At 52.4% G+C, this 70,163-nt stretch overlaps 4 protein-coding genes across 4 annotated transcripts; 3 read left to right on the top strand and 1 right to left on the bottom strand.

The window, feature by feature from the left end:
* Positions 1-12,750: 12,750 nt before the first annotated feature.
* Positions 12,751-15,272, bottom strand: LOC137001395 (uncharacterized). The gene has a single exon (XM_067360142.1). It carries the CDS (start codon positions 14,204-14,206, stop codon positions 12,752-12,754), a length of 1,455 nt encoding a protein of 484 aa, XP_067216243.1. The 5' UTR covers positions 14,207-15,272; the 3' UTR covers position 12,751.
* A 12,087-nt stretch (positions 15,273-27,359) lies between these two features.
* On the top strand, positions 27,360-31,978 carry LOC137001643 (uncharacterized). The gene is made up of 4 exons (XM_067360754.1): positions 27,360-28,448; positions 29,075-29,776; positions 29,933-30,113; positions 30,231-31,978. Exons 1-4 carry the CDS (start codon positions 27,360-27,362, stop codon positions 31,976-31,978), a joined length of 3,720 nt encoding a protein of 1,239 aa, XP_067216855.1.
* A 1,858-nt stretch (positions 31,979-33,836) lies between these two features.
* On the top strand, positions 33,837-40,667 carry LOC137001642 (uncharacterized). Its single transcript, XM_067360753.1, has 3 exons — positions 33,837-36,249; positions 36,468-39,557; positions 40,363-40,667. The coding sequence occupies exons 1-3, from the start codon at positions 33,837-33,839 to the stop codon at positions 40,665-40,667; spliced, it is 5,808 nt and encodes a 1,935-aa protein (XP_067216854.1).
* Positions 40,668-48,758: 8,091 nt separating this feature from the next.
* Positions 48,759-51,516, top strand: LOC137001641 (calponin homology domain-containing protein DDB_G0272472-like). The gene is made up of 3 exons (XM_067360752.1): positions 48,759-48,898; positions 49,151-51,309; positions 51,494-51,516. Exons 1-3 carry the CDS (start codon positions 48,759-48,761, stop codon positions 51,514-51,516), a joined length of 2,322 nt encoding a protein of 773 aa, XP_067216853.1.
* Positions 51,517-70,163: the final 18,647 nt, after the last annotated feature.

Raw genomic sequence — 70,163 nt, 5'->3', positions numbered from 1 at the left:
TCCCTAAAGCCTGGAAAAAGGCCAGATTGGTTTTGTTAAAGAAAAAGGATGGTCCAAGGTTAGATCCTGGTATTTATAGACCGATTTGTCTCCTTGATAAATCATCTAAACTCTTTGAGAGAATTATAGTTAATAGAATACACGAACATTTATTATCAACTGGTTTTATGTCTGACAATCAATTTGGCTTTCGCAAGGGGAAGTCTACTATCGACGCGATCCTTAGACTACGCGAAATAGTTTCCGAGGAAATTAATGTGGGAAGGCTGGTTATTGGAGTCAGCTTCGACATAAAGAACGCCTTCAATTCTATGCCTTGGCGGGTTATCCGGGACGCCATGACCTCCATGGAATTTCCTGGGTATTTGAGAGGGATTGTATCTAGTTACTTGTCGGATAGAAGTCTAACATACATAGACGCGAATGGTGGTATTTGCGTTTCGAAGATGACTTGTAGTGTTCCACAGGGTTCGGTCCTTGGACCGACTCTGTGGAATATTGGTTACAACGCAGTGCTGAATTTATCTCTACCAGAGAATTGTTGGGTGATTTGTTATGCGGATAATACTATTTTGTTAGTTTCCGGAGAGGATTACGACGTGGTCCGAGAGAAGACTATGTTTTCTGCCAATATGGTTGTTAGGGCGATAGAGAGTATGAATTTAGAAATCTCTCCTTATAAAACTGAGGCTATGGTCTTTCCTGCTACGGTGCTCAGGGATGGCTCTTCCAAGAGTATTTTTATAAAAGATAGGGACATAAGGATTTCGGGTAACATGAAATACTTGGGGATATTTCTGGACGGTGACTGGAATTTTTCCTTTCACTTTAGTCAGGTGTCTGTTAAGGTGGGAAAGGTTATTGGTACTCTTGGAAGGATCATGCCTAACTGTGGTGGACCGAGCGAGAGGAAAAGAAAGCTATACCTTAATATGGTACTTTCGGTTATTTTATACGGGTCACCTGTTTGGTATGAGTCTTTTAACCGGAATAAAAAGGCTAGGATTTTAATGGAAAAGGTCATGAGAAAGATAACACAGAGGGTGTGTTGCACCTATCGCACGGTCTCCTACACGGCCTCGATGGTCTTGTCTGGTACTTTACCAATCGAATATTCCGCGAGGAGATTAGCGATTATGTTTGAGCGAATTAGAATAGCCAAATCACAAGGGGAAGAATTTTCCCCTAGATCTAGGGAGATTTTTAGTACAAGGGCTAAACTCGATGCACTTCAGGCCTGGAATGGGGAACTGGAGGCAATGGGTGAGAACCAGCCGGGTTTTAGGGTTCGAGAAGCGGTTTGTCCAATTTTAACGGAGTGGGCAAGTAGGAAATCTGGTTGGATTACGTTCCATATGGCACAAATCCTCACTGATCATGGTTGTTTTAACAGCTTTTTGTATAAAATAAATAGAGCACCTTCACCTTTGTGCTCCCACTGTCTTCAGGGGGTTGATACCGCCCAGCATACGCTGGAATTCTGTCAGGCCTGGAATGTAGAAAGGGAGGTGTTAATAACCTCAATTGGCGATAGGTTGGACTTACCCTCTGTGGTTGCTTCCATCTTGGAAGATGATGGGAACTGGAGAGCGTTCTCCAGATTTTGCGGAGTAGTCATGCGCAGGAAGGAAGTAGCTGAGCGAGAAAGACAGGCCCTGGATCGGAGTCAGGCGGTTGGCTTTCTTGATCCCGAGGCTTCTGATTAAAATAATGGAAATCTTTTGTTAATAGTTAGGACTTTAGAATATATATAATTTATGTAAGATGTAAATATAAGTTTGAGTTAGTATTGTTATTATTATTATAGTTTTATGTTATGTATATTAGTTGGTTAGTTTGCTTGGAAGACCCGAATTTAAACTAAGCAAGGGCCGGTTGGCAAGGTCAGGGAGAAAGTGGAGTCATGCTCTTGAAGTAATCCCACTTTCTTTCTATTCATGGCTAGAGAGGGGCGAGAGGTGAGTTTTTTAGCTGGTAGGCGGTCGAGATGGTCATCCGGAATCCGGGAAGCCCTGGTCTTGCGTCCGTTTCCGTTCTGGAAATTCGACTTTATCCTACCCGCATGGATGCTGGATTCCGGTTAGGTTGTGGAGCTGCGGTCCTGTGGTTTTGCGGGGTTATTCCTGATGCGAGTCTCGGTCGAATCCAGCACTACCCTGGGGTACGGGCTCCAGGGTGTTTTTGTGAAGATTTTTCTCATCTCCGTAAACAAAAAAAAAAAAAAGGTTCCTCCTCGTTGTGCGCCACCTTGTCGTGGTGAGGGGGCTCACCGTGGGATGGCTCGTTGGAGTCTTCTCACGGTGCTAAGAGCGCACAGTTCCTTCTTCGGAGGGAACAGGGGGTCCGGCGACCCTCCTGGGATTCGTCCCGGTTCGCCGGTAGGGGTTGGCGGCCCTGAGTGCAATCGCCCGGATGCCTGGATCCGATAGGTGCGTTTCTCGCACCACCGGGATAGAGGAGTAAACCTCGATAAAAAATCCGGGGCCTGACCAGCCTCGTTAGCACGCCGGTGATCCGGCATAACGGTCGGCCTCCCATTGCACGAGGGGAGGCGTGGCGACTCAAACCGTAACCCCATCCGTGGGGCCGGTGCTTGTGTGACAAGCGCGGGCTGCGAGGGTGATAAAACCTCTATAAAAAGATCCGGGAAGACTGGTCTCGATAGCTCTGGCAGGCAACCAGTCTAAGAGAAGGAAAACTCTGAAAAGACACCCGCAGAAGACAACTGTGTTAAAAAATTACATTTATGAAAAAAAAAATTTATAGAGTACGAAATAGTGGACTTACCACCACAGGGGAGTTCGGATACCTCAGTGGTCGGCGCATTCGGGAATACCGTCCCTGTTCCTGATGCGTCGTCATCATGCAAAGGGCTAGCTGAATCGTTAGTGACGAGCGATTCAGTCAAACCTACGATCGTGTCATGTAAACCTGTAAAAGTAATAATAGGAAGACTCGAACAGGAACAGAAGGAAACAGACAGGCAGACACAAGGATCGTGCAGTAACATGAACATCCTGCCAGGAAGACTGCCGGAGGTTACTCTGATGCCTCCTAAGACTAAAAAGAAGAGGTTCGGACCTGCAAGAACAACCGTCGAACCTGATAACGATTGTATGATTCTTGCAAATTCCGATAACGCGAGCGTAGCATCCTCGCAGAGGACGACAAAGACTGATGCGACAGACTCCAAGCGCATCAAGCCTGCGAAGAAGAGGAAGACCAAAGCAAATATAGACTCCTCGACCTCTGAGGAGGAGAACTCTGGTGCACCCGACCTCACGTACAAGCAGCGGCTGGAACTTGGTTCGATGATAGCGGACATGGCGGATATGGCTACGCCGGATATTAGTGCGCAGATTAAAGGCTGGCTATGGGAGGTGGAGGAATCCCGGGCCAAGTCGCGCAACATCAAAGGCGTATTGAGTAAAACAATGAAAACCAGAATTCATGCGGCTATAGATGCGATTGGACTGCTAGAGACAAGAGCCTTACATCAGGGTGACTCCAAGTATCTAGAAGAAAAATTAGATAAGATGATAAGAGAAATGGCCCTCTTAAAACAGGAAAATAGCCTGTTAAAACAAAAGGTTGAGAACATGGGAAGAAAAACATCCCTAGTAGATAGAGAAGACTCTCTCTCACCTCCGCCAGGAGAGGAGAAGATCTCCTTTTTTGATGATGATGAGGCAACCTAACCGATGACGATGGTGGAAACAACTTATGTACCACCGGCTATCAGACCTCCAATACAAGGAGTAACGAAAATGATAGATCCGGGTAAAATGCTGAGGAACAGGGTGATCCCCAAACACCCTAAACAAATGACGGGCGCAGAAGTAATGGAAGGGATAGAAACGGACACCCTGCCCACACAGATACCACCACCACTGGGGGTTATATGCGAACCTAGAAAGGATGACTCACTCAAACAGATCTTCACAGCGATACAAGGACTAACATCAATAGTTTAAAACCTCGTACAGCTACAGGTTGTAGGATTGCAGAAAACTAGAGATAACCCTGTGAAGCCACACACAGAGGGAAAGTCCAAGAAAAAAACAAATGATATGAATCAAGGAAGAAACAAACCCATTGCAAAAACTATCGGGTTACATGTCCCAACTCCAGCTGCTGCTGCACGAGGTGTTGAGAGTACTACTGCATCTGCACCCACTAAAAAACAAGAAATGGTAAAGGACGTGACACCATGGACCAAAGTATTAAGTAGGAGAGAGAAACGTGAAAAGAAAAAAGAGGAAAAAACAGACAATAGAATCCAAAGAGGAGATAGTACCAAAAAGAGAAAATTGGAGACTACACAGAGAGGAGAAAGTAACAAAGGTAAAGCAAAGAATCCGTTAAAGGCTAAGAAAAAGAGACTCGCGCGAACAGCAGCCGTGACGATAACGTGCATTGACAACAGCTATTCATACGCTGATGTGTTGAGGAGGGCTCGCGCATCCATAAACTTGGAAGAGATAGGCATAGAACAGCCCTCCTTGAAAAACACAGTGACTGGAGGCATCTTGCTTGCGATTCCCGGTGAAGGGGCCGCCGAAAGAGCGGACGAACTAGCGAGCAAGCTGCGAAACATGTTTGACAACGCAAATGTTAAAATCGGTAGACCCATGCAGAAACTAAATATTAAAATAACTGGGCTCGACGAATCAATAACTCAGATGGAGGTAATACAGGCGGTGGCACAGCAAGGCAACTGTCATGAAGCAGACATAAGATGTAGCTCGATTAAGAAGTTTAAAGCAGGAATGGGCGCGACATGGCTTCAAGTACCGGCCCATGCGGCAATCAAGATAGCCGAAGGTGGAAAACTTAAAATTGGATGGAGCAGAGCTACAATAGAGTTGACGCCAAACAGACCGGTACAGTGTTACCGATGTCTCGCTCGTGGACACACCAGGAGTAGATGTCCACCGGAGAATCCAGATAGATCTACCAGCTGTTACAGATGCGGAAGTACAGAACATCAAGTTAGCGCATGCACGCAAAAGCCCTGCTGCCCGATCTGCAAAGCTAAAGGATTGAAGGACAACCACAAGGCAGGCAGTCCCGAATGCCCGCCATGTCCACCTATAAAGCGTACGTCGTCTCCTAACGCTGATATGCAGGCTGACAGAGAGACTGAAATGGAATTGGATCCCACTGACACCCATAATGGCCATTAAGATCTTACAGGCTAACATCAACCATTCTGGCGGGGCTCAGGACCTACTTGCACAATATATGATCGAGAGGGAGGTGAGCCTCGCTATGGTGGCGGAACCGTACTTTGTCCCAGACAGCCCAAGGTGGTGGGGGTCGCTAGGTAACACACCCACAGTCGCGCTAGTGTGGGGCGGAGGAGGGGTGGGAGAGAACCTCCCATTCACCCCGGTACAAAGAACCGCCAATTGGGTGGCGGCTGAGTGGGGCGACTGCCTTGTGGTTGCCTGCTATTTTTCACCGAAAATGAAGAGAGCGGGTTTCGGGACGTTCCTTCAATCGGTCGGTAGTTTGATGGACGGATATATCAGTAAACCGATACTATTTGCGGGCGATTTCAATGCCCGATCGACCCAATGGGATACCCTAGACGAAGTAAAGGGTAAATTACTGGACACCTGGGCTGCTGGTAGAGGATTGATTCTCGTAAACCGAGACTCCACACCAACGTGCATAAAAGCGCACGGGAGCTCTACGGTAGATCTTACTTGGGCGAATGCCTCCATGTACTCCAAAATCCAAAGATGGAGGGTGGATATTGATACTCCAAACCTATCGGATCATCGGTACATTTGTATGAGGTTGAGAACGAACGTAGCCCAGATAAGGGCTAAAGTCGAAAAGTCGAAAACCAGTTTTCCACGCTGGCGTGAAGACAAACTGGATGTAGACCGACTGATGACTGCGATCATGAGCAAAACCTGGAACATCGATAGCCAGGCGAATACAAGCATCGAAGATCGAATCGCATGGATAGAAAATACGTTAAAGGAAGTATCGGACATCGCCATGCCGAGAAGTACTAGTACAAAAAAAAGAAGAAATGCGTACTGGTGGAACACGGAAACAGCTAAATTACGCACAACGTACAACGCGATCAGAAGAAACCTCACAAGATTACAGAAAAGAGGAATAACAGAGGAGATAACCCTGGTAAAGAAGCAGTTCAAAGAAGCCCAGAGGAACCTGAGAACTGGTATTAAAAGTGCCAAAGACGCGGCTTGGAGGACCCTACAGGACACCATCGATAACGATCCGTGGGGTCGGCCGTTCCGCATAGTCCTCAGAAAGATGAGGCCACAAACTATGCCGACGGTCTCATCTATGACTCCTGAGGCTCTCTGCGAGGTCCTGACGGCCCTCTTCCCACAAGGAGAACGATGCGAGGAGTATCACAGGGTACGACCGATAGAATGGTGCTCTAATTGGGATGTAACGGATGACGAAGTACGAGCTGCTATTAGGAAAATACCTGGGAAAAAAGCTCCAGGACCGAAAGGCATTCTCGGCAAAATAATAACAGCTACGAGTGGAATGATGATGAACCACTGGACACAATGCTTCACAGCCTGTCTGAGGAAAGGTGAATTTCCGGACTTCTGGAAAATTGCGAACCTTGTGCTGATAAGGAAGAAAGAGGGAATAAGAAACGATCCCGGCTGTTTCCGACCCATCTGCCTGCTCGATGAGCCTGGTAAGCTATTCGAGAGGATAGTCGTTGACAGAATACACTTACATATAGAAGAAACCAACTGATTATCCGCAGATCAGTTTGGATTTAGAAGGCATAAATCCACTATAGACGCAATCCTAACTCTTAGAAAGTTTGTACAAGAGGAGACTAACTCGGGACGCATTGTCATGGCTATTGGCCTTGATATCTCGAATGCGTTTAACAGCATACCATGGTACGTGATTCTGAGAGCAATGGAGGAGAAACACTTCCCCATGTACCTCAGAAACATCATAGGAACATATCTGAACAACAGGTGGATTACATATGTTGACCGGAGCGGGGGAATAAGCAGGAAGGGTATCACCCGAGGTGTTCCGCAAGGTTCCGTGCTGGGCCCCACGCTCTGGAACATAGGGTATGATAAGGTATTAAAAATCAATACGCTTCCGCGTGGTTGTAAAACCATTTGTTATGCCGATGACACGATACTGTTGGTCACGGGCAGCAATGTCATCGACGTGAAGTGCCGAGCAGAAACAGCGGCTGCAACGCTGATAAGGGAGATAGAAAAGCTGGAACTACGGATCTCGCCCACGAAAACAGAGGTGATGATCTTCCCCTCCGGGGTACTTAGGAATCAAAAAGTGTACACATTAATAAAGGGAGAATTGATTCAGGTGAAGAGCAGCCTGAAATACCTGGGGCTGATCATAGATGAAGGGTGGACCTTCAGTCCACACTTCAGATACGTCATACCCAGGGCCGAAAAAATCTTCGGTTTGCTGTCGAGACTTCTTCCTAATCTTAAGGGACCGGAGGAGAGAGTTCGAGTGTTGTATTCCAACGTTATACACTCCATTCTGCTGTACGGAGCGCCCGTGTGGGCGGAGGATATAGCTAAAAACGTACATATTAAGAGGAATTTGCATAGACTACAGAAGAAGATCTGCCTGAGGATTTGCTGCGGTTACAAAACCATCTCGTATACCGTAGCGGTCCTGCTGGCCAGATGTATCCCGATCGACCTAATGGCAGGTACATTCCAAAAAGTCTACAGACAGGTTAGAACCCTTGGTTTTGAGGGAACTCACTTGGAGCATAGCTCTAAGGTGAGGCTGTGTAACCTTGCCAAAAGGGAAGCAAAAAACTTATGGGAAGAAAGGGTTAATAACAACATTAACAACAACAGGGGGATACACGACACGGAGGCGAGAACGATTAAAGCTATTCTTCCGCACATTCGGGCGTGGTACGACAGGAAGAGAGGGTACACGTCGTTTCACTGCACCCAGGTGATATCAGGTCACGGATGCTTCAAAGCGTACCTGAACAAAATAAGGAAAGCGGATTCACAGCACTGTGAACACTGCACCAGTGAGGCGGACACCGCTCAGCACACTCTGGAGTTCTGTCCTGCCTGGGAACCAGACAGGGCGGTGCTCCGGGGCGTGCTAGAGAGGAATGCATTGAATTTGGACGGAGTGATCGAGGCAATACTCGAAAACTCCGACAAATGGAAGGCCTTCAGCACGTTCTGTACGAACGTCATGAGGGCAAAGGAGAAAGCTGAAAGGGAGAGAGAGAGGGCGGGAAGGGGAGAGGATTAGGAGGAAGGTACATGACGCCTGAATTCCCTGTCCTTAAACCCGATCGCTACTGTTGCTTCCCTAGCTGAACCACAGGATCGGAAAACCTTTGTCCCACTTGGGCCACGTAACCGGTAAAGGTGCGTGTGTATATACACTGAGAGGACAGAGGCTATGATACACAAGGTAAAATATTCGGGGGGAATGATCAAATCCCTCATGAAAACGATAGAGGAAAACTCCAAACTCAACCCACGTCTGTGGGAAGGATGACGCAAGACTGCGTTTGACTTCTGACCTACATATGTGGGAAAGTTTGGTTTGCGGCTTTTTATACAAAAGCTGAGGATAGCCCGTCCGCAGGAAGATCTAACGAGCTGCCAGAGGGTGGGGACGACGTATGCCGCTGGCTTTCCACCTCCCCCTCGTATGGCAAGGACGGTTCTGTCAATCAAGGGGAGTTTTTAGTGGGTAGGCTCTCGCGGTGCCTCTATCCTTTAGTTAGGACAAGCACCGCGAGGGAATCCCACACTCCCCCGCAGTACGGGCTGCGGGGGGTCTTTTAGAAGATTTTCTCCCCTTGCGGAAAAAAAAAAAAAAAAAAAGGTTAGGTTAGGTTAGGTTCCTTGGCGACGGTGTGCCACCTTGACGTGGTGCCAGGGCTCCCCGCTATCCATTTGTGGAGATGCGGGATCTAAGAGCACACCCGAAGAAGTTTAACTTCGTTAAAAAAACTTGGGGCGCCATACCCAAAAAAGGCTCTGAGGCTTGCACTTCACCTTATGACCTAAAATTTGGCCAGAGAAGTACAACTCTGGAAAAAAACTGAGGGGAAAAACCTCAAAATGGGTCTCTGTAGACTGTCTCTTTTCTTTTCCTTTTCCACCTCTCTTCTTACCCTCTCCCCTTTCTCCTCCGCCAGCCTGCATGCCCCAAAAAGCCGAGGAAGGAAAAACCTCGTTAAACAACCGGGGGTTTGAGATACCTCCTGATGAAGAGTCTCAAATGGAAATAACCAGCTGGCCGGGATCCAGGCTAAACAAAGATCGCCCCGAGGAAGGAAAACCTCGTTAAAAAACCGGGGGTTTGAGAATACCTCCTGATGAAAAGTCTCAAATGGAAATAACCAGCTGGCCGGGATCCAGGCTAAACAAAGATCGCCCCGAGGAAGGAAAACCTCGTTAAAAAACCGGGGGTTTGAGAATACCTCCTGATGAAAAGTCTCAAATGGAAATAACCAGCTGTCCGGGATCCAGGCTAAACAAAGATCGCCCCGAGAAAGGAAAACCTTGTTAAAAAACCGGGGGTTAGAGAATACCTCCTGATGAAAAGTCTCAAATGGTAATAACCAGCTGGCCGGGATCCAGGCTAAACAAAGATTGTCCCGAGGAAGGAAAACCTCGTTAAACAACCGAGGGTATGAGAACACCTCCTGATGAAAAGTCTCAATGAAAATACCCAGCTGGCCGGAACCCAGGCTAAACAAAGATCGCCCTGAGGATGGATAACCTCGTTAAACAACCGGGGGTATGAGAACACCTCCTGATGAAAAGTCTCAATGGAAATACCCAGCTGGCCGGGACCCAGGTTTAACAAAAATCGCCCCGAGGTAGGATCGCCTTGTTAATCAACCGGGGGTTTGAGGATACCTCCTGATGAAAAACCTCAAAAATGGGAAAAACCAGCTGGCCGGGATCCAGGCTTAACAAAGATCGTCTGGGAGGTGAGGGCGGCTCCCCTAACAAGTTGCTTCTGGGAATGGACGACCCGGTACATGTAGCGAAGGTAGCTACCAAGCCAATGGCGCCCGACGACTCGGAGTAACGACCCGGAGAAGGGTTAAATAAACGTCCAGGAGAAGGATACTCCTTGAATAAACCTGGGATTCCTAAAGGGTGGTGCCCATGATTGAAATTACCCCCTTGTGATGGGGCGACCTTCGGGTCGCCGTTTCAGTGTTGTAGGTTGTCGATAAACCTTCGTGATGGGCCTTCGGGCACACCACTCTTGCGTCGGAAGAAGAGAGGTCCAAGCGGGAGTTCCACAGGGATCCGTCCTGGGTCCTCTCTTGTGGAATGTCACCTTTGACGATGTCCTAAGGAGGGAAACGGAAGACGGGTGCTGGGTTACCTGCTACGCCGACGACACGTTGGTCATTGCTACCGCGGAGTCTGTCCAAGAGGTCCGCAGGCGCGCATGCGTCCAGGTCTCCAGGGTCCTGCGCGCCATCCGCAGTCTGGGCCTTACTGTGGCTGTCCCGAAAACAGAGGCGGTACTTTTCCACCGTCCGGGGCGAGCCCCGGCTGTACCACCCAGAGTTTGGGTGGGGGACAGGGCGATTGAGACCCGGGCGTCGATGACTTATTTAGGAGTGAAGCTCGACAGCGAGTGATCTTTTTGGCCCCACTTTGAGTGGGGGAGAAGGCGAACCGGGTGGCGAGGTCCCTGGCACGACTCATGCCGAATCTCCGAGGCCCGGGAGAGGATAGGCGGAGGCTGTATGCGCACGTCCTACACTCCGTTGTATTGTACGGAGCGCCGGTATGGGCGGAAAAGCTCATGACATTTCCGCGCGCGCAAATACCCCTGCGCAGGGCACAAAGCGCTATAGCGCAAAGAACAATTGCTGCATACCGAACAGTATTGTGCGCGGCGGCCACACTGCTGGCAAGGACTCCGCCCATTCATCTGCTGGCGGTCAAACAAGGCCAGACCTTCGTCCGGTTGAGAGAGCTAGCGAGGAGGGGCGAATTAACTCCTGAGATAGAGCGCGAGGTTCGACTGGAGGAGGAAACTCGGCTCCGCGAAAAGTGGCGCAGGGGTGCTTCTGCGCCATACACAGAGCCAGGATGGAGGACCCGGGAGGCTGTCGTGCCTGTGTTCGATGGTTGGCTGGACCGATCCCACGGTCTGCTGCCCTTCAGGATGACCCAGCTGATCACCGGACATGGGTGCTTTAGCGAATACCTGTATAGGATGGGCAAATTGAACACCGACAGGTGCTTCCATTGCGGGGAGGGTCCGGATACCGCACAGCACACCATGCAGGTTTGCCAGGCCTGGTCTGGACAGAGGAATGAGTTGACGGGCGCGATCGGAGATGATCTGTCGCTCGGCACGGTTATGCGGATAATAACCGAATCCAGAGAGGCATGGGCTGCGTTCCACTCCTTCGCGGAATCAGTAATGCGCGTCAAAGAAGATGAGGAAAGACAGAGGCAGAGCGAGGAAGCCGCGGCAAGGCGGCTACGCTGCAACTCCGACAATGAGAGTGAAGACGGTGACCGGGACTATGCACCCCCTGATGGGGAATCGGCCTCCTCATCGTCGTAGGCAAGGAGATGCGCAGCACCGTTACGATCATCAATATTTCTCCCCCTCAATGCCGTCGTGAGGGGTAAGAAGGTGCGAACAACAGGAGTCAGGGCTATTAGATCTGTTAAGGGGCCTTAAGTGGCCAGTGTGCCCGCTATAAGTGGCACGACCTGGCAATACCCTGGAAGATATGCTCATGGCGGTTTCTGGGGTATTGTCGACAAGGGCATAGGAGAAAGACTTGTCAACGGGGTGGGGGTTTTAGTGGGTAGTCTGTTCGACTTGCATTTCTCTTAGTTGAGGTCAGGTCGACAGAAGTCCCACACTTCCGTCAGGACGGCCTGACGGGGTGCGTAAAGGCATTTCCCCCATCCCGCGCAAACAAAAAAAAAAAAGGTTAGGTTAGGTTAGGTTGGGGGGTTGCTCTTTTTGGCGACGGTGTGCCACCTTGACGTGGTGCCAGGGCTCCCCGCAAATCCACTCGTGGAAATGCGGGACCTAAGAGCTGTTGTGCCCTTGGTGATAGGGCACGGGTTCGGGATCTGCCAAGGAGTTAGGCCGGGAATCCGGGAATAATCCTTTTTTGTTCTTAATAAAAAAACAATCTCCCATATATTTATTGGTTTCTTGATTTATTACAAGTTCCCTTACTTCTATGTAATCTAGGTTCCGTCAGGAATCCTTGCCTTAGTGTAGTATCACGGAGCCCCAAGTTATTCTTATTCGCTTTTAGCGAATTGTTATAATTCGCGTTCTTCTAGATTTGTGGTCCCAACGGACATACGTCCGTTTCTTGTGAATGATAGTTTTAGACCCGCCGTCGTGATCTCGCGACGGCGATTTTATATATGTGAAACTGCACTTGATTGCAGTTTTAACGATCTAACTTGCTGACGAAATTCGATCGTTCGTCAGCATTGTCGCGTAAAAAGTGAATTAGGTTTTAATTTTCGCTGCGCGATTTATCCGGTGTCTCGCATGAGCCGGAAACTGAATATTAGATATCTTAATCTGATATGCAATAGATATTTTCTTATATTTTATTAATATATATATATTTTATTATTAATAATTGGTTGTGGTTCTTTGGACCCACAACATCCTCCCCCCGTTGAGAAAAGAAAACGAGAAGATACGAGTTTTCGTAACCTTGAGGCTCCATTTATTTATTCTAAAATGGACTTCGTTCTTTCCATAGTTTTATTCCTAATATAATGGCAAGTATTATGGCAATTACAACAGCTATGCTACTTGTTGTCATAGGATAGACAAATGCTTGTTCTGCGAATGGATTTTTTAGATTGTCGTTAACATCTTTATTTATTTCCTCAAGTTTATTACTGAGGTCCATTAATTCTTTCGGATCTTGTATAATTTTTTTAAATTTTAGTCCTTGCAATGGACTTTTCTTATTTTGTGTATTCTGATCTTTGCTAAATGTTAAATTAAAATTTGGTAAATAAGTTTGTATATTCGCGATTTGCTCAACGTTTTTTGTTTTTATTGTCATATCTGTTGCAATTACCTTACAGTTTTCTTTTAACGTTATTTTTCCTGTTCGCTTAATTACTACAACAGTTTCTTTATTATTTTTACAATGTATATATATTTGTTGTTCCTTAAGTGTAGAGTACAACCATGTATTTGGTGTTTTTAATGCTATCCATAAAGTTTGATTACTCTTAATATAACGCTTATCGCAATTATCCGCATTTTTTGTTATATGTGAGTACGTTTGTATTTCGCAAAGAGAGTTTGTGTTTACAATATAAATAGGACTATAAGGTTCGCATAAATATGTATTGTGTACATTGATACATTTATTTAAGTTTTCTTTTGTTATAGTCATGTATGTCGGTCTGTCTGTACTTATCGCGATTATATGTTGATTTACTTCAGTGAAAACGAAAATATTGTCATGGTCATGTATAGGTAAAGGAATTATTTTTATTATTTTGTATTTAGGAAATGTTATCAAAGGGAATTGTAGTATAGTATAAATATTTGTATTGTCATAGTATGCGCTTGTGGTAATTAATTTTTTGATGGTATTCCATTCTTCTATTTTGAGTCCAAAGGGAAATTGTGTTCCTTGAGGCAAATGAGGCGTCGCTTCTTTTAATTCAGAATATATTTTTTCTATTGGTGTTATTTTTGGATTTAATATTCCGTTTTGTATTTGTGTCAGAAAATCCATAATATCTTGAATGTCTCTCTGCAGATCAGTTAGAATTGCATTTATTATTAGAAAGTGTTCTAATATATCTTCTCGTTTAATTTCATCTGAGATTCGATTGTAAATATTTTTTGTAGCGTTTTTTAATAATTCGTTATTATGTTCTAGTGTATCTTCTAGCTTATTTATGTGTGTAAGCGTTGTGTTTAATATTTTTATTTGCGTTTTTGCGGCGTGTTGTGTTATTTGTTCGTTATTTTTTATCAAGTGTAATTGTTCCTTAATATTTTTCTCGTCATCTGCGTCCATGGTTCCAAATAGAGTTTTAGCGATACTACCTATCCCGTTTATTAATCCGCGTCGTTTGTCGGAAGGTTTTTTATAAATGGTATTTATTTGTTTTATCGATTCCGTCAATTGATTAATGTTCTTTTCGATTATTAACTTCATGTTTCGGCATGGTTGTTTAGTGGATTTATTATTAATTCCATTACAAATTTCATCCGTATCTTGTATTTTTTCCTTAATACGTTTAAATCTTATATTTATTGCCGTAATATCTAATTTTATTACTAGTTTCCATTTTGTTTCGATGAGATTTAGTTCTCCTATTTGTTCATAATATAGCCCTGGTTCTTGTGAGAAGTACTCTATCTTGACTGGGGATATTGTTTCAGTTCTCACCTTGATTAGTTTATCCTCTAGTATAGCGTACCTGGAAGTTTTATGCTACGTGTTATATTATATCAATAGTGTAGGGTGTTACGATAATTTTTTATATGTGCGTGTTCTGCATTTTGTCCTTTGAAAGGGTCTTATGGTTTGTGCGAGTGCTACTGTGCATCAGTTTTCGTTCGGCGTCTGATTTGTTACCGTGTCTACCATTATCATGGAGTTCGAGAATTTAGTGGTTGTTTTACGGTCTGAGACCGATGATAGGGTAGTGATGCGACGAGAATTTTCTCTTGCGGAGATATTGGAAGAGTTGGTGCCTGCCTTCGTGCAAAGTTCTCCCGAGAGACTTGTCATACAGCGACAAAGGAGAGCCCTTTGTCGTCAGCTCCTTGTTGGGCTGCGCCGTGCTGTGTCGCGGCAATTTCGGCCATTTAATGGTCGCCGTCGCCGGATTGGACATTTACAGTGGCGACGTGTTATGTTACTGATTTCGGAAATGACCTGTGTTCTCAACCGGGTGCAATGGCTCGCAGAGGAGGAGAGCGAGAACGAGGAATATCCCGATTCTCCATAATGCGGTAAGTGTGATTTAGTTTTCGATAAAATGCTTAATGCGGTTTGCATGCACCAGCATTGTTTTTCGCCCCTTTTTTATGATGTAGTTAACGCTTGATTTTTTCTCAATTACTATGTAAGGTCCTGTCCATAACGCGTCAAGTTTTTTCGAGCGTCCTCGTCTTAGTGTTTCGTCGTATAATAATACCTTGTCGCCTGCTCTAAACGTGCTTATATTAGCCTTTTTGTCGTAGCATTCTTTTGACTTTGCTTTCTCCTCTTGCATGTTCGCTTTTGCTACCTGGTGTGCTGTACGCAATCTTTCTTTGAATTCGGATATGTAGTCATCATACGTATACGTTAATTTCGGAGGACATGTCAGGGCCGTAGGGAGCGTAACCTGGTGTCCGTACAGCAGTTCAAATGGCGTATAACCTGTCGCTGTATGTGGTGTAGTATTGTATGTAAACATCGCGTAGGGCAGCCATTCGTCCCAATCGGTCTGATCTCCGTTTATGTAGTGTCGCAAGTACTCTGCTAGTGTCCTGTGCGATCTTTCGAGCGCGCCGTATATCACGATGTCGTCCAAATAGACCAGACACCGTATTCCTTGTATGCCCGCCAGAATAGTATTCATTAATCTTTGAAACGTTGCCGGGGCATTCTTTAGTCCGAATGGCATCCGATTAAATTCATAATGCCCGTAGGGCGTTGAAAAAACCGTTTTTTGCTTATCTCTGTCTGCCATGGGTATTTGATGATAGCCCGATGCCAGATCTAACGTTGTAAAATATTTCGAATTCCCTAGTTGGTCCAAAATATCTGTTATATTTGGCAGTGGAAAAGAGTCTCCGACTGTTAGGTCGTTTAATTTTCGGAAATCGACCACAACTCTCATTTTAGGTTTTCCCGAAGCGTCTGTTTTCTTCGGTACCACCAAAAGTGGTGCGTTCCATTGACTCGAGCTTGGACGTACGATATCGTTTCTTAACATTTCCTGTACCTGTCTATTTACTTCGGCCTTATGCTTCTCCGGTAATCTATACGGTCGCGTATTCGCGGGTGCCGTACCGGCTTGAGTTACGATCTCGTGTTGCAGTGCCTCGGTGCAGGTCAGGGGTTCTCCGTCCAAATGGAATACATCATCGAAATCTTCGCAGATTTTCAGTAGAGTTTTTCGCTCTTCGTTATTTAAGTGATCGAGACGAAGCGCCTCTTTAATTCGTTGCATGCGTGACAAGGGAATTTCCTTTGGTATATACGTCTGAGCTATTAATATCTCGGCATTTTCTTCTGTCTTTACTTCTTCAATTTCTACTACTGGAGCTTGCATTTCTATTTTAGTTTCGGTAGTATTTATTATGCTAATCGGGCAACTATTATTTTTTGGCTCGACTAGGCAATTTCCGATAAATATTCCTGGTCTAGTTTCCACTGCTTGGATTATTCCTGCTGTGTTTTCTTTAGTTATGGCTGTTATAATAGTTTCGCTTCTAGCTTCTAAAGTAAACTTTTTGCATGGGAAAAGCGTAAATAAATTTTTATCGATGCGTAGTTTTTTGGTAGTATAGTCCCAAGATGCTTGATATTTTTGTAGGAAGTCGGCTCCGAGGATTCCGTCATATTCGATAGGAAAGTCGTCTTTTATCACGTTTAATTCATGTTTAACATTTCTTGTTTTTAACGGAATAGTTGCTTGCATTACGTTTATAGTATCTGCTTTGTGCCCTGTTGCGCCAATGATTGTTATCTTTTTATCGTATATTATGGTTTCATCTTTCAATTTATTCAATTTTATTAGACTCATGGTAGCTCCTGTGTCGATCAACATATTTATTTTATCGTCAATCACTTCATTCATGGGTAATGAAATCAGATCGAGCTCAGTGTGTGCATGATTTATCTCATCAGCTGTTAGTACCTTATGCTCTCGTACTGTCTTAGCTGTTGCTTTAATTGTTTTTCTTTCTGCATCGTCGTCCTCAGTCTTGCGATGCTTATTAGTTTCATTTATGGTATTTTGCGTGTTTGATTCTTCATTTATTTTCTTATTTTTAGTATATTCCGGTTTTCCGTTTAATATCCAACATTCGGTACGGTTATGTCCGGATTTCTTGCAATAATTACAATGTTTATCCAGCGTATTAAATCTTGATCCGCTCGGTTTAGGCAAAGTGAATTGATTACCGTAGCGGCTCGTTCGGCAATCGCGACCGTAATGTCCTTGCTTGCCGCATTTATGGCATTGAATTGCCTTAGGATTATTAAAACTTTTATTCGCGTTGTACGCGGAATCACGTGGTCTCTTTAATTTTTCCTCTGCTTTGGCCCCTTCGATGGCTTCTTGCAGGGTTGCATATCGTTGCGCGCGTATTATCATTCGTATATCCTCGCGCAGTCCATACACAAAGTTTTGTAGCGCTTGCTGTTTAACTGTATCTAATATAGTGCGTTTATCTTGCAGTGTCTTTCCTGGACTGTCTGTTAGAGATTCGTATAGCTGCATCGCTAAATGGTCTGCTCGTGCCCCATATTCTACTGCACTTTCTCCGGGTCGTTGTTTCAAATGATTAAATTCAATTTGAATCGATGCAGGATTTTTCTTAGGGTAGTAAAAGCTTTCCAGTTCGTTTTTTAACTGTTCAAACGATCTGATATCTTTGATCTCAAAATTTATTAATGCTCTGCCTTGCAATTTAGTCGACATTATGACGTCGAGTAGCTCGTCTGCGAACTCGGGCTTTACATACTTCATTGCACATGTACAAGCGCTTAGAAATGATTTTAAGTTCGTTCGTGACGTACCGTCAAAAATAGGTATTAAATTTATCGCGTTTTTTGATGTCATGTAGCGTTGTGCGTCAGTGGATTGTCTGTTTCGTATGTCTTCAGTAGTTCGACCGTATGAAATGTCGGTTTCGCGTTCTTGTCGCGGATTTCGTTCGTGATGATGCGCATGAAGATACTCAAATAATGTCGCGATCTGTTCGCGCATTTCGTGCATTGTTTCTTCTAGTGCTGAAATCTGATTTTTATTTTTTGGGCGTGTTCCCGTTCGAAGTCCGCTGGCTTCGTTTTCTCTTGTATTTTGCTCCATTAACGCGGATATTTCGTTTTCTATTTCGATATCTGCCTCACTCTTCCTTCTTTGAGACATTTTTTCGTTTCTTCTTTCACGGATTTCGTCCGGATCAAATATGCTACTATCATATGATGTTAGCTCAAACTCGCTGTAATCTGACACGCGGCTTGGTGTTTTACTAATGTTAGGTCTAGTCTTTTTAGTTTTTACTTCTATCACGGTATCGTTAAGAGCGGGAATTAAACTCGAATCGATATCTTCGAAAGTGTAATCTCGTTTAGTTTCTATGTTTGCATCCAATTCGTCGTCGGTATCACCGTCCGAGTTTGTGTATTGTAATGTACGGCGTACGTTATTGCTTATGTCGCGAGTCGCGTCTTCGATAACGCGTATCGGGTTTAACGCTGTGCGGATTGCGTGTCGCGCTTGGTTGCTTAATAGCCACGACCTACTTCGTATGGGACCGGGGTCGCTTTCGCTTTTGTACATTCACGCGTTTTTATATTTTATATAATGGTTCGGACTTACAGTAGTAGTAGTATGATCGCTCGCATGTTGCCTCGTCCTTAGCTGCGGTTTGCTGTCCGGCTGTAGATCGTAGGCTGTAGGTGTAGGTCGCTCGGCTGCTTTCTGCGGCTGGCTCCTATTTCGCTGACTCCGCTCGGCACTGCTTGGCTCTGGATAGTCTGCTGCTGCGCTGCTACTCTGCTTACCGTTGCGTTGGTCGGGGTCTTCTCGTTTCAATAATCTCCGTATTGAAACTTGTCCGCCGACTATTTTGCACTTAATTTTCGGCTGCTTACTGCTGCGTTGGTCGGGGTCTTCTCGTTTCAATAATCTCCGTATTGGAACTTGTCCGCCGACTAATTTTCACTCACTTAAATTTTTTTCTTTTTGTTTCAGGCTCTGGACGTTCCGGGTTCCTGGTCCCGAAGGAGAGGCAGATCCCACCGCTGCCACCAGAATTTTGTTGTGCCCTTGGTGATAGGGCACGGGTTCGGGATCTGCCAAGGAGTTAGGCCGGGAATCCGGGAATAATCCTTTTTTGTTCTTCTTAATAAAAAAACAATCTCCCATATATTTATTGGTTTCTTGATTTATTACAAGTTCCCTTACTTCTATGTAATCTAGGTTCCGTCAGGAATCCTTGCCTTAGTGTAGTATCACGGAGCCCCAAGTTATTCTTATTCGCTTTTAGCGAATTGTTATAATTCGCGTTCTTCTAGATTTGTGGTCCCAACGGACATACGTCCGTTTCTTGTGAATGATAGTTTTAGACCCGCCGTCGTGATCTCGCGACGGCGATTTTATATATGTGAAACTGCACTTGATTGCAGTTTTAACGATCTAACTTGCTGACGAAATTCGATCGTTCGTCAGCATTGTCGCGTAAAAAGTGAATTAGGTTTCAATTTTCGCTGCGCGATTTATCCGGTGTCTCGCATGAGCCGGAAACTGAATATTAGATATCTTAATCTGATATGCAATAGATATTTTCTTATATTTTATTAATATATATATATTTTATTATTAATAATTGGTTGTGGTTCTTTGGACCCACAACAGAGCACACCCGGAGAAGCTTAACTTCGTTAAAAAAAACTTGGGGCGCCATACCCAAAAAAGGCTCTGAGACTTGCACTTCACCTTATGACCTAAAATTTGGCCAGAGAAGTACAACTCTGAAAAAAAACTGAGGGGGAAAACCTCAAAATGGGCCTCTGTAGACTGTTTCCTTTCCTTTTCCACCTCCCTTCTTACCCTCTCCCCTTTCTCCTCCACCAGCCTAAATGCCCTAAAAAGATCGTCCTGAGGAAGGAAAACCTCGTTAAAAACCGGGGGTTTGAGAATACCCCCTGATGAAAAGTCTCAAATTGGAATAACCAGCTGGCTGGAATCCAGGCTTAACAAAGATCGCCCAGAGGAAGGAAAACCTCGTTAAATAACCGGGGGTTTGAGAATACCCCCTGATTAAAAATCTCAAATGAAAATAACCAGCTGGCCGGGATCCAGGCTAAACAAAGATCGTCCCGAGGATGGATAGCCTCGTTAAAAACCGGGGGTTTGAGAATACCCCCTGATGAAAAGTCTCAAATTGGAATAACCAGCTGGCTGGAATCCAGGCTAAACAAAGATCGCCCAGAGGAAGGAAAACCTCGTTAAACAACCGGGGGTTTGAGGACACCTCCTGATGATTAGTCCTAAATGGAAATAACCAGCTGGCTGGGATCCAGGCTAAACAAAGATCGTCCCGAGGATGGATAGCCTCGTTAAACAACCGGGGGTATGAGAACACCTCCTGATGAAAAGTCTCAATAAAAATACCCAGCTGGCCGGGACCCAGGCTAAACAAAGATCGTCCCGAGGATGGATAGCCTCGTTAAACAACCGGGGGTATGAGAACACCTCCTGATGAAAAGTCTCAATAAAAATACCCAGCTGGCCGGGACCCAGGCTTAACAAAGATCGCCCCGAGGTAGGATCGCCTCGTTAAACAACCGGGGGTATGAGAATACCTCCTGATGAAAAACCTCAAAAATGGGAAAAACCAGCTGGCCGGGATCCAGGCTTAACAAAGATCGTCTGGGAGGTGAGGGCGGCTCCCCTAACAAGTTACTTCTGGGAATGGACGACCTAGTACATGTAGCAAAGGTAGCTACCAAGCCAATGGCGCCCGACGACTTGGAGTAACGACCCGGAAAAGGGTTAAAAAATCGTCCAGGAAAAGGATACTCCTTGAATAAACCTGGGATTCTTAAAGGGTGGTGCCCATGATTGAAATTACCCCCTTGTAATAGGGCGACCTTCGGTCGCCGTTTCAATGTTGTAGGTTGTCGATAAACCTTTGTGCTGGGCCTTCGGACACATCACTCTCCCTGGCGATGGCGTGCCACCTTGTCGTGGTGCCAGGGCTCCCCTGGGTCGATGATCTCCCTTTCCGGATCAGGACTTCGGCCCCAGGATGGATTGGGGTAGACCACGCTGATGATCTCCCTTTCCGGATCGGGACGCTGGTCCCAGGATGGATTGGGGTGAAGCAACAGGGGCTAAGAGCATGCCTTAGGAGAAGGAAGAACTCCGATCAAAAAACCCGGGCAGGACGGGCTCGTCAACCTTGGTAGGCAACCGTCATAGTGGAAGGAAAACCATGACGAAAAACCCAGAGAAGACAACTCTGACAAAAATTACAATAGATGAAAACTATATGACGACAAGGAGAACACTGTTACCGCCTCAGGGGCCTCGGAACCCCAGAGGCCGGCGAGGGGGGTATCTGGTCCCGGTGCCCCCCGTGTCGTCATCTAGCGACGGGCCACCCAGGGCGTGCCACGCGGGCGCCCTGGGCGAATGTGTTACCGCGGACGGAGACCTGTGGGCTGAGGCCCACAGATTATTAAGGGTTCTCCTCACCCTCCTCGAGGAGATCCGAGGACGTAGCGCGCAAGCGCCCAATAGAAGGGGCAAAGGCCCCGGAGGAAAGGGGGTTTTACCCTCCTATTCCTCTATAACGAGGAAAGGGTCTGCGCCTGACGTATGTCACGTTGGGACGCAGACCCAGAGGAAGAAAGGACTAACGCCCGATAGAACGACGGGAAAAGGAGGGGAGGTCACCCCCCCTCCCAGGTGTTTTAAGTGCCTCCTTCGGGGGCACGAAAAATGGCGGTGCCCCTTAGCGGTGGATTGCAGCAAATGCTGCCTCCACTGCGGGGGTGCCGGCCATCAGGCCCGGGTATGCTCGCAGAGGAGAGCGAGCTGCCCGGCCTGCAAGGAGGCGGGGAAGGATGCGGCCCACCGGATCGGTGGCCGCACCTGCCCGCTTGTCTTCCCTAGGGGGTGACGAAGAAGAAGGAAGAAGAGGGGAAAGGGGGAGACAGTTTCCCCCCTGGAACCTGTTCTAGACAGTTTGGTTGAGGGGAGAATTGACCCCCTCTCACCATCTCCAGTGATGGAGGTGGTGGTTGAGGAGAAGATGGGGGGACTGGTCCCCCCCTACCACCCCCAGTAATGGGGGTGATGATTGACAATGAGGGGGGGAGGCTAGTCCTTCCCTTCCACCATCTCCGATGATGGAGGTGGTGGTTGAGGAGGTGGTGGGGGTTAACTCCCCACCCCTGGAGATGCAGGCGGAGGAGGAAGGGGAACTCCCCCGAATCCTCCACCTGCGGAGAAGGAGGTGAGAGCAAAGTCCCCCCTCCAAAAAAGAGGAAGGAGGAGGGTGCTGGACCCACGCTGCCGGATGACGGCTTGTGGGATCCCCAGCAGGCCGAATCCTTTAGGGAGTTCGAAGTGGAGGTGGTCTGCCTCCACGGAAACTCCCTAGGGACGGTGGATGCCTGCGAAGACATCTTGAAGGAGATGAGCCTTTCCGAGGCTCACAGGCCGGACCTATGGGGCGTCAGTGCGGACGGAGGGGTGATTTTCCAATTCCTCTTCCGAGGTCCGTCAACTGGCGCCACTGAGCTCCGCAAAAGGGCGGTGGGCTTCCTGAGGAAACTCAGGGAACTCATCGCCCTGAAGATGGAAATCACCGAGGTCGTCCCTCAAGCTACAAATTGGGGGCAGGTCGACCTGCAGACCTCGGTGAAAAATAGGGCGGAAGGGAGTCGGATGCTTTGCACCCGATTCCCCCGCCCAGAATGGCCCCCACCCGTTCGGGAAAGGGACCTAAAAGCCCTTATGGCCACGAAGGACAACCCCCCCTCCCATGGGCGGTTGTGCACCCTGACAGAAGTCGGGGACGCAGCGGCTTCCGGGAGGAGAGGGATTGGCAGCAGACTGCTGCGTAGAAGGAGATGTCCGAAGGCCTGACCCCGTTAGGGCCAGGCCGGATGAACTCCTGGGAGGAGAGGGATTATATCCCTTTCCTGCCCAAAGAAATTAGGCCCCCCGCGGGACGGCAGCCTATTAACTAGGTTGTCGTCTCGCGGTGAGGGTCAGGGGGGAGAGGGGGATGGGAAGATTGGGCCCCTTTGGGCACCTGTCCTTTCCCCCCTCAGCCCCCCCAAGAGGTAGACAGATAGAAGGCGGAGGAGGGCAATCTCCCACCCCCCCCTATGGGGGGGGAGAATTGACGAGCCATACACCAAAGGCAGGCCAGGGAGAGGGTCTGGACGAAATGCCGCTGGCGATACCCAGCCCTCTTCCACTTAATGGCAGGAGAGGACTATGTTCACCAAATGGGGGTGGGGTTTTAGTGGGTAGGCGCCACCTCAGCAAAGTTCCGCTGGGTGGTGAATCCCACACTCCCCTTCCGCAGTGCGGTCATTAGGACTGCACATTGCACGCGGAGGGGGGTCTTTAGAAGATTTCCCCACCCTCAGGGGCTCCGGCTACGGTCAGGCCCCATAACAACAAAAAAAAAAGGGGGGGTTGCTCTCGGGCCGTTGAGTGGAGTAGACGTGCCTCTTGGCAGCTCCGCTGTATTGTCATTAAAGTGGGTAGAAAATGCAGTGTGTATTAGATAAAATATGAAGAAACGGACTCAGTGTGCTCCCTGCTACAGTTGGTGACATTTTTTGGTCAAATTAATTAGTACTGTATATAAAAACTCTGTCAATAGCACTTGTGCAAGAAAGTGAGGTTACGTTACCTAGCTGGTGTTCTTGGAGCATAGGTAGGAGAGTCTTATGGTTAATCCTTGAAGCCTATGTTCTCCGGATAAAGAAGGATCGTTTGGATCTCTGTAAATGTTTCTGGCATAGGTAATAAACAGTTAATAACGCAAATTGAGCTGGCTGTAATTAACCCCAGCGCATGCGCGCTGGCTACAAACAGGCAAGTAACGTTCTTCTCGACGAGTAAGGATATATGGTACATAAAACTGTATAATTAGTAATAAATTATACACGGGGATACGGAGAATCATAGATATGCATATCTCAATATTGCATAAACAGGGGCTGTGCGGAAAATGCACTATAGTGCATTAGCACAGTGTGCCATCCCCCCCACTCCCCTAATTCAGATACTGTCTGTTATAAGAAGATTATGGACTGATTAGAATGAAAATAGACTTCTAGTATTACTACTATTGTTGTTAACATTAGTATTACTGCTCATGACTCTGGCCGCGTTGATTGGGTAGTGTGTGCAGCATCGACTGAGTGCAGTGCGTGGTGACAAGGAGATCGGGTGCCTCCATTGTATTAATAATAATAAATAATATATAAGGGATAACCTGTGGGTAATAAATCATCTATGAGAATCTGTTGAAACGTATATACATATATATTTATGTGTTTATGTGCTTATACAGAATTTGCAGGAGTAATCACTGTATAGATAGGAAATTTTTAGGTTAGGTGTGCCTATGCACTGAGTCAATCATTGTGTATTGACTGTAATAATAAATGTAATAATATTATACACGCTTAAAGGATGGCAAGCTACGGTATTGTCTAGTGACTTTTATGGTCACCATGGAGGACCATCTAGATTGTATTTATGGTGGTCATAGATACATGTGAGAGGCGAGTCTAGAGATATATGACAGTGCCATCGACGTGTTATTATTGCTCAGTGCTTTGATAGGAATAAACTAACTAATGTGTTCTGCATACTCCAATCTGAGATAATATAGATTGTCTATAATTAATCATTGAAACTGAATCTGATCGTGTTTGACAAATAAATCTAGTTGATAAAGAAAGGTTACAGGTGACATAAAGTCATTATGACAAATTAATGCTAATAAGGATTAGTGTGATTGATTGTGTAGTGCTAATGAATAATAGTTAATACTGACCTCACTGTACTATGACTTACATTATATATGTTGCAGCATTGAGGATTGCGGGTACTGCTGATCACGGAGAGTTCTCTCTGTGCAACGCTAGTGGTATTCCTGTTGGTGAATGGATGACTCTCGAAGATTACGTGCGCTGCGGATCATAGAGAGCAATCTTCTGCGTAACTCTTGGAGAAGGCATCCCTTACTGTTGGTGAATGGATTGGGCTTATGGATTAAATGTGGCTGTGTTATCATAGGGAGTTCTCCTTATGCAACAAACGGTGGTTTTCAGGTTTATGAATGAATCCTGGATGTATGTAAATGTAAAGTAAGTGTATGTAATTGTTAAAATTGCGAAGGAAATTCAATCTGAGTTAAATAGCTAAATATTAGAATAGTATTAGCAACAATAGATTGATAGGACTCGTACAATAAACTATAATAGATTATAAATTAAATACAGATATAAGGACAGGGGCAAATAAACAGATATATGTACAAACATTAAATAGTTAGTTAAATTGAATGCAGATTATAGATGGTAGTGGTAATCTGAACGCATAGGAATAAATAAATAATCAGAGATCGGTCTCAAAAGGGAAATCGGAAGTTAAAACATAAGTAGAATTAGAACTATATGATATAATATAATTTAACAAGCAACTATGTATGTATCTCAAAGGAATATCTATTATACACTAGGTCAGATCTGACATAACGTGTATAGATTAGAATATATATAAGATTGGATAAGTAGATGGCATGGATGCATATACATACATGCACATATACAGATATATATCTATAAACTCAATGAATTAAGGGTGTCAGATTTAACACTGTTGTATTATATTAGTGACAGATAAATAATTGATATAGATATTAAACGATATATATAAAGGTTGTATGAATATAGATATTAAACAAGATATATATAAAGGTTGGATGAATAAGTGAGTGTTCAAGCAAGGAACAGGATATATAAACGATGAATAAGGAATAATAATAGGATGGAATGAAATGTAGGCACTAAGATGCGGATGATTGTGTTACTTTAGATTCTGATTGGATATCCTATCTCTAATGATTATGTGAAGTGTTTTGTATGGAAAGGTGGACAATACCGGGGAATGAACAATATGTAAATTGATTGGTTATGGAGAAGAGAGTTTATTACATTTAATTACATTTGCATCTGTTGTGACATTATTGTTATATGAAATAAACCTATATGGAGTGTCGTCAAATGGAGATGAGGTATCTTGCCTCCTTGTGATGATCGTCACAACTGAAAGGATATTGTTCGAAATGACCCTTATATATGGTACGGTTGGTATAATGTAGACGGAAATAAATAGTGTTGCACAGTTAAGAACAAAAGGAAAAACCCAAGTTAATTAGATGAACAATATGGATGTACAACCTAATTTAAAGTAACTAGATATTGATGATTCGTTTGTCGTTCATTTATTTGTTAGTATCTATCAATATTAATGCAACAACAATATAAAATATAAAATATACAATATATGATATATACTTAAAGATATTGATTGACTTGTTATGGAGTTATGGACTGATTCCTTTGGGGTTGCCTGTCAACTTAAAATGTAGGAAATAGAATTACCGTACATGTTAGAAGTCTGCTAAAAAGATCATTAATTAATTATTAATTAACTGATAAATCTGTGCAAAGTGAAAGATGATAATCAAAAGTAAAATTTATCGAACAAGAACAATTTAATTATAACAAATAAATAAATAAACAAATAAATATAAACTATAGTGACTTGCCAGCCTGCTAATATCATATAATATAATATTGTAAGGCATTATATATAAACATACATTCACATAGAATGAGAGATCATATTACACGAGTTACGGATGACTCTTTGGGGTCGTCGGGTTAACCGGGAATTTAGAAAACTAGAATTTGTATTACGATAAAGAATATTAGATTCTTATTGATAGACTTATATAAGGTGACGGTGTGATTAAATTGTGAGTGAACTGAACAGATGAACAATTATAATGACTATTGATAGGATTCGTCAGTTTGTTAATACAATAAGAATATGGACAGTTAAAGATATATAGAAATATAGATTGTCTATGATAAAGAATAGAAAGACTATTATTAATAAACTCGTGCACGGTGACGGGGTAATTATTGTTCGTTGATTACTGACTTACCTGAATATAAGAGTTTGCTGTGTGATAGAAGTTAAAAAATTTAAAATTTTTGAAGTGGGTATCAAGTAGGAATAGCACTTTGTAAATATAGATAGGTAAAGTAAATAAATAAAAAAACTAGTAACAACAATAAGGAAAGTGCTACTGAAAACTAAAATTGGAAATTGAAATTGACAGAAACTAGTTCTGTGCAATAACACAGAGGGTTTTGATCCTGACCGTCATAAATGGAACTTAGATTTGGTGGATCCATTTACATCAATGGATTGAGGCACCCACTAAACTAATTATATTATCACTGATACTAACATATTGTGCGTCTCACAAGAGAAGGTCACTCTTGAGAACAAACCACGCAAAGCTATATGGATATGAACACGATAAATAAGGATAACGTCCCGGATTCGGATACCGGGAACCGGCACGCGGGTGATATCGTCCCTGTCATCCGCGGGTCGTCAACATGCAAAGGGCTAACCTCGGAATTGGTGGCGAGTTCCGAGGCCAAAGCAGTTATCGCCTCAGTGGAAAAACTGCAGACAGAGTACACGGTGCGCAAGGCGCCTCCGCGTGCGTATGGAGGGGACTCTCCCGGGTCGTTCTCGGAGGAGGTGGAGATGCTGGGTGCTTCTTCCTTTTGCGGGGTGGTTCTCTCGGACTCGGATGATCCTGGGCCGTCGGGCTCATCTGAAATTTGTAGACTGGGATTTACAAAGAGCAAAAAAAGAAAGAAGAAAAATTCTCCCCCTGATGAGGAGATTGAAGAAAAGAGATTCGGGACTAGATTTTCAATAAATAATAAAAAAAGGGTTGAGGATGAGGTGGCGGGGTTGGAGCTCGAGCACGCCTCGAAAATCAACCTGAAAATAAGAGATATGGTTGATGAGATAGAAAATATAAAAAGGAAATCATCCAATCTCAAGGGCTCATTTAGTGGGCAGATGAAAGTTTTCCTGGAAGTAATCAGAAGGGCCAGCTCGTTACTTTCTATAAAGGCGACCTCCAACGAGGATCCCGACTTCTGGAAGGCTAAATATTACAGCATGGAAAAGGAGTCAAACGAGAACAGGTGCAGAATTGATGCTCTGGAAGCGAGGCTAAGAGAGTATGGAAAGAAGGAATTTCTGAAAAACGCGTACGAAAACAACACGAGTGAAAAAGAATATGTGGATAGGGCAACCTCCGCCCCATCTGCCAGTGAGTCGGAGGACAGAATGGGAAAAGTGAAAAAGGAAAGCTGGTATAGGGGAAAAGTGAATATAGATAGATTCCCAGTGGTCAGTGAAAGTATGGTGAGTGGTTCGATGGAGAGAATAAACCTGGACAGGGCCATACTCCATTCGTTGGACAGGCTGGTGGAGGGAATGACTCAACTTACGAGAAAAACCAGACAGTCGAGGGAAGCAATGGATTTTACGATCCGGGGAACTAATTCCGCAGGTAAGACAAAAAAGGTGAGTGACCTTCAAAGGGAAGACTTGCATAGGCACGTAGATAACTCTGTAAGGTATAAAAGTGATATAAATGACATAAGCATTACAAACAGTGACTGTAAAAATAAAAAGAGAGGTAAGAAATCTAAAAGTTGTAAAAAAATACCTGAATATCAGGATTCTAATAATGAATCATCTGTTTCGCCTGGAAAACCTGCAACAAAGAAAAGAAACATTAATTTTGTGCAAACGGGTGAAGGGGATTTGGACTTTACAAGCTCTCAATTAATCTTTAGCGATAATGAAGAACTTTTGTATTCTCCCACCATTAAAAACAGCAAACTTGATTGGGCCACAGTTTGTAAAAAACAAAAAAGAAAAGAAAGACTAATAAAGGAAATAGGGAGGGGGAATTCACACCGCACGCGATGAGACTTGCTGCTGTTATTTCTAATTCTGATTCTATTTCTAAGCATAATAATAATAATAACAATGCCTCTGTTACTCCAGCGAGGAATAAAGGTAGGAAAACTTTTGACAGTAATAAAGAATTGCTCTCTAGCATTAAGAAAAAAATTCCAAACACGGCTGCGGTATCTATCTTGTTGGAAGAGTGCGAACTCTCTTACTCTGATATCCTGTGTAAGGCAAGAGAGAAGATCTCGCTTGCAGAATTGGAGATTGTAGACACTCGCATCAAACGGGCGGCAAATGGGGGTGTTCTAATAGAGATTCCAGGTGCGGAATCGGAAACCAAGGCAGATAAATTATGCAGTAGATTAAGAGAGTTATTTTTCGATATAAAGGGGGTGAGCTTACGCAGACCCATGAAAAGAGTGCAGCTGAGGCTCTCAGGCTTGGATGACTCAATCTCTATACAGGAGATTAAAAATACTATTGCAAAAGAGGGCTCTTGTGATATACTTAATGTCACGTGTGGCACGATTCGACATGTCCGCGGTGGCCTGGGAGTGGCTTTCGTCCAATGTCCGGTCGCAGCGGCGGTTAGAATCCTCGAAAGGGGTAGGCTGGTCATCGGGTGGTCGACGATTGGAGTGGAGGCCCTTAAAGCACGTCCACTGCAGTGCTTTAGATGTCTGGCAGTGGGCCACACAGTCCAGAGATGCCCGAGCACAGAGGTTCGCCGCTTCAATTGTTATAGATGTGGTCAAGTAGACCACAAGGCTGCGGAATGTAAAAATAAAGTTACCTGTCCTGTCTGCGCTGAAAGAGGGCTGAAAGCGGATCATCTGGTTGGTAGCGTCTCCTGCAAGCCCGTGCCGCCAATCAGGATTGCATCTGCAAGCAACAACAAAAATGTTAATGTTAAGAATAGTAATAAGGAAAATGTAAATAAAAACATTACTGAAAATGCTTATACCTACGTTGAAAATACTAAGATTCGGAGCTCTCAGTGTGCAGCGGATCCGTCCGCTGAAATGGACTGCGATATAATTAATTAAATTATGTATATATTGCAATGCAATGTAAATCTTTCCAAACAGGCGCAGGATAATCTAACTCACCTAATGGAGGAAAAAAACGCTGCTCTGGCGGTGATTAGCGAGCCAAATTCGGTGCCGGAGGATGACAGGTGGGTGACAGAAAGTAATTTTCCCCCCAAGGCTGCCATCCTGTGGCGCAAGGTTAGTGGCAGATTCTCCCCTATGATAAAGTTACACCAGGGTAAAGGTTTCTGTGCGGTGAAATGGAATGGGGCAGTCATAATTAGTTGCTATTTCTCTCCAAATGAATCACTCCCGCTATTTAATGATTTTTTGGATGACTTGTACGCGTTTTTAGCGGAATACGAAAAATTCCCCATTTTACTCCTAGGGGTTTTTAACGCTAGACATCTAGATTGGGATAAGAAAAGAGGAAATAGCAAGGGTAACCTACTGAAACACTGGTTGGATAATTTAGATCTGATTGTTATGAATAAATTTATTGCTACATGCATTAGACCGCGGGGTGAATCTGTCATTGACCTGGTCATCTGTAATAGAAATGCGGAGAAAATAATCAGTAGTTGTATGGTTGACACAGAGGCGGTCACGGTTTCCGACCATAGACTAGTGATTATACAGATGGACTCCAAATTAGCTAGAGAGAAATCTAGGGTGATCGGTCGCAATTTCCCTAAGTGGAATGCTAGAAAGGTAGACATTGATGCTTTCAAATCGGCCTCTATTGTCAGTTCGTGGGGATACGAAGAGAATGATTTTGATTCGGCGGAGGAAATTGCGAGATGGATAAACGCGACGCTTAAAAATATCTGTAATCATTCAATGCCCAGAAATAGTGGCAAAAATAAAAGTTTAGCCTACTGGTGGAATGATGACTTAGCAGTTCTTAGGCGAATTGTGACCGATACTAGAAGGTCGCTTTCAAGAGCCAGAAGGAGGCGGTGCAATGAAGTCATTAATCAAAGATATAGGGAATATCGATCCTCTCTTCTCAACTACAGAAGGGGTATCAAATCGGCAAAACTCAAAGCGTGGAACGATCTAATTAAAGACCTAGATGAAGATCCTTGGGGTCTTCCTTATAAAATTGTATTAAAGAAGATGAGGCCCGTTTCACTACCGGTATGCGAGACACTATCGTATAATGATACAATGCGTATTGTACGCACGCTGTTTCCGAGAAGGGAGGATACGATCGATAATTACCTGGGGTCCATAGACTGGAACGAGGATTTAGTAGTATCTGAAATAGAATTAAAAGAGGCAATGAAGAAGAGTAGCAGGGGGAAAAAAGCTCCCGGTCCAGATGGAATTCCGGGGGTGGCGCTAAGTGGTAGTCTGGGGGATCTCATGGGGGCATGGCTCTCCTGCTTCAATAGATGTTTCAGGGAGAGCATTTTTCCTCGAGAATGGAAGAGGGCCGGGCTGGTTCTGTTGAGGAAAAGGGAAGGTCAATTGACTGACCCTCGAATCTACAGACCAATCTGCTTTCTTGACGAGTCGGCTAAATTGTTTGAAAGGGTGATAGTATCAAGAATACATGATCATCTAGAGTCGACGGCCTCTCTCTCTGATAACCAATACGGTTTTAGGAGGGGGCGGTCGACCCTAGATGCGATATTAAAATTAAGGGAAATTGTTAGGGGGGAATTGGATATGGGGAAGCTGGTTTTGGGGGTGAGTTTCGATATCGAGAACGCTTTCAATTCCATTCCATGGGGGGTTGTCAGGGGAGCCATTGCTACTTTAGGATTCCCTGGATATCTATATAAAATTATATGCGCCTATCTCTCGGACAGGAGTCTCTCCTTTACCGACAGTGATGGTGTCATCCGGGTATCACGGATGTCATGTGGAGTTCCACAGGGATCGGTCCTTGGACCCACCCTGTGGAACATTGTATACAATGGTATCTTTGATCTACCCTTACCGGAGGGCTGTTGGACGCTGGGATACGCGGATGACACCATCCTGCTGGTTTCGGGAGTAGACTTGAACGAAACGAGGGACAGGGCGATGCTTGCGGCGGGATTAGTTGTGAGGGAGATAGAGATTAGGTCTCAAAATATCTCCTCACAAAACTGAGGTTATAGGTTTCCCGGTCTCCGTGGTTGGGCGTGCTTCCTCCAAAAGCCTTTTCATCAAGGATAGGGATGTCAAAATATCTAAAGGCATAAGGTATCTTGGAATAATTGTAGATGGAGATTGGTGCTACACTTAGCATTTCAGATATGTATCAGCAAAGGTAGATAAGATTGTGAGGGCTTTATGGAGGATTATGCCCAATTGCAGGGGCCCGGGGGAGAGGAAGCGGAGGCTGTACCTCAACGTTGTCACCTCAATCATATTGTATGGTGCATCGTTGTGGTACGAAACTTATGGTTCCAACAGAGTTGCCAAGACCCTGATGAAAAAATTGCTACGAAGAATTACACAGAGGGTTTGCTGTACTTATTGCACCGTCTCATACACGGCCTCGATGGTCCTATCGGGTACTCCGCCTATCGAGCACACTGCCAGAAGACTGGCAGAGGTGTTCTTCAGGTTGAGGGAGGCTAGATCCTTGGGGGAGGAATTCTCTCCAAGGTCTAGGGATCGTTTATGTTCCGCGGCAAAGAGTGAGGCCATGATGGCCTGGAAAAGGGACCTGGAGGTGCTGGGCGACGATCAGCCGGGGCTTAGAGTGAGGAGGGCCATAGTCCCCCTCCTTCTTGAATGGGGAAACAGAAGTCATGGGTGGGTGACGTACCACATGGCCCAGATCTTCACGGATCATGGTTGCCTTAACGAGTTTTTGTATAGAATCAACAGAGCGAATTCACCATTATGCCAGCACTGTTTTGAAAGCTACGATAACGCACAGCATACTCTGGGGGCTTGCCGAGCCTGGTCCACTGAGCGCGAGGCGTTGGTAGAGATATTGGGGGTAGAACTTGAACTACCCTTGATCGTAGCGGTAGTGTTGGAGGATCCCGGGAAGTGGAGAGCCTTCTCGAGATTCTGTAGCACAGTCATGTCAAGGAAGGAGGCGGACGAGCGGTCCCGTCAGGCCTTAGATAGACGGAGAGGTAAAAGAAGGGTAGAGGCCGGTCACATGGTCTCTGAGGCCTCCGAATAAGATGGCATATAAATTTCAATTACGGATTTGCTTCTTGTTTGGAATCTGGGTTGCTCTCCTTACTTAATAATAATAATGATAGATAGCGCTAAGTTAGGATTATGTTTTATTCAGTAAGTTAATTAACTATGTTAGTGAGTAAGTAATTAGTTAGTAGATACACGGTTCTATTAACCGTAGATATGTAGTTCCCGTATATAAATATTAAGAATGGGCTCTGTGCGAGCAAGGTCAGGGGTTGGATGGAGTCATGCTCTCGCCAGTAATCCCACCCACCCCCTGAATGGCCTTAAGGGTGGCGTCGAGGTGAGTTGTTTAGCTGGTAGGCGGTTGAGATGGTCATCGGGATTCGGTGAATGCGGGGATGCGCACTCCGTCCTGTCAGGGCATCTGACTATTCCACCGCGTGGAATGTCGGATCCTGGTCAGGATGAGAGATGGTCATAGGACCATGTGGTACGCCATGCAACTGCTGGCAACGATCGATCAGGATCCATGGGGTCGACCGTTTCAAATAGTTACTAAAAAGATGAAGCCACAGACCATGCCAATAGTTTCCGCACTTCCGTCAAACACGGTGAAAGGGATACTCAAAGTACTCTTCCCGACGGACGATGGATATTGAGAGCCCCATCGAGAACGGGTCATCTGGCAAGCGGAATGGGACATACAAGAGTTTGAAGTGAAACTTGCCCTAAAAAAGATCCAAGGGAACAAGGCACCTGGTCCGGGAGGAGTGCTCGGCTCGGTGATGCTCGGCACATCCAAACAACTCATCTCCACTTGGGTGAGGTGTTTCAACTCATGGTGGGTTCGATACCAAGAATGGATCACTTTAATTTTTTGGATTTGGAGGAGGAGTGCGAGCAATCGCAACACACCTGTGTCGTGACGCAGGTGGAAAACGCCAGACACCGGCGTATGGATGTGTCGGAGGCCACCACCTCTTTCTCTCCTGAGGAATTGAGGGGGGGAGGAGCCAAAGACAAGAAGCCTGAAGGGGCTAATGGAGGGGACTCGGAAGAGACAGACAATACCCTTGTCATGTCTAATTCCGAGGGGGACGCGGAGATGACCGACACCTCACACATCTCGGTCGGATCGAGCTCCGATCTTGGGGGGAAGAATTCCCAACCCAGGAGGAGCAAAAGGAAGAGGCAGGTGACCACGAAGACCGCGGGCCTACAGATATCCTCCGAGGACGAAGACGCGGACAGTCCACCTTCCCGACACCTGAGGAAGAAGAAGCAGGGCCGCCCTGCTAACTCACCCAGCCATGTAGGGCAGTACACTGCTGGGAAATTAAGGGAAAGGAAGGAGTTCCTAAAGGTTGAGAGGAATGAGGAGCTTGCCCTCGCCATAGAGGAGGGTACCGAGACCATCGATAAAACGGTGAGAAGGTACAAGACGCACGTGAAGTCGACGGTGACTTGTGCAAAGCAGCTGGCGGACTCATCCGTCCAGGACGTCGTGAACGCCCTGGACAAAGAGGTAAAGGCCATTATGACGGTGGCACAAAAAGGCTGCGGCATGCATGGCCGCTTGCAAAAGCTCCTGTACGACGCGGCCTACAGGATTGAGGCGGGCACCAGGGTCCTGGCGGCCCGCACTGAGACGGGTCACTATGACCTTCAGGCCGGGAGAGCTCCCTCCTCCGTTAGCCCGCAGGTGGAGGATCTAATAGCGGCTAACCGTCGAATGGAGGAGGAAATTCGTAACCTCCGAAAGGAAATGGAGGAATTGAAGAGAACCTCCCCTCCCCCCTCTCCCTTAATACCAGTGGATGGGGAAACGGAGGAGGAGGAAAGGATGGAGGAAGATGAAAGCGGAGGGGGGCTGGGGGGGATTCTCCCCTCCCCGGGGCCCTCTCTCGATGTCCTCCGTTCCATTGAAAAGGAGAAGGCGGCTCACCCCGCCAGAAGGCCCCCGATTAAGGGGGTCAGCAAGATATTGGCTGACACCCCCCTTCCGGCCGTCACAAGTAACGTGCTTCTACACGGTGACGAGTCGGCTACCATTCTAGGGCGGGTACTGATGGGTCAGATGAGGGAGGAGTGGAGAAAGGAGATGAAGGAAATGAGGGAGCTCATTGAGTTGAGACTCCCTCCCCCCTCCTTGCCTGACCCCCTCCCTTCCGAGTCCCCTAGTGGTTCGGGTCCACCCCCCGTTAAGGCGGTGGTTCCCCCCACTGGGGTCTCAAAGAAGAAAGGAGGAAAGAAGGGGAAGAAGAAGGAGCCGGAACAACGGTCCGCCGCCTCGCGACAGCCCAATGCCGGCCCTCCTCCTCCCCCTACGGAGAAGAAGAAGGACCCGAGCAAAAAGCCGGGTCCTCCGACTCCCCCTGGAGGGGACAAGACCGCCCCCGCTGCCCCTTCTGCCGCCGTAACTCGGCGGGAGGAGGAGCAACAATCCTGGGCGACGGTCACGAAAAGGGGGAAAAAGAAAATCCCCCCTAAGGCAGAAGGGATCAAAGCAGTTCCCAAACCTCCCCCCCCTCCCCCCTCCCAAGAGGGTGGAAGGAAGAAGGGGGGAAAGAAGAGGAAGAACCCCCGCACTGCTGCGATCACACTCACCTGCCCGGAGGGTGAGTACTCCGCAACGGTGAGGCAGATGCGGGAGAAGATCTCGCTGAAGAACCTTGGGATCTCTGGGAAAATGACGCTCGGCAATGCCCAGACAGGGGCCATGCTGGTGCAACTGTCGGGTCCCGACAGAAAGGCTGAAGCGGACAGGTTGGCCAAAAGCATGGTCGACCTGTTCGCGGATAATCCCGAAATCCGGATCGCCCGCCCCCAAAAAATGGGTGAGATCCGGATTAGCGGAACAGATCCATCCGTCACGCCCGAGGATATCACTCGAGTAGTGGCGGAATTAGGAGAATGCTCCCCCGCCGATATAAAGGTGGGGGACCTTAAAACATCGGGGAGAGGCATAAGATCCGCCTGGGTCCGTTGTCCCTTGGAGGTGGCTATCAAGGCCACCAAAACGGGCCAGATCGCAATAGGGTGGTTCCCCTTCAAGGTGGAACTGCTCGACGCACGGCCCCTCCAGTGCCATAGATGCCTGGAGATGGGGCACGTGCAGGCTAAATGTCCCTCGGGCAATGCGGACCGCAGAAAATGCTGTTACCGCTGTGGCACCGAGGGGCACGAGGCCAGGACGTGCACGGCACCGGCACATTGTGTCGTGTGCCAGGCAGCAGGAAGACCGGCCTCCCATAGAGCAGGGGGACCGGCATGCAAGGCCCCGAAAAATGGGGAGAAGAAGAAAAAGGGGGGGACGGTCCCGACACCCCCCCCCAACAAAAAAAGGGGAAGAAACAGGCAGCGGCGATTCTGCCTGCCCTGGAGGGGCCCTGCCCCCCCCAGGCCATGGACTGCGAGCCTACCCCCTCGCAGCACCCCACCAATGAGGGTGCAATGGAGCTCAGCCTGCAGGAGTAACGGGTCTTCGTAGACTCAACAATGTCTACGAGACTCCTGCAGGCGAACCTGAATCACGCCGTTCAGGCCCAGGATCTTTTCCTTCAGGACCTGAACGAGCGTGACGCAGGGCTGGGAGTGGTGGCGGAGCCATACAGGGTACCCGGCTCCAATCCCAATTGGGTCGCGTCCGATGATGGCTTCGCTGCCATCGTAAGAAGGGACTCCCCGCGCTCCCCCCCCGTATCCTTGTTGGAGAAGGGGAGGGGATACGTCATCGCGCGGTGGGGTGCCCTAAGGGTGGTGGGGGTCTATACTTCCCGCAGCATGTCTCACCCCGATTTCCTACATCTCCTGCGGGAGATGGGGGGGGGCATTCGCCGATGCCTCCCCCATCCTGTGTTGGTGGCCGGGGACTTCAACGCCTGGAATATGGCATGGGGTTCCCGGTCCACCGATACTAGGGGTGAGTGCGTGATGAGATGGGCGTCGGAGCTGGACCTCGTGCAATTAAACACGGGGTCCGCGAGTACGTGCGTGCATCCCCGTGGGGAGTCCATAGTTGACTTGACGTGGGCCTCCTCACGGGCTGCGCGATTAGTGGAGTCCTGGAGGGTGACGGACACCGAGTCCCTGTCGGACCACCTGATCATAGAGGTGGTCCTGACGGCCACCCCCAGGGACGTGCTGCTCCGGCGCCTGCGGAGGGGAGATAGACCCCCACGCAGATGGGTCCTGGCCAAACTCAGCCAGGACCGGTTGGAGGCGGCGGCCTTGTTGGAGACGTGGGCGGAGTCTCCCGCCCACGTCGATACCGAAGAAGAGGCCGCCGAGATCGTGGGTGTGGTCACGCGTATCTGTGACGCGGCCATGCCCCGATCAAAACCCGCCCCTCGTCGGGCGGCGTACTGGTGGAACGAGGAGATCGCGGAACTCCGTAGAGAGGCCAATTTGGCCCGACGCGATCTCCTCAGGGCCCGACGAAGGGCGGGTGGGGACGATGAAGAGACTGCGATGGCGCGCGGTGTATACCTTGCCGCAAGGGATGCACTGCGGTCGGCCATTCGCAGGGCCAAGGCCAAGGCCTGGGATGAACTGATCGCGGAACTCGACAGGGACCCATGGGGGCGTCCGTACCGGATAGTCCTGAACAGGCTAAGACCGGCGGCGCCCCCCATCTCGGAGACGCTCGATCCGGAGTTTCTCGGCCAGGTGGTGGAGACCCTCTTCCCCGTAAGGGATGCTTGCATCCCCCCGAGGAGGGACCCTCCCCCCTGGTCCGAGGACCTGGAAATCTCAGGAAGAGAGCTCTCCGAGGCAGCTAAAAGACTGGGGGCGGCTGGAAAGGCCCCCGGTCCGGATGGGATCCCTGGTCGAGTTTGGGCCTTGGTCTTTGGTGGAGTAGGGGCCCGCCTGAGGAGGTTGTACAACACCTGCCTCAAGACGGGCTCCTTCCCCTCGGCGTGGAAAACAGCCAATCTGGCTCTCATCCACAAAGAGGGGAAGCCGGCGGAGCAGCCTTCTGCCTACAGGCCGATTTGCCTGCTGGACGAGGTCAGCAAGTTGTTCGAGAGAATAATTGCTGACCGAATCGTCCAGCATCTGTCGCGGATTGGTCCCGACTTAAGTGATGACCAGTTTGGTTTCCGGGAGGGTCGCTCTACTACAGATGCGATTCTGCACCTGAGGGCCCTCTCGGACCAAATTGTAGGGGAGGGAGAGGTGGCACTGGCAGTGTCTCTAGATATTGTCAACGCATTTAACTCCCTCCCCTGGGACTGGGTGGGGGTGGCCATGGACCATCATGGCCTCCCCCACTATTTAAGGGATGTAGTTTGGGACTACTTCCGCGACAGAACGCTCCAGTACAAAGACCAACTGGAGCGTGTAAGCAGAAGGCCAATGCACTGCGGGGTTCCACAGGGGTCAGTTTTAGGCCCCCTGCTGTGGAATCTCGCATATGATAGAGTGCTCCGCACGGCGCTTCCCCTGGGCTGTCGTCTGCTCTGCTATGCAGACGACACACTTATAGTGGCCCGGGGGGAGACATGGGTAGAGGCTCGGGATGCGGCTAATGCCGCAACTCGAGCCGTCGTATGCTCCATCAGAGATATGGGACTGGAGGTCGCCCCGCACAAGACGGAAGCCTTGTTCTTTTACAACAAGGCCATGGGGCGTCCTCCCCCCATCCAAATGTGGGTGGGGGAAGTCCGAGTCCTAGTGGGGACCCAGATGAAATATCTGGGCCTCACTCTGGATGGGCTTTGGGGATTCGAACAGCACTTTAAGCAAATCGTCCCCAAAGCGGACAGGATGGCGGCTGCGCTAGGCCGTCTCCTGCCCAACGTGGGTGGGCCGAACGTCAAAGTTCGGCGCTTATACGCCAATGTCGTGCAGTCGGTGTCCCTGTACGGGGCACCGGTATGGGCCGATAAAGTCCTGGCCAGCCGGCGAATCAAAGCGATGATTCATCGCCAACAACGCCGGTTGGCCGTTAGGATAATTCGGTCCTACTGCACGACGTCGTTCGTGGCGGCCACGGCCCTGGCGGGCCTCCTCCCGGTCGAGTTCCTGGCGAACTCGTACGCCGAGGTTTATCGGCGTACGAGGGACCCAGACCGCACCGGGAGCGCCCGTCTAAGACCAAGGGCCGTGGACAGAATCAGGAAGGAGGCCCGTCGCAGTGCAATATCCGAATGGCAAGAGGCCATGGCGGATTCTGCGACGGGCAGATGGACCACCCACGCCATCCAGCCCTGTCTACCGGAATGGGTAGACAGGAGAGGACGAGGACTTCAGTTCCACCTGACACAGGTACTCACCGGGCACGGCTGCTTCGGTGATTACCTGTGCAGGATCGGTCGGGAGCATACGACGGGTTGCCACCACTGTGCGGCCGGTCGGGACTCGGCGCAACACACTCTTCAAGAGTGCAGCGCATGGGAGGAGGAGCGTCGGGTCCTGACCGCAGTGGTCGGCGGAGACCTCTCCCTTCCGGCATTGATCAAGGCAATGCTGGAAGGGGAGGATAAATGGAAGGCCGCCTCTGACTTCTGCGGCGCCGTAATGTCGCAGAAGGAGGAGGCGGAGCGAATCAGAAGAGGGGAGGTGGAGGTGGCGGACAGTACTCCGCCACCCTCCCCGCCTCCCCCCCCTTCGAGAAGAAGGAGGAGAGGCAGCGGCGACGGGGGTGCTCCCCCGACTGCGGTTTTGCGACGGAGGAGAGCAATTCCCCCTCGTCGCCGTTTACCAGTCTCAATCGGGGACTGACGAGAGTAGGGGGCCTCTCAGATGGTGGCGCTCAAACCACCTTTTAATCTGAGGGACCCCCTGGGGAGCAACGTCCCAATAGGGATCTCCCCAAAAACATACACAGGCTGGGAGAGGGGGGTACTTAATCCCTCCTCCCCCAGTGGGGGCCATCCGTGAGCGGGGGCTCACGGTGGTCCCGGCCCCCCACATAAACCAGGGAGGGCGGGGGAGACTGTGGTAGCCCAGTCTTCCCCCCTTAGAGAAGAAACAGTCAGGGTTGGGGGAAGAAGGGAGAAGTTCTCCCTCTTCCCCTTACCAGGAAGAGGCCGATACTCGGCCAAACCCCAAGAGGGGGTGAGATGAATGCCGCTGGCGATGCCTCACCCCCTCTTACTATGGGTTAGGATGGCTACCGGCGGGGGTTTTAGTGGGTATACCTCAGGGACACCTTCCCTGAGGGACTCCCACATAACCCTCGGGCTCTCCCCCGAGTCCCGAGGGTATCCATAAAGGATTTCCCCCGCCTTACCAAAAAAAAAAAAAAAAAAGGTGTTTCAACTCATGCCTGAAAGAAGGAAAATTCCCAAAAAGTTGGAAAACTGCGAGCCTGGTTCTTCTCCGGAAAAAGGAGGGCAGGATGGATGATCCGACATGCTATCGGCCTATATGTCTTTTAGATGAATCTGGAAAATTAATGGAAAGAGTTATGGTTAATTGCATAAATACTTACCTGCGGGACGCTGACGAGCTCTCCGATGAGCAGTATGGATTCCGAGAGAGTAGATCCACGGTTGATGCCATTCTTCGCTTAAGATCCTGTGTTCAGGAGCAGAGAGAGCAAGGACGCGTGGTACTGGCAGTGGGGTTAGATATTGCTAACGCATTCAACACACTACCATGGGACACCAATCTTCGCGCTATGGAGAGAAAAAGATTTCCCAGTTATCTTGTGGAAATAGTTAAAGATTATTTGAGTGAGTGATGGCTGGTGTACATCAACCGGCACGGTGAAATAGCCAGGAAAAAGATCACGCGAGGAGTTCCTCAAGGATCGGCCCTAGGTCCTACCCTATGGAACATAGGGTACGACAGGGTGCTCGAATACGCCGACGAACTAGAAGAGTGTAAGGTATTGTGTTACGCAGATGATACGATACTACTTACCTCTGGCTCCACTATCCGCGAAGTAGCATGTAGAGCTGAGCTTGCTGTGGCCTCTCTGATCCTGGAGATAGAGAAGCTAGGATTGAAAGTTGCTCCCGCAAAGACGGAAGCGATGGCCTTCCCAACCAGCGCTATAAAGAACCAAACAGTGTTCGTTATAGTCAAGGGCGAACTGGTTAAAGTCAACCATACCATGCGATATCTAGGAGTAACGCTGGATGGAGATTGGTCATTCGCACCGCACTTCGCGAAGGCCATTCCTAAGGCTGAAGGAATGTTCTCGGCTCTCTCTGGCATTATGCCGAACCTAAAGGGACCTAGAGAGAAAATAAGAAGACTATACGCCAATGTGATCCATTCCGTCTTATTGTATGGTGCTCCGGTGTGGGCAACAGATATAACCCGTAACAGAGGAATCCAAAGGGAAATATCTAAATTACAGAGAAAGATCTCTCTGAGACTGTGCTGTGGGTATCGCACGATTTCTTTCGTGGCGGCGATGATACTGGCGCGTCAAATTCCTCTGGATTTGACCGCCCTTGCTCTGCGCCGAGTCTATTTGCAGTCCAAAAACTTGGAACGGGAGGGTGCACCGTTGGAGCACATGGCTAAGGTCAGATTATGTATTCAGGCCAAAAGAGAAGCCTTAGAGGAATGGAGAAGCAGGGTGAGGAGCAGTCCCAGTGGCCTAAGAACAACCCAGGCCATACTCCCCTGCTTCAAAGAATGGTATGAAAGAGCTGGGGGGTACGTTAATTTTCACAGCACCCAGATAATCTCGGGACATGGTTGTTTCCGAGATTATCTGCACAAGAGGAAAAGAGCCGCATCCTCAGTCTGTGAGCACTGTGGAGGAGGACCAGACACAGCCCAGCACACACTGGAGTTCTGCTCAGCGTGGGAGCAGGAGAGGGTGGAGCTCCGAGGAATTCTGAACGGGAGAGCTGGCCTTGGTCTGCCAACAATTATGGCCGCGATCATTGGCAATTTTGAAAAATGGAGGGCCTTCAATACGTTCTGCGGGAGGGTAATGAGAGCCAAAAAAGAGGCTGAAAGAGAGAGGGAAAGAGAGGGTCTGGGGATGAACTCAAACGTCCCCCCCCTTAAACCTTATCATACCCCCATCTTGATAAGCACACAATAAACTCCAGCACTGTCTTGGAACAGTGTTTTGGAGTTTTTATGAGTAATCTCATAGGAGACTGTTTCTCCTTCTCTCTCTTATTTTATATCAGAGAGAGAGAGAGAGAACTATCTGGGGAGAACATCCCCAGTAAGAAAGCCCGAATTTTTTAAGAATGCTCTCTGGGAAGAGAACAGCTGGGGGGGTTGGGGTGACGTTATACCCTCAGGGTCTTCCACCCCAGCCCCCACTAACAGCAGGGCTTGTTCCAACAAGGAGGGTTTTTAGCGGGTAGGTCCTTGCGGTGTCCTGACAATCGTTAGGACGAGAGCTGCGAGGGAATCCCGCACTCCCCCGCAGTACGGGCTGCGGGGAGTCTTTCGAAGATTTTCCCTCCTTTTTTTTTTGTTTTTTTGTTTTTTTGTTGTTTTGGGGCCCGACAATGCTCTTGCAGTGCCTTAACCCCTAGGAGTGGGGAAATCTTCTACAAGACGCCCCTCCGCGTGCAATGTGCAGTCCTAATGACCGCACTGCGGAAGGGGAGTGTGGGATTCACCACCTAGCCTTTGGCTGAGATGGTGCCTACCCACTAAAACCCCACTCCCTTAAACTTTGTCGTCGCCGTGTCATTAACTGGGAGAGAGCCGGGAAAACCGTGGAGGCATAACTTCCAGCCCTCTCCCTGACCAGCCCTGTTAGGGACACATCGTCTCCCTAGAGGGGGAGTGGGAGGTTTACACCTCTTTCTTCTTCTAAATCTCCCTCTTTCTGGGGGCTGAGGAAGTGGGACAGGTACCCAAGGGCCCAATCTTCCCATCTCCCTCTCTCCCCGACCCTCCCTACAGAGTTTAATCCATGTGGACTACTCACTCCGTGGGGGGCCTCTCATTCGTCCGCTCCAAGATTTTCACCTTGGTTGGGCGAGTGGGGGTGCCAGAGGTAGGGGATTCGTCTCCCTCCTCCTCCCCCTCTACCCTTGCTCTCTTCTGTCCCGAGGTTGGGCCACGCAGCTCAACCTCCATCGGGACTACCGGGAGCTCTTCCACCTCCACGCTGTCCCTAACCGGGGCAGACCGTGTCGGCTCTGGATCCACATCCACTGAGGGGGTTGTCCTTTCAGTAGAGGGGGTGGGCCCTATGTTGGGCTCCCCTCCACCTCCAGGTACTACTTCCCTTTCCTCCCTCGTTGTCTTATTTGGAGGTTTCCGGCGGGGGGGAACTGGAGGGCAAGACTCCGTTCCCGCCCTGTGATTGACCTCCTTTCCTCCCTTTGCTACACAAATTGGGCAGCGCGCGGGGACCTTGCACTGCGCCAACTTGTGCTCCTTCTCCCCGCAGTTCATGCAACAGTCTGTCTTATCCACAGTGGATGGACAGCTCTGCCGCATGTGACCTCGGGCGTGACACCGGTAACAGCGGGCTGGTCTGCTTTTTAGGAGTACCACCCCAAAGTCAGACCAACCCACCTTGACCCTTCCCGCCTCTGCCGCTTTCACCGCGGCTCTGTCCGGGCCCTGAACCCAGATCGACCTCCTGCCCCTTGTTAAGGGGTGCCAAGGTCCCAAACTTATCTCCTTGGGGGAGCATTCCCCCACCTTCGCTAGGGCCTCCCGGACATCTTCCGGGTTGACCGACTCCATAATCCCCGATAAACGGAGATCGAGTCGGCGCGATGGCCTCTTGATCGCAACGTCATCGGTATCACCGATGGCGATGCGCATCTCGGAGGCCAAGTATGAAGCCTTGGCCTCGGCCTCCTCCCTCTTGCCTGGAATTTCCAGGAGAACACCCCCCCCCCGAAGCTGTTCTTCATCCTTAGTTGGGTGATTCCCAGCTGTTCGAGGGAGATGCTCTCCTGTGCCTTCCTAATTACGCCGGACAATGTTGCCGGCTCCTTTACCGAAAGGAGGACTGCCGCGGATCGCGGCATCCTCTTTTTAGCCCGTTTGATCGCTAATTTGCGGTCATTCTTCTTCTGTTCCCCCTTTTTCTGGGGGACTAAAAGTGCTGGGGAGGCAGATTGTGGGGCCTTAGTCCTTTTGCGCCGCCCCACCACCGTGGCCCAAGTTGTATCTGTGGGGGGGTTTCGTGGGTCTGAGCCCATCGGTTCCCCTTCCCTTGACGGTCCGGCTTCCGTATCCCCTGTTGTCGGTGAAGGGTCTTCTGAAGGGGGGGGGGAATTTCCCCCCCCTGCCACTTCTAGCGCTCTTTGCCGCTTTGGAACCTGCGGCATCCTTCTTCGAGGGGACCTTTTTGGTCCCCTTTTTTCTCTGCTGCCCCTGTGTCTTCCTGTTGGACGCAGAAGGGACTCTTGGGGCGGGCGGAGAGAGGCGGGCCTCGGTCAGCCCACTCTCCAGCGCCTCCATCCTGCTGGTGAGGGTTTGGAGTGCCTCCATGATGCCCTTGAGAGAGATCTCAATGGGCACCTGTAGAGGAGCGTCACACTCCATTCCCTCATCTTCCCTTTCCTGGGCTGGTGATATCACCTCGGCCCTTTCCGCACTCAGCGGGGGAAGGGAAGAACCTCCCCTTGTGGGAGAGGGCGTCGGCTCACGGAGCGGACGCCTTCCTTCTACCTCTCTCAGTTTCGACAGCTCCTCTCTCTGCAGTTTCATCTGCGTGTCGAGCTGTAGTACCTGGGCCTTGAGGGCCGCATTGTTCCTCTCCTCAACGGCGAATCTGGCTTTCCAGAATCCTGGATCTCCGCCGTGGGCTGCCCTGCTCGCCAGGGGCTTAAGTGTCTCCCTCAAGACGAACACATTCATCTTTATACGTCCGCTGTGTTGACCTTTGATGTTTCTCGTACATTGACGTATCCTCTCGATGGAGAGGAGTTTCCGGTCGAAGCTTTTGTAAAGCTCCTCCGTTGAGCCCCTCTCCATCTTGGTGATACTCCGTACCGCCTGCCGTTTTTGCGGACCAGTCAGTGATAGTGGTATCACCTCCATTTCTTCCTCTTCTTCGGAGGCCGTCTTTCCCCGAACCTCCATCTCTACTTCCTCTTCTTCCGAGTCGATAAATGGGCCTGACCCATCTTTCCTCGGCCTTCCTCTTCCTCTTCGGGCAATCTGCCTGAGTCTTCCCTCCTGATCCGCTCTTTCCCCGGCAGGAATCCAGGTAGGTATCTCCGCCAAGGTCGGGGGGCGGGCAACCACCCTATCCTCTATACCTTCATCCTCACCTGAGGAAAGGAGGTGATCCTCATATTCCACCGTAGGTGGGGGTAAACCCTCCTCCTGTGTGGACGAGCCCGGTTGGGGGTCCTCCGTCCTGGGTGTGGCTGGAGGGGGGGTAGAAGCCCTAATGGGCTCCCCCTCCTCCATCTCATTTTGGGATAGGGAGATGGTGTCTTCCGTCCCGGGCGCAGCTGGAAGGGGGGTAGAAGCCCTATAGGGCTCCCCCCCTGCATCCCACCCGGAGACAGGGGGATGGGGGTATCCGCCCCCTCCTCTTCATCTGTCTCCTCCTCCTCCTCCGAGGTGTCTGTTTGGAGGGTGAAGGGCCTGTACTTTCTCCTCTTCGGCTTCTCTTTTTCCTCCTCGCTCGTCTTTTTCCCGATTTTCCGGGCTACGAGTGGCTTACCCCCTCCCTTTAACCCCGTCGGGATGGGGGTTTCCTCCTCTCCCTCCACCCTCCAGACGTTGGAGGTACCCGGTATCCATGGAATGCCGAGTTGTTCGAGCTTTGTCATGGCACGACAGTCCTCCCGCATAGTTGGGATGAGATCGTCTCCCAACAACTCAGTGACGGAAACGAAGAGTTCCGCCACAAAGGCCTCGGGGACCTTTTCGGCTTTTATGCCGAAACTGCCGTATATTACGGCCGGTATTTCCCATAGTTGGCCCTCGGCCTCCACCTTATCCCATTCACGGATGGTTTCATACGCCCTAATAAAAGCCTTTGCCACCGTTTCCGGGGATACCCCATAAGGGGACGATTCATCCCAGACCTCTTCCAGGAGAGGTCTGCACGCTTCCTCCCATTCTTCATCCTCCGCATGATATGCCAGGAAAGCCCGGAGTATGTAAAGGCTTTCTTTAAGCTCCCTCGTACTCTCCTTGAAGAGATAGGACCTTATCGCTATCCCCAGCGCGATTTGTTTAACCGCGTCGAGGACCCTCCCCATCCTTTCCATCGCGGTAGTGTCTTCCACCGCCGCGCCCGCGGGGCACGCGACGGCTGGCCCTTCGTAGGATAACGACGTACTGGGAGCAGGGACAATACCCCCAGATACGCCGGCCTCCGGGATCCGAAGCCCATCGGCAGTCACCAAACTCACGTCTTCCATGAAGATTCCATAAATTGTAATTTTTTAACGAAGTTGTCTTCTTTGGGTTATTTATCGTGGTTTTCCTTCCACTAGGACGGTTGTCGACCAAGACTGTCGAGCCCGTCCTGCCCGGATCTTTTTATAGAGGTTTTGTCTCCCTCACGGCCCGTGCAAGCTCAATGCAGGTACCGGCCCCCGGCCCCAATAAATTGGGGTTACGGTCTACCACCCCAGCAGTTATGCCAGGGTGTCCTCCCTCTGTCGCTCCCCTTCACGCCCGCGTACTCGGGGACCACGTCCCCGAGCCGTTTGGGCGGAGAGGGAGAGCTACCCTTGTGGGACACCGCTTCCCCCCCATGCCAGGCCGCATCCCAACCTCCCCCAAAATTGGGAGAGGAGGGATCGGCCCCAGACACAGGAAGGACCGGCACCAACGTCCACCCCCTTTAGACAGGGCCACCGGAGTGGCCCCACCAGAGACCCATCCCGCCGGAGCAGCAGCCCCGGCCAAGACAGGCCTCAACCACGGGGGGAGCACCCCCCTGACCAGCCGCCCCACTGGGCTTACGAGCCTGGCCGCCCGTGCATGGAGGGGAGATAGAAATCTCCCCCTAACGGTGCCATGCCACCGGGGGTTTGAAGTCGGAGTCCCCGTCTCCTACCGGCGGATGGGAAAAGTCCCTTGGGGAGCCGCCGGACTCCCTGTTCTCCCCAGCGGAGGAACTGTGCGCTCTTAGCACCGCGGAAACACCTTTTCAGGTATTCCCCCGGTGAGCCCTCTCACCACGACAAGGTGGCGCACAACGAGAGGGCTTCGTGTTCGGTCAACTCCGCCGAGCGGAGAGACTCACACGAGCGTCCAAAGACGCCGTACTTCATCTAGCGACAGAATTGTCGCGCGTGTCCTCATTGCCGCCGGTATCTTTCGATCCGGTCGGCGACACCAATTATAGTGGTGTGCCCGAAGGCCCATCACGAAGGTTTAACGACAACCTACAACCCTGAAACGGCGACCCGAAGGTCGCCCCATCACAAGGGGGTAATTTCAATCATGGGCACCACCTTTTAGGAATCCCAGGTTTATTCAAGGAGTATCCTTCTGGACGTTTATTTAACCCTTCTCCGGGTCGTTACTCCGAGTCGTCGGGCGCCATTGGCTTGGTAGCTACCTTCGCTACATGTACCGGGTCGTCCATTCCCAGAAGCAACTTGTTAGGGGAGCCGCCCTCACCTCCCAGACGATCTTTGTTAAGCCTGGATCCCGGCCAGCTGGTTTTTCCCATTTTTGAGGTTTTTCATCAGGAGATATCCTCAAACCCCCGGTTGATTAACGAGGCGATCCTACCTCGGGGCGATCTTTGTTAAGCCTGGGTTCCGGCCAGCTGGGTATTTCCATTGAGACTTTTCATCAGGAGGTGTTCTCATACCCCCGGTTGTTTAACGAGGTTTTTCTTCCTCAGGACGATCTTTGTTTAGCCTGGATCCCGGCCAGCTGGTTATTACCATTTGAGACTTTTCATCAGGAGGTATTCTCAAACCCCCGATTTTTTAACGAGGTTTTTCTTCCTCGGGACGATCTTTGTTTAGCCTGGATCCCGGCCAGCTGGTTATTTCCATTTGAGACTTTTCATCAGGAGGTATCTCAAACCTCCGGTTGTTTAACGAGGTTTTTCCTTCTTCGGCTTTTTAGGGCATGCAGGCTGGCGGAGGAGAAAGGGGAGAGGGTAAGACGGGAGGTGGAAAAGGAAAGGATAGGAGACAGTCTACAGAGACCCATTTTGAGGTTTTCCCCCTCAGTTTTTTTTCCAGAGTTGTACTTCTCTGGCCAAATTTTAGGTCATAAGGTGAAGTGCAAGCCTCAGAGCCTTTTTTGGGTATGGCGCCCCAAGTTTTTTTAACAAAGTTAAACTTCTTCGGGTGTGCTCTTAGATCCCGCATTTCCACGAATGGATAGCGGGGAGCCCTGGCACTACGTCAAGGTGGCACACCGTAGCCAAGAAAGATTTTCCTTCGCGAAAAAAAAAAAAAAAAAAAAAAGGTTAGGTTAGGTTAGGTTCCCTCTCGTTGTGCGCCACTTTGTCGTGGTGAGAGGGCTCATCGTGGGGTGGTCTATGGATCACTCCACGGTGCTAAGAGCGCACAGTTCCCTTGTTAGAGGGAACGCAGGAGCCCGGCGACTCCTTAGGGACAAAGTCCATGCTTGCATGGCCCGAATCCCAATCGCCGGTAGGGGAAGGCGACCCCGACTACAAACGCCCGGTGGCACGGCACCGTTAGAGGGAGGTCTACTCCCTGTCCGTGACGACGCGGGTGCTCCCGCAGGCGCGTCTCTGCATCTCGGTGAGAAGCGGAGGCGCACGCCAAGAGGAGAAAACCTCTATAAAAAACATTGCGGGTGCTCCCGCCGGCGCCTCCCCGCGGTCTGGGTGCTCCTGGTCCACGGGTGAGTGCATGCCAACCTGAGCCGGCGGCTCGGTTCCCTTCGGGGGCCCGGGCCGCTGGCTCCGGTGGGGGGAATGTGGGTGCCTGGCTGTGACCAGTCCAAGGGTCCCACAAGGGTGATGACCAGGGATGCTATCTCTGGTCAATCATGGAGGGACAGTCTGAGGTACCTGAGAATATCAGTGACATCGGACTGGGTCACACTTGGTCTTTAGTAAGACTAAGGTGACGATGATGGTCCGGGGCGGATCCACCGGGAGTTTCCCGGGCTTCCGGTCCGGTCCAGCGGCTGGGGCCGTCCGACGTACTGTTGGGTTGGGCCCAGCCACGTTTTTATACATCGGGCAGGTCGGACTCGCTAGCCTTGGCCGGCAACCGACCTAGGAGAAGGAAAACTCTGATTACAAACCCGCAGAAGGACACTGTGTTAACAAACTACTTTTTTTATGATTAATATGTCGAGTAGCAGGAATAAACTTACTGCGACAGGGGGTTCGGATACCCAGTCGCCGGCGGGGGGTGAGGGAGGCTTCGGCCTCGGTAGTGTCCTGGCCCTACCCTCGTCGTTATCAAGCAACAGGCTATCCGTTGAGTCGTCGGCGAGCTCAGCGGCTGATAGAGAAGCTATCGCGCGAGATATTAAGCTCAATCCATCAATTGTATTGATTGATGTGAAAAAGGAAATGAGCTCCTCCAAAAAGAAGAGCCGGAGGAAAGTGGCCCCCAAGAGGTGCGCTGTTAAACGTGAAAAGCCACTGGAGTCGGACGAAATTCTAACTCTCAGTTCTAACTCGGACACGCTCACCGAGAAGATGGAAGAATGCCACTCGGACTCGAGTGACTCAAGAATGAGTCTTCGAAGTTCAGCAAGCGACATATTGGGAAAGAGGCCACCGTCTCGCAGGCTATCCAGCGAGGCAGAGGACGAGTTGACGCTGGATGAGAGTTCCCGTACTGGCCCTTCCCAAAACAACAACAGGAGGAAGAAGAAAAGATCAGCAGTAAGCCCTCCTGCCACTGTATGGCCCACGAGTGAAGAGTCTCACGCGTGGGCAATAGCAGGTATGGAGGAGAGAAAGCGCGGGCGTCCACCGACTACGGGCGACTATGCGGGACTCGCGGCGGCTAAGCGAGAAGTCAGAGAGGAAAGGGAAAGAGAAGCGCAGCTCAAGCTTGAAGAGGGAATAATTGAGGAATGGATGCAACGGTGCAAAGACAAAATGCAGGTACTAAGCAAGACCCCCAGTGATACCGACTTTTCCCCTGATGAAGGGAAAGATGTTACTGGGCCGATCGAGGGAGCCAATGCGGCTCTGCTTGTTAGGATGGTGGAGAAGGAAGCTACAGCAATCAGGCGTGTCGCCACGACATCCAAGAACCTTAAGGAATCTTACATCAAGTTACTTAAGGACGCATCATCCACGATCCAAGTGGTTGCGGAGACCCTCAGCCGGCGCTCTCTCAAGGATGAAACTAAGAGCATGGCGGCAGAGAACAAGCGCTTGCAGCAAGAGGTGGAGTCACTGAGGAAGGAACTGCAAGAGGTTAAGGATGAAATGCGCGAGCTTGCCACCATGAGCACCCGCCATTGTCCTTCCCCTCCCGCACCTGAGACGGAACTGGAGCTGCAAATGCCTGAAGTGGAGATGAGTGAACCGGCCACTCTCCGAGACACAGGGGAAGTAAGGCGAAATGCACCCAGGAAATGTAAGCTACAGGAAGACAACAAGCCCTGGGAAACCGCGCAGGAAACCGCGCAGGATACCAGCAAATCCTCTTTTGAGGAACTCGCCAGGACCATCATGACCCAGGTCGGAATGATGATAACTGCGCGGTTTGAGGCATTAGAAAGCCGCTTGCTACCTGAGCGGCCTCTGCGGCCACCCCTGGCCTCTAGGAAGTCCGCTGACCCAAAGCTCGGTTCGGGCCCCTTAACTGCAGGCGAAAAGCGGGACCGTAGGAAAGAAAAGCCCACCATTATAGAGAATGTGCGCCTTAAGCAACATATGGTAGTGGCTCGTCGCGAAGATGAAACTCCTCTGCTCCCACCCGGTAACATGAGCGAGGCAGCAACCTGGACGAAGGTTGTTAAATCGAAGTCCAAGAAAAAGAGGAAGACTGCTACGATTGCGAGCGCGGACACAGGTAAGGGGAGTGAGGTACCGCAACCCCAACCAAGATCGGCTGAGCTGAAAAAGCCCCGCGAACAACCACGGAGGGCTAAGAACGAGGGTAAGAGAACCCCCAATGAGAGGGCCAGCTCGCAACCCCGTCGAAGACGAGCACCGCGAACAGCGGCGGTAGCCATTCGAGGTACGGATCCTAAATGCTCCTATGCCGAGATCCTCTCTGAGGCCAGGAGAAAAGTTTCCCTGACGTCCTTGGGGATAGAATCCTCTAAGGTTCGCAAGGCCGCTAGTGGGGGCATGATCATTGAGATCCCCGGAGCTGGTGGAGCCCAAAAAGCGGATGTCCTGGCTGGCAGGCTCCGCGAGGCCTTCAGCGAGAGGAAAGAGGGAGAGGAGGTGGTTGTCTCCAGGCCAACTATCAAGGGCGAACTTCGAGTCATTGGGCTCGATGATACGACTGATAGTGTCGAAGTTCAGAAGGTCATCGCTGAGAAAGGTGACTGTAAGGTGGAAGAAGTCCGAGTTGGCCGGATTCGGTCTATGACTAACGGCATGGGACTAGTGTGGGCGCAGTGCCTCCTTGCGGCGGCAGTCCGTGTGGGCGGCTTAAAGAAGCTTCGCATGGGATGGACGACTGTCCGGGTGGAATTGTTGCGCGCCCGCCCCGTCCAATGTTACAGGTGCTGGGGATTCGGGCACTTGAGAGCGAACTGCTCCTCCCCGGAGGATAGAAGTCTAAAATGCTACCGATGCGGTGAAACGGGGCATGGGGTAGCAGAGTGCAATAACATCCCACATTGTTTACTTTGCGAATCCCAGGGGAAGGAAAATGGACACCGCCTTGGCTCGGGACAATGCGGCGCCAAGAAGACCCTCACTAAAGGCAAGGGCAAAGGGCCACCCAAGAGCGTTGCAGCGGAGGATCCGGTACGGAGGGCCGAGGCAATGATGGACATTGACGATGGGGACCAAGGTCCTACAGATTAATACCAATCATTGCAGGCAAGCGCACGACCTGCTCGTGCAGCACTTGGCCGAATTGAGAGTTGGTATTGCTGCGGTGTCCGAGCCCTACAGCATCCCTGACTCTCCTTTCTGGCATGCGAGTGGCAACGGGAGAGCGGCCATCTACTGGAATAAAGACCATCTCCAACAGGGCTGTAGCCTATTCCAGAGAGGCGACAATTATGTGGCAATCTCATGTGGGGATGTCAAGGTCATCTCTTGCTACATCCCCCCTGAAAAAGGACAAGACCGAATAAACGTCTTTCGCGGAGAACTGCATAAGCTCGAAGGAGTTATACGAGCTGCGGGCAACAAGGCGGTACTGTGTGGCGACTTCAATTCGAAATCCCCGCATTGGGGCTCCAAGGTGACAAGTCGTAGGGGCGACCTTTTTTGGAGGTGGGCCACCAGCCTGGGGTTGCGAATCGTCAACTCTGGTGACACGCCCACGTGCACGCGACCTCAAGGTACGTCGATAGTGGATCTTACCTGGGTCACCGAGGACCTGAGCGCGCGTATGACGGACTGGAGGGTCGCGTCGAATCTTGAGACCCTATCCGATCACAGCGGAATCCTCTTTTCCATCAGAGAAGCGGAGAGAAAAAGGCGACGACGTCACCGTCGCCGACCACCATCCTTCAAGGACCCACCTCGATGGAACCTAAAGAAAATCGAGGAGGATGTATTTAGGGCCTCCCTGATTTGGAGCGGCGCTGTGCACCAGGCCGACTGCGCATCTGCGAAGGACTGGGCCGACTGGACTCATCGTGCGATGACGGAGGCATGCAACGCCTCAATGCCCAGGTCTCAAAAGGGGAATCCACGTCGGTCGGCGTATTGGTGGAGCCTGGACATCGCTGAGCTACGCGAGGGTTGCATTCGGACCAGACGAGACTGGACCCGGCTGAAGCACACGCGGCGTGGCGCGAGGGCAGCCACTCCTGAACGGCTGGAAGAAAGCGAGACCGCGTATAAGGAAGCCAAACGCACGCTAAAAATTGCGATTTTGAGAGCCAAGGCGAAAGCCTGGAGAGATCTCATTGGCGAGATCGACAGGGACCCCTGGGGGTTACCCTACCGTCTGGTCATGGGCCGACTGCGGCGGTCCGGGGCCGGTTTCACGGAGACCCTAGATACGGAGACTCTCGACCGTCTCCTGGACTCTCTGTTCCCGGCAGGGGAAACGCGCAATTTGTGCAACAATTGGCTAGACTGTGAGTGGGACGACGCATGGGCCGTCACTCCCCGAGAGACATCGGCCGCGGTCTGCGCACCCAAGAAGGCTAACGTAGCCCCTGGCATTGATGGGATAAGGGCCGCTGTTTGGAGGAGGATTCCACTGCCCATGATCGAAGACCTAACCCATGGCTTGAACGCGTGCTTGCGGGAAGGGGTCTTCCCCGCTCCATGGAAGGAGTCTCAGCTAGTGCTGATCCCGAAACCCGGATCGCAGGCCCAGGCCGGAGTGAATACGCTGCCTAAGGCGCGCCCCATTTGCCTTCTCAATGAGACGGGTAAGATCTTCGAGCGCGTCATAGCGGAGCGCATGCGTCAGCATATGCGGGATCATCCAGCTTCCGAATTGTCGCCGAGACAGTTTGGCTTTCGCAAGAGCCTGTCCACTTGCGACGCCATTCTGGAGGCACGGCGAATCATTGGTGAAGCGACACGCGAAGGGGGATTCGCACTTGCGGTTGGGTTGGACATTCGTAACGCGTTTAACTCCATCCTATAAATGACCATGCGTCGGGCTCTGGCCGACAGGGGGTTCCCGGACTACTTGCGGAGAGTGCTTGACGATTACTTAGCTCAGCGTACGATAGTCTACCCAACGATTGACAGGACAAGCGTCGGAAGAAGAGAGGTCCAGGCGGGAGTTCCACAGGAATCCGTCCTGGGTCCTCTCTTGTGGAATGTCACCTTTGACGATGTCCTAAGGAGGGAAACGGAAGACGGGTGCTGGGTTACCTGCTATGCCGACGACACGTTGGTCATTGCTACCGCGGAGTCTGTCCAGGAGGTCCGCAGGCGCGCATGCGTCCAGGTCTCCAGGGTCCTGCGCGCCATCCGCAGTCTGGGCCTTACTGTGGCTATCCCGAAAACAAAGGCGGTACTTTTCCACCGTCCGGGGCGAGCCCCGGCTGTACCACCCAGAGTTTGGGTGGGGGACAGGGCGATTGAGACCCGAGCGTCGATGACTTATTTAGGAGTGAAGCTCGACAGCGAGTGGTCCTTTCGGCCCCACTTTGAGTACGTGGAGGAGAAGGCGAGCCGGGTGGCGAGGTCCCTGGCACGACTCATGCCGAATCTCCGAGGCCCGGGAGAGGATAGGCGGAGGCTGTATGCGCACGTCCTACACTCCGTTGTATTGTACGGAGCGCCGGTATGGGCGGAAAAGCTCATGACATCTCCGCGCGCGCAAATACCCCTGCGCAGGGCACAACGCGCTATAGCGCAAAGAACAATTGCGGCATATCGAACAGTATCGAGCGCGGCGGCCACACTGTTGGCAAGGACTCCGCCCATTCATTTGCTGGCGGCCAAACAAGGCCGGACCTTCGTCCGGTTGAGAGAGCTAGCGAGGAGGGGCGAATTAACTCCTGAGATAGAGCGCGAGGTTCGACAGGAGGAGGAAACTCGGCTCCGCGAGGAGTGGCGCAGGGGTGCTTCTGCGCCATACACAGAGCCAGGATGGAGGACCCGGGAGGCTGTCGTGCCTGTGTTCGACGGTTGGCTGGACCGATCCCACGGTCTGCTGACCTTCAGGATGACCCAGCTGATCACCGGACATGGGTGCTTCAGCGAATACCTGTATAGGATGGGCAAATTGAACACCGACAGGTGTTTCCATTGCGGGGAGGGTCCGGATACTGCACAGCACACCATGCAGGTTTGCCAGGCCTGGTCTGGACAAAGGAACGAGTTGACGGGCACGATCGGAGATGATCTGTCGCTCGGCACGGTTATGCGGACAATAACCGAATCCAGAGAGGCATGGGCCGCGTTCCACTCCTTCGCGGAGTCAGTAATGCGCGCCAAAGAAGATGAGGAAAGACGGAGGCAGAGCGAGGAAGCCGCGGCAAGGCGGCTACGCTGCAACTCCGACAATGAGAGTGAAAACGATGACCGGGACTATGCACCCCCTGATGGGGAATCGGCCTCCTCATCGTCGTAGGCTAGGAGAGACGCAGCACCGTTACGATCATCATCATCAATATATTTCTTCCCCCTTAATGCCGTAGAAGGGGTAAGAAGGTGCGAACAACAGGAGTCAGGGCTCTTAGATCGGCTAAGTGGCCTTAAGAGGTCAGAGTGCCCACTACAAGTGGCACGACCTGGCAATACCCTGGAAGATATGCTCATGGCGGTTCCCGAGGTATTGTCGAAAAGGGCATAGGAGAAAGACTTGTCAACGGGGTGGAGGTTTTAGTGGGTAGTCTGTCCAACCTGCATTCCCCTTAATTGGGGTCAGGTTGACAGGAGTCCCATACTCCCGTCAGGACGGCCTGACGGGGTGCGTAAAAGCATTTCCCCCATCCCGCGCAAAAAAAAAAAAAAAAAAAAAAAAAGGTTAGGTTAGGTTAGGTTGTACTTGCTTCGGCACCCTCTTCTCACCCCTACTGGTGAGTTTAAAGGGGGGCATTATGCCCCCCGATTTAGGAAAAGAGCGAAGGGGTGGGGGGTGGGGGCTAGCCCCTGCCCCTCACCACCGCTCCACTTGAGGAGTGGGCTCCCTCCTCCGGATGGCGGGTTAAGGCGCTTTACGCCTCCCGCCTGGAGGAAGTGTGAGCCACCAAAGGTTTTAGGGGGGGCAATGAGCCCCCCAACACAGGAGCTGAGCGAGAGAGGGGTAGGGGCGTGCCCTTGCCCCACATCATCGCTCGATTTTCGGCGTGGGCTCCCTCCTCCGGACGGTGGGAATATGCGCTTAGGCGCTCCCACCACAAAGCCCGGAGGAAGTGAGAGCCACTAACTATTAGGTCCCCCCAGGCCCGGCCCGATCTAGGTCGGGCATCGTACGGGCCTGGGAGTGAGACCAACGGGTTGGCCGTTGCGACCGACCCGAAGATTCGGGTCCTCCGCGGGCGGTTATGGCGCGGCATAAGGACGCGGGCCGCCCGCAGTGTGGACCGCCGGGCCCCGGCCCGGAGTGAAGCAGCGCAGAGGGGGGGGGAGAACTTAGGTTCTCCCCATGATTTTTTGTGCCGGGAAACCGGCTCGTCAGGGGGGATGGCTGGATGTATGCGTTTGCGGTTCCCAGCCTCCCCCCATATGACTGCTGACGGCACATCAACGGGGGTGGGGTTTAGTTGGTAGGCGTCCGGGGGAGCAGTGGTGTCGCAGACCACTCCTCCGGACGAATCCAACACTACCCTCTGGCAGGGATTTCCCATTGCACGCCAGAGGGTGTCTTTTAGAAGATTCCCCACCCCCGGGGAGGGGCTTGCTTCGGCACCCTCCCCTTCGTCGTGCGCCACCTTGTCGTGGTGAAGGGGCTCACCATGGGGCGGCTCGCTGGAGTCGTCTTGTGGTGCCAAGAGCGCACAGTTCCCTCGCTGGAGGGAACAAGAGGAGCCCAGCGACTCCTTAGGGACTTGTCCCAATCGCTGGTAGGAGACGGGGACTCCGACTTCAAACCCCCGGTGGCATGGCACCGTTAGGGGGAGATTTCTATCTCCCCTCCATGCACGGGCGGCCAGGCTCGTTAGCCCAGTGGGGCGGCTGGTCAGGGGGGTGCTCCCCCCGTGGTTGAGGCCTGTCCTGGCCGGGGCTGCTGCTCCGGCGGGACGGGTTTTTGGTGGGGTCACTTCGGTGGCCCTGTCTAAAGGGGTGGATGTGGGTGCCGGTCCTCTTGTGTCTGGGGCCGATCCTTCTTCTCCCAATTGGGGGGGGGACAGGATGCGGCCTGGCATGGGGGGAAGCGGTGTCCCACAAAGGTAACCCTCCCTCTCCGTCCAAACGACTCGTGGACGTGGTCCACGAGCACGCGGGCGTGAAGGGGGGCGTCAGGGACGAACACACCGGCATTATCGCCGGAGTGCAGACCGTAACCCCAAATTATTGGGGCCGGGGGCCGGTGCTTGCATTGAGCTTGCACGGGCCGCGAGGGTGGTAAAACCTCTATAAAAAGACCCGGGCAGGCCGGGCTCGTTAGCCCTGTGGGGGCAGTCGGCCTAGGAGAAGGATAACTCCGAAATCAAACCACAGGATTGGCGGGGAGGAGGTGCGCTGCTCTCCTCCCCGGTTGTACCCGGGCTCGCCGCATTCGGCCGGGGGTCGTCCTTCCCCGGCTCGCGCGACCATTCTCACACACACTCATACACACACACTCTTGGCCCCCGTACTCTCTGGGCGCCTTCGCTAAATGCGAAGATGCTTGGAAGTCGGGGGTCATGCATGCATTCGGCGGGGGGCCCCCGCACATCGTGGTGATGCGTGGGGCGCCGCTTCCCGTGCTGCATTCACACACATTCACTCACCATTCATACACACACACATTTCATATACACACACATTCCTCACATCATTCACGCCCGCCCGGGTGGGGACCTGTGGTCCGCTTTTGGGGGCCGGCATGTTGGTGGTGAGGGGGCGGCGGCTGTGTCGGGACGCGCTCCCCGGGGGAGTATCCCGCTTTCTACCCGGGGGCGCGCTTTCGGGGCATCCCGTCGTGTTGGATCCGCCGCATGTCGGGCCTCATGCGGGCGGGTGGCGGGGCGGGTCTCCCCGCTGGCCGGTCGGTGGCGTGCGCCGAGCGGGCCAGTTTCTTTTTTGGGGGCCCGTGAGGCGTGCGCGCCGATTGGTGTGTCGGGTCCGGGACAACAGCGCGGAAGTCTCAAGCCAAGGTGGAAGGCATCGTGCCGAGGGCTGAATGGCCGCAGAGACTTAAAAAATGTGCGGTCGCGAACGATCCCTGTGGGGCACCTGGCGCAACCCCACAGTATTTTAGTCGCCTTACCCCGGCAAGGAGGCTCTGCCGGGGCGGACCAGTTTTTCCTACCAAACTCGTGGGATCAAGATGGAGAAACAAAAACAAACAAAACATATAAATAACAGGGATGGACAAATTGATGACGAACCGGCAATTCAACGGCACATGGACGGCGACAAGGACAAGAACATGACGGGAACAAAAGGGGGTACAACGGCCGACGTGGGGGCTAGCACCAGCAAGACCGTTGTGGGAAGACTACGTAATGACGTAGAAGCGTCCAGGAGTGGCGAGGATTCCTCCACTGCTGGTAGCAAAAGAAGGGGGCGGGCGGTTTTCTCCGCCTCGAGTGGGAGCGAGGAGGGGGGAGCCGCCTATGGAACCCCGAAGGGGAAACTGATGGGAGGACCTGGAGGGGGAATGAAGATAACGCCCCCTCCGAGTATAGGAGTGGTGGAAGGTGTTGCCGTCAAAAGGCAAAGGAAGATAAGGAAGAGGGGAGCGGCTACCCCTCCTGAGAAAATCCTCCAGAACGAAGCGCTCTGGAGGGAGGTGAAGAACCTCCGTATGGAAAACGGGAGGTTGAGGGAAGAGATAGAGGAGCTAAAGAGGAGGATCCCACCCCCTCCTCCCCCTGCCTCTATCTCAGAAATCGGTCCAGTAAGCCCAATGCTGGGCTCGATGAGTGGAGCGGCCGATAGGGCGGGGAGAATGGAACCCCCGAAACCGCCGGAGTCCAGAGGGAACCGAGCGGCGGGTAGGTACAGGGAAAGGAGAGCAAATGCCCCTCCCTCCCCCAGCATCAAGGGGGGGGAGGAGATTATGGAAAGGCTGCCGGGAATACTCCGGAAGCTCATCCCGGCAGTCATGGTCGAACTGGGGCTGATCCCACCCCCGGTCACGGCAGCGGGGAAGGACTTTCCCCCTCTAGGGGAGGGGAGAGAGGGGGGTGGAAGGGGAGGAAAGGCCAGGGCCGTCCCCCCTTCCGCCGCCACCCCCTCGAAGGGAACCCCACGTCCGGAACGGACTGGGGGGGGGGCCAACCATGGCCTCCGCAAATCCGATGGCTGCGGGTGAGAGGGGGCCTCCCCCCCCCACTGCAGCAGCCACGGCAGCGGGACGTACCGGCCTCCCACCCCTCCAAATATTTATACACGGAGGTGGTGAGGGGGAAAAAGAAGGAGAAGAGGACTCAAGGGACCAAGATGTCGGCCAATATTGGGCCACAGGCGGGAAAGGGCCCGGCCAGGCCTGCCCCTCCCAATGCCCCCAGAATCCGGAGGCTCCCCAAGACTGCCGCGATCACGATTACGTGTACGCAGGGGGAGTACGTCCGGACAATGAGGGAGGCGAGGGACAAAGTAAACATCGGCGAGTTGGGTATCGCACATCTGGGCCAAGGGAAAGCCAGGACGGGAGCTACCCTCCTGGAGATACCAGGCCCAGAGTGCGACAGAAAGGCCGATGCCCTGGCCGAGGCCCTTAGGAAAGTCTTCCAAGGGAGGGAGGGCATCAGGGTCGTGAGGCCCATTAAGATGGGAGAGCTGAGGATCAGCGGCCTTGACGAGTCGATTGACAAGGCCGAGGTCGCTGACGCAGTGGCCAAAGTGGGAGGATGCCCTCCCGAGCAAGTACAAGTCGGGCCCATCAGAGCCCCCATGGGGGAATTTGGCAAAAGGGCAGTATGGGTGAGGTGCCCCCTATATGCTGCGAATAGGGTTGTTGGGGAGCCACACTTTGTGGTGGGAGGATGGGCACGGGCAGGGGTTACTCTACTAGAGGAGAGGCCCCTGCAGTGTTTTAGATGTCTGGAAAAGGGCCACGTACGTGCTCAATGTACGGGCCCTCAGGACAGAAGTAATACCTGCTACAGGTGTGGCTCGCCGGGGCATGTCGCAAGAGGTTGCGAGGCCCCGGTGGGCTGCCCTGTATGCAGGGATAAAGGGCTCCCCCATAGCCATAGGACGGGGGGCCCCGCCTGTAAGGCCCCTAGTAATAAGGGGCGGTTTGGGAAGGGTGGAACAGTGGGCGCGGCTTTGGCCCCCGCGCTCACCCCTAATCTCCCTAAGTCTCCGAGGAGAAAGAAGGAGGAGACGAAGAAGGAAAAGGGCGGGACGAGCGCGGCTTTGGCCCCCGCGACCGTTCCTGCTACCCCCACTAACATGGAAGTGGAGGAAGAGGGGCAGGTGGGCGTGGCTTTGGCACCCACGCCCACTCCTACTCCGGAGATGGAGGTGGATGAAGAGGGGGGGACGAGCGCGGCCGGGACCGCGGGGCTCAACGCCACTGGGGGGATGGAAAAGGAGACGGAGCTGGCGGGCGCGGATTCAGAACCCGCGTCCACCCCCGCAGGTGAGCCAGGTAAGGTGGCGGAAATAACGGGCGCGGACTGGGGACCCGCGTCCGCCACTGAGTGGGGGATGAAGGAAGAGGGGGAAGGGACATTAGGGGAGGCGACCCATATGCCCGGAGAAATGGGAGCCACCTCCGAACTCCTGGAGAATGTTTCCCCTCCCTGGAAAACGGCTGGGGCGCCGCGGGAGCAGAGACCGGCGGTGGGTCGTGCGCAGCGAAGAAGTGGGCGCTCAACGAGAGCTGCAACAACAACAGCAGCGGTGGAGGAGAAGGTCCCGTGCTTCATTCTGGAGGATTCTGAGTAGGACAATTCCCGCCTACCAGAATCCTCCAAGTCAATGTGAACCACTCCGCCATGGCAATGGATCTTTTCCAGCAAAACATGGCGGAGGGTGGGTTCGAGCTGGGGGTGGTCTCCGAACCGTACCGAATACCGGAGGACCACCCCAATTGGTTCACGGACCCTACGAGGGAAAGGGCAGCAATTTTTTGGAGACCCCCGAAGGACTCCCGCCCGTGCTCGAAGGTAGGAGATGGGCCCGGCTTTGTGGTGGTTGAGTGGGGGGATTGTTTCGTCCTGGGGTGTTACGCCCCACCTAGTTGGAAGCTCCCCGACTTTAAGACCTTCCTGTCGGAGCTGGGGGACTGCGTACGCAGATGCCTCCCCCGGCCCACAATAGTCGCGGGGGACTTTAACGCGTGGTCTACGTTATGGAGTTCCTCGCGTACTGACGGGAAAGGTGGGGAGATGGTGGACTGGGCGGCGGCACTCGGCCTGTGTCTGTTAAACACGGGCTCGAGGAGCACCTGCGTGCGCACCGGGGGGGAGTCCATTGTGGATCTCACTTGGGCTTCTCCGTCGGCCGCGCGTAGGGTCACGGGTTGGTGGGTGGACGAAGATCTGGACTCGGGGTCCGATCACAAGTATATTGTGATCGAGGCCTCGACCACCCCCACCGGACAGCTCAGCCGTCGTCGGCGTAGCACCCAAAAAAGATGGGTCCTCAGAAAGATAAATGAGGACATCCTGATGGCGGTCATTCTGGTGAAAACCTGGCCAACACCATCTGGCCAGGCCGTGGACCTAGAGGAAGAGGCCACGAGGATCGTGAGCATGGTCGAAGACGCGTGCGAAGCGTCTATGCCGCGATCTAAATGGTCCCCTGGTAAGGCGATGTACTGGTGGACCGAGGAGATCGCCGATCTTAGGCGTTCCTCCTCGGCCGCCAGACGCACATTCCTGCGCGTACGCAGAAGAGGGGACCACACCAGAATGACGGAAGCTCTTGAGGGGTTTCGTGCCGCACGAAACGCCCTGCAAGCCGCCATCAGGAAGGAGAAGGCCAGAGCTTGGGAGGAGCTGACCTCCACCCTGGACCGGGATCCGTGGGGGCGACCCTTTAGGCTGGTTCTCAGGAAGCTGAGACCAAGGGCGCCCCCCACCGCGGAGAGACTAAAGCCGGCAATCCTCGGGAACGTTATTGACACGTTGTTCCCCGTGGGGGAAATAAACATCCCCCCACCTACGATCGGGGAGACGTGGCCCGAGGAACCGGCAGTCTCGGTGGACGAGATGACCGCGGTGCGGGCTAGGCTCGGTGGTGCTGCTAAAGCACCAGGACCCGACGGAATACCCGGCAGGGCCTGGGCTCTGGCCGCGAGGGAGCTGAGTGACCGGATGGGGCGGCTGTTTACCGCCTGCCTCAGGTCCGGCACTTTCCCCTCGCGGTGGAGGAGGGCCAATTTGGTCCTTCTCCACAAGGATGGTAAGCCGACGGAGCACCCCTCCGCATACCGGCCGATTTGTTTGCTGGACGAGGCGGGAAAGCTCTTTGAGAGAGTCATCGTTGGGCGCCTCGTCCAGCACCTGTCTCAGGGTGGTCCCAGGTTGAGTGAAAAGCAGTACGGCTTCCGGGAGGGACGCGGCACGGTGGACGCTATACGTCACGTGCGCTCCTTCTCGGATGCCGCGCTGGAGGGGGGGGAGGTGGTAATGGCGGTGTCACTTGACATCGTGAACGCCTTCAACTCCCTCCCCTGGGACTGTCTGGGGGCAGCCTTTACTCACTTCCAGCTGCCCCCAGGTCTTCAGGCAGTCCTCTGGGACTACCTTAGGGACAGGACATTTACATACACGGACGGCAACGGCACGGTGTGCGAAAGGAGGATGTACCGCGGGGTTCCGCAGGGGTCTGTTTTGGGCCCGATGCTGTGGAATCTCGGGTACGATGTGGTGCTCCGGACGGCCCTCCCTCCGGGCTGTGACATCGTCTGCTATGCGGACGACACTTTAGTCATGGCACGGGGGGAGGAGTGGTGGGAGGCCGCGGCTGCAGCGAATGGAGCTGTGGCCAGCGTGGTGTGCGCAATACGGGGCCTGGGGTTAGAGGTGGCTCCCTTAAAGACCGAAGCACTGTTCTTCCATAGGAAGACAGATGGGAGACCACCCCCGACAATCATCAAAGTCGGAGGGTCCCGTATCCCTGTGGGGTCCAAGATGAAGTACCTTGGCCTCACCCTGGATGGACTCTGGGAGTTTACACAGCATTTTAATGCCCTTGCTCCCAGAGTGGACAGGATGGCGAACGCGTTGAGTCGCCTCCTGCCCAACCTCGGCGGTCCAAGTGCCAAAGTTAGGCACTTATATACGAACACCGTCCGGTCGGTGTCCCTTTACGGGGCACCGATTTGGGCAGAAGACCTGATGGCCAACAAACGCGCCCTGTCCCTGGTTAAAAGGGCAGATCGGCGCATGGCCATCAGAGTCGCCCGGTGCTACCGGACGGTGTCGTACGTGGCGGCCACGACCCTGGCGGGGGTGCTCCCGTTCGACCTGGTCGCTGAATCGCGTGCCGAAGCCTATCGGTGCGCGAGGGAGGTCGAGCGGAGCGGCATTTCCCCCGAGAACATCTCCAGGGAAGTGGCAAAAGAGAAGGCCAGGGCCCGGAGGTGGGCGCTCAGGAAGTGGAAACACAGACTGGGCAAACACAACACTCCGGGCTTACCTGGAGTATGGACCGTCGAGGCCATCCAGCCCTGTCTACTAGAGTGGGTAGACAGGAGGGGAGGAGGCATTTCCTTCCGAATGGCACAGGTTTTCACCGGGCATGGCTGCTTCGGTGACTACCTGTGTCGTATCGGTAAGGAGCACACCGCGCGGTGCCACCACTGTGCGGCCGGCCGGGACTCGGCGCAGCACACGCTCGAGGTTTGCTCGGCGTGGGCTGAGGATCGCCGAGTCCTGGACGAAGTGGTTGGCGAAGACCTCTCCCTCCCTTCCCTAATTAAGGGAATGTTGGAGGGGGAGGGGGTCTGGGAGGCGGTCTCCTCCTTCTGTGAGACGGTTATGTCTCGGAAGGAGGAGGCCGAGAGGGAGAGGCGGGGTGAGGGGGGTTCGACCTCCGCCCTGGCGAGGAGAAGGAGGGGCCAACGGAGTGGTCGGGTCAGACCACGTCCCTTGTGCCCGGGCGCTAGTGGAGCGCAAAGGTAGGATTGGGGGGGGGGTGGGAGATAGCGACCTCTCTCACTTCCCTACCCCTCTGGTAGGTCCACGGTTCCCTCGTTTGGAGGGGCCGTGCGGAGTCCAGCGACTTCGTTAGGGTACTATCCCAATCGCTGGTAGGAGATGGGGACTCTGATTCCAAACCCCCGGGTGCCCGGACTCGATAGGTGTGTTTTTGGAAAACACACCCCCGGGATAGAGGAGCATCACCTCGATAAAAAAGCCGGGGCCTGACCAACCTCGTTAGCACGCCGGTGCTCCGGCATAACGGTCGTGCCCCCATTGCACGAAGGGGGGCGTATAGTGTCACACACCGTAACCCCAGTAATGGGACCGGGGGCCGGTGCAAGCATGGCGCTTGCACGGGCCGCGAGGGTGATACAACCTCTATAAAAAGATCCGGGCAGGGCGGGCTCGTTAGTCTTGGTCGACAACCGTCCTAGTGGAAGGAAAACCACGATAAATACACCCGGAGAAAATAACTCTGTGAACAAATTAATATAATGATCGGCATGTCGGATAGGATAACGAAATTACCGCAGCAGGGGGTCGGTAACCCAGCTGCCGGCGCGGAAGGGGGTATAGTCCCTGCCCCCACCGCGTCGTTATCTGACGAAGGGCCTGCCGCGGGGTTGACTCCGAGCCCCGCGGTAGAGGTTGCTATCGGTGGTAACTCCGACATGGAGGAGATGGAAGTGGGGAGGGACTTGGACCCCCAAACCACGGTGGAGGGCCTCCCGATGGAGGAATTATTGGGGAGCAGAGGTGAGGGACCCCCTGTGGGGCCGCAACTCCTCTCCCCCGGGCCGGAACAAGAACGGGCACAACCTCCGCGAAGAGTGGCGGAGGTCAGGCGGCGATTGCTCCGCAAGGGACGGGGCAGACCCCGCAAAGACGGGTCGGGCCCTTTTAGACCCCCCCCGCCGATGCTGACCGACACTGACTCGGACGGGGAATATGACGGGACCACTGTTGGGGTATCGACGGCGGGCAGTGCGGCGGAGGGCACTGCGCTGTCCGCGGCCGGGAATACGGCTGGGGGATCTCTTCTGCCGGAAATAGTGCCGCCGGCGTTCACCGGCCAGCAAAAAAAGAAGGCGGACGAGGCGATCTGCCGGATGGAGAGGGGCACCTCCCAAGAAATGCTCTTGAGCATCGACGGGATGCTCCTCTCCATGGAGGAGGCGCGCGTGCGGGCCGCTGGGCTAAAAGGTGAGCTCAGCGGCAAGCTGAAATTCGGGGTGTACGTCCTCAGGGAGGCCGTTCGGACGTTGGCCGGGCGGGCCTCTGAGGGCGGGGACCCCGGCTATTGGCGCGAGCGAGTCACGGCGCTGGAGAGGGACAAGGAGTTCCACAGGTCAGAAATTGACCGTCTCCGGCGCCGGGTCCGCAAACTGCAGACGAAGGTGGCAAACCTTCGCGCTGGGGAGGGGTTTGTTTCACCGGAGGAGGCGGGATGTCCCCCTAGCCCTGGCCCGGCAGGGGGAAACGCCATGGTAGAGGGTGATGGGGGCCGGGCTTGGTCCCCCCGCCCCCCCCCCCCGTCGGGCGACCCGCAGATTGCGGCATGCCTGGCGGGGATCGCCGACACCCTAAGTGGGTTCGGTGAGCGTTTGAGGGGGCTGGAGGAGAGGGTAACAATGCCCCCCCCCTCCCCCAGCCGCTACATCTCCACGCCCGCGGATGCCCCCCACTGGGGGGGTAGCTCGGGGTAGCGGGGGGAAGAAAAAGAAGAGGAAGGAGAGAACCGGTATGACGGTCCTTCGGGGGAGTGGGGACGTTCCCCAACCCACACCGGGGTCCCCAGCCATTGCCACGGTCCCCCCCATGGAAGAGGGGAGTAGCGCCCCGGCGGCGGTAGCTCCCAACGAGTGGACTACCGTCACCGGGAAGAAGAGGAAGACTGGGAAAAGGGGAGTGGGACCTGGTCCCCCCACTCCCTCGAGCCAGAGGAGGCAGGCTCTGCAGAGGGTGGCCCCCAAGGGGGTGGCACCTAAAACGAGCCTGACTAAAGGGGCGCGGAAACGCCTCCCTCGCTCCGCGGCGGTGATGCTGGCGGGGCGGGAGAACTTGTCCGGAGCGGTTGCCGCCGCGAGGCGGGACATAAACCTGGCTGACCTTGGCATTGATAAGATCAGTGCCAAGGGGGTTTACGGTGGTGGAGGTCTCCTCCTGGAAATACCAGGGGGGGGTCCGGAGGCGGAGGCCAAGGCGGACCGCTTGACCACGGTCCTTCAGTTGGCCCTCAGGGACCAATTTGAGGGCATTAGGGTCACCAGACCCACCAAACGCCTTGACCTCCGGCTTAAGGGGGTGGAGGAGTCGATCTCCAAGGAGGAGATCCGCCAGGCAACTGCTGCCAAGGGTGGATGCTCTGAATCGGAGATTCGAGTGGGTCCGCTACGCCCCGCTGTGCGTAGGTTGCGCACGGTGTGGGTACAGGGCCCGGCTAGGGCGATTGTTAGGGTAGCGGAGGCAGGGAGGATCACCGTGGGAACGTGGTTCTCCGTACGGGCGGAGCTGTTAGCGGACAGACCGGCCCGCTGCTTCCGCTGCCTCGCTCGGGGGCACACGCAGCGGAGGTGCCCGTCCAGAGTGGACCGGGCCTCCAGCTGCTTCCAATGCGGGGAGGAGGGGCACAGGGGGGCAAATTGTGTGAGTCCGGCCCACTGCCCCATCTGTGCCACAGCGGGGAGGAAGGCGGATCACAGGGCGGGGTCGGAGAAATGTCCTCCGATCCCCCCTGCGCCCAGAGCTCCCCCAGAAAGGGGCAACCTGGTTTCCCCCCCTGAGGGTGTAGTTATAGGGCCTACCGGCCTGGACCCCGCCTCCACCGAGGAAAGGGGAACAGAGGAGAGAGGATCTCCTGAGCCTGGTCCCAGCGGGGCCAGTGCCGGAAGGATTTTGAGGCCGAGGGGGTCGGACGGGGCTGCTGGGCACTCCCGCACCCCGGCAGAGAAACGTCCAAGAGGGACTGGAGGGGAGGAAGTTAGTCCCCCCCTTCAGATGCCCTCGAAGGTCCGTGCCCTGGCTGCTCCGAGGCTACCGCCGGGCAAACCGGGGCCAAGAAGCAGAAAGGGCACGGACAGCACCGATTAGGAAGGGCGTATGCCCTTCACAGTTAGGAGGCGAGCGAAAGGGGTGGGGAGGGGGTTTGCCCCGGACACACCCCTTCGCTCCATGGTAGAGGGGCTCCCTCCGTCGGACGGCGGAATTACGCGAATTTCGCTCACCGCCCACAAGTCCGGCGGAGGGGAGCGAAACTTTAGTTAGGTCCCCTCAGGCCCGACCCGATCTTGGTCGGGCTACAAACGGGCCTGAGAAGGAGACCCCCCGGGTCGGGCCCTTTTGACCGACCCAAAGAGTCTAGTCCCCTGCGGGCGGTTATGGTGCGACGCGTGGACGCGAGCCGCCTGCAGGTGGAAAGTCGGGTTCAGGCCCGAAGTTGGGTAGCGTTGAGGGAGGGGGAGAGCTTTGTTCTCTCCACAACGGTTCTCTTGTGCCGGGAAATCGGTATGCCGGGGGGGATGGCTGGATGTATGCGTTTGCGGTTCCCAGCCTCCCCCCATAACGGCCGCTGATGGCAATGCAACGGGGGTGGGGTTTAGTGGGTAGGCGCCTGGGTGAAGTCTCGGCTTCGTAACCCGAGCCCCAGGCGAATCCCACACTACCCTCTGGCAGGGATGTTCCCATTGCACGCCAGAGGGTGTCTTTTGAAGATTCCCCACCTCCGGGGAGGGGCTTGCCCCTCCCAGAAAAAAAAAAAAAAAAAAAAAAAAATGCTTCGGCACCCTCTCGTTGTGCGCCACCTTGTCGTGGTGAGAGGGCTCACCGGGGGAATACCTGAAAAGGTGTTTCCGCGGTGCTAAGAGCGCACAGTTCTTCCGCTGGGGGGAACAGGGAGTCCGGCGGCTCCCCAAGAGACTTTTCCCATCCGCCGGTAGGAGACGGGGACTCCGACTTCAAACCCCCGGTGGCATGGCACCGTTAGGGGGAGATTTCTATCTCCCCTCCATGCACGGGCGGCCAGGCTCGTAAGCCCAGTGGGGCGGCTGGTCAGGGGGGTGCTCCCCCCGTGGTTGAGGCCTGTCTTGGCCGGGGCTGCTGCTCCGGCGGGATGGGTCTCTGGTGGGGCCACTCCGGTGGCCCTGTCTAAAGGGGGTGGACGTTGGTGCCGGTCCTTCCTGTGTCTGGGGCCGATCCCTCCTCTCCCAATTTTGGGGGAGGTTGGGATGCGGCCTGGCATGGGGGGGAAGCGGTGTCCCACAAGGGTAGCTCTCCCTCTCCGCCCAAACGGCTCGGGGACGTGGTCCCCGAGTACGCGGGCGTGAAGGGGAGCGACAGAGGGAGGACACCCTGGCATAACTGCTGGGGTGGTAGACCGTAACCCCAATTTATTGGGGCCGGGGGCCGGTACCTGCATTGAGCTTGCACGGGCCGTGAGGGAGACAAAACCTCTATAAAAAGATCCGGGCAGGACGGGCTCGATAGTCTTGGTAGACAACCGTCCTATTGGAAGGAAAACCAAGAGTAAAAACCCAGAGAAGACAACTCTGTAAAAAATTACACATGATGGATTACTATGTCTAGTAATGAGAAGGAGACTGCCAATGGGCTTCGGATCCCGGAGGCCGGCGTATCCGGAAGTATTGTCCCTGTTTCCGGTATGTCGTCATCGTACGAAGGGCCAGCCGTCGCGTGCCCCGCGGGCGCGACGGTGGAAAATACTACCGCGAAGACAAGGATGATCAGGATCCTTAAGACGTTGGAGGATACCGTCTGCGGTATAAGGGATAAGTTCCATCTCTTTGGTGAACAGGACTGGGAGTATCGCGAAAACTTCGCGATTATTCTCGCCTTTATGGCGTTCCGAGCGGAGAACGCGAAGGTGCTGAACTTGGCCAGGACGCAACTCACTATTAGTGAGGTATGGGATGACATCCTCCCATTTGGCGTGCCTATAGAGTTAGTGGCGGAAATTCTCCCCTGGGCGTGGACCTACGCCGACTCATGGGATGAAGAACAGCCCTATAGCCACCTTAAAAAGATGGCCGCCCAGAGGTACGTGCCGATAGGCATAAAAACCGAGGACGTACCTGGGGCTTTTGCGGCAGAGCTCTATGTCTCTGTCGCCGAATTGCTGGGGGACGACGTCGACCCCTACCTGATGAAGGACGACCGAGCTTTCAAAAAGCTCGAGCAGCTCGGCATTCCATGGATGCCGGGCACCACCAGTGCCTGGAAGGGAGGAGAGGATCCCTCCCTCCTCCCGGCCACTGGGCTCAAGGGAGGAGGCAAGCCGACTAGAAAACCGGCGGCCAAAACCCAAAGCACGTCAATGGGGAGGAGGAGGATCAAACCCTTGACCCTTCCCTCGTCCTCTTCTGACGAGGAGGAGCGGGTGGAGGTGGTGGAGGTGGTGGAGGTAGATTCTCCCCTCCCCCCTCCCCTGTCTCCGGTCGGGATGGTGGTGGAGGAGGATGCGGAGATCCCCCCTTCTCCGGATGTTCCGAAGACGGGTGACCCCCAGCCGGGTCCATCCACACGGGTGGAGGGCTTACCCCCACCCGTAGTGAATTTCGAGGACCAGCTCCTCCCCTCGGATGGGGAGGGAATGGAGGGAGGGACTATCCCCCCTTCAGCCTCTACGGGGATAACCACCTGGATCCCGGGAGGGGAGAGGACGGACCAGGGGAAGCGACGTGCATGGGCCTATAAAGGGCCGGGCAGGCCGCGCCTGGATGGGACGGGCCCGCTCATCGACCCTGACGTGGCTAAGATGGAGGAGCAGAGCTCTGACCTTCACACTGCCAGTGACAGTGAAGAGGAAAGGGTGATTCCCCCGGCCTTTACCGGCCCCCAAAAGAGGAAGGCACTGCGGAGGATCAACTTGATGGAGGGGGGTTCCACCGAAGAGCTATATAAGCGCTTCGACAGGACCCTTCTTTCCGTCGAGAGAATCCGCCAATGTTCGAAGAACATGCGAGGACAACAAAGTGGACGTTTAAAAATGAACGTCTTCGTAATGAGAGAGGTCCTGAAGACCCTGACCAGTAGGGCAGTGCACGGTGGCGACCCTGGATTCTGGAAGTCCAGAGCCGATGCCGTGCAAACGAACAACATGGCCCTTAAGGCCCAAGTTAATGAGCTTCGCAGGAAGCTAAGTCAGCGGAATGCTGAAATTGCGGACATGAGGGCAGGGGAGGAAAGGAGCAGGTTCGGAGATCAGGGCCTGCTGCTGCCTTCTCCAACACAGGGAGGCTCACCCCTCCCCCTGGTAACGGACAGGGCTGATGACCCGCCATCAACCCTTAATAATAATGAGGGTGAGGGTATGGAGTGCGAGACGCCCATTCAGGTGCCCATTGAGATTAGTCTCAAGGGCATTATGGAAGCACTCCAGACCCTCACAAAAAGGATGGAGGCAATGGAGGAGCGATTAACTCGCACTCCTCCACCTGCCCCTGTTATTGTTCCTGCTCCTGGGACAAAAGGGCAGCGGAAGAAAAAGAGGACCAAAAAGGTCCCCTCAAAAAAGACGGCCCCCTGCACCAGA

The sequence above is a fragment of the Linepithema humile genome, chromosome 8, assembly GCF_040581485.1.
Source record: "Linepithema humile isolate Giens D197 chromosome 8, Lhum_UNIL_v1.0, whole genome shotgun sequence".
Taxonomy (NCBI): Eukaryota; Metazoa; Arthropoda; class Insecta; order Hymenoptera; family Formicidae; genus Linepithema; species Linepithema humile.
Note: the sequence above shows the minus strand (reverse complement) of the source record. Positions and strands in the feature narration are given on the sequence as shown.

Bases quoted from the DNA above. Each gene is read 5' to 3' on its own strand.
- LOC137001395 (XM_067360142.1), bottom strand. From the start codon at position 14,206: ATGAAGTTAATAATCGAAAAGAACATTAATCAATTGACGGAATCGATA.
- LOC137001643 (XM_067360754.1), top strand. From the start codon at position 27,360: ATGGATATGAACACGATAAATAAGGATAACGTCCCGGATTCGGATACC. The intron at 28,449-29,074 runs GTGAGTGACCTT...ATCCTGTGTAAG, and splicing joins CCGCAGGTAAGACAAAAAAG to GCAAGAGAGAAGATCTCGCT. The intron at 30,114-30,230 runs GTAAAGGTTTCT...ACGCGTTTTTAG, and splicing joins TATGATAAAGTTACACCAGG to CGGAATACGAAAAATTCCCC.
- LOC137001642 (XM_067360753.1), top strand. From the start codon at position 33,837: ATGGATCACTTTAATTTTTTGGATTTGGAGGAGGAGTGCGAGCAATCG. The intron at 36,250-36,467 runs GCAAGGCCCCGA...GGGTCTTCGTAG, and splicing joins TAGAGCAGGGGGACCGGCAT to ACTCAACAATGTCTACGAGA. The intron at 39,558-40,362 runs GTACTCCGCCAC...TATGTCTTTTAG, and splicing joins GGAGGTGGAGGTGGCGGACA to ATGAATCTGGAAAATTAATG.
- LOC137001641 (XM_067360752.1), top strand. From the start codon at position 48,759: ATGTGGGTGCCTGGCTGTGACCAGTCCAAGGGTCCCACAAGGGTGATG. The intron at 48,899-49,150 runs GTAAGACTAAGG...TATGTCGAGTAG, and splicing joins TGGGTCACACTTGGTCTTTA to CAGGAATAAACTTACTGCGA. The intron at 51,310-51,493 runs GTGACTGTAAGG...CCAATGTTACAG, and splicing joins GAAGGTCATCGCTGAGAAAG to GTGCTGGGGATTCGGGCACT.